The following is a 72,089-nucleotide window of genomic DNA, read 5'->3' as shown; positions in this document are numbered from 1 at the left end:
GCAATAAATTTTGATATGGAGTGATAAATTTTTGCTCACAATTATAAATTTGCTTAGTTTGCTTCATTAAGTGATAAATTTTACTTAATTTCACTGATTTAGTGATAAAATCTTGTTATCATGAACCAAATCTCTAGTCTTATTATAAATTTAAATCACTGAATTATAAATTTATTACTAAAATTTGTGTCAAATCATTCTTTTAAATAATTTTCATTCATGTAAGAGAGTAATTTGAAACACACAAATGAAGAACAACAAATATACAAACAATTGCTACTACAAAGAGAAGATGAGGATGAAGATGAAGAACCTAACTTTGAGGAACAAGAGCAGACTGAGATATCTGAAAAGGAAGAAGAAACAATGATAAAAAAATATATACCAACAATTGATACCACAAACTGAAGAGGAGGATAAAGATGAAGCAGCTAACTTTGAGGAACAAGAGCAGACTGAGATATCTGAAAAGGAAGAAGAAACAATGATAAAAAAAAAAAGATATACCAACAATTGATACCACAAACTGAAGAGGAGGATAAAGATGAAGTAGCTAACTTTGAGAAACAAGAGCACCTTGAAATATCTACAAAGGAAGGAGAACCAATTATCAAAAAGATATTCAGTCTCAGTCCAAGAAAAAATTCACCGAAACCTAAGCATGAAACAGCTGCTCAAAAAAAGAGGAAATCAACAACATTGCAATCAGAAAATAATGCAAAAAGGAAAGCCAAATTTCAGCATGAAATTGAAGAAATTCCAGTTCATGTGCAAAGAAGTGAGCATTCTTTTGAGCAGCTAGAAAATGATGAAGAAAAAACAATGATCAAACAGAAAGTTGGTCTAACAACTTCACTGGGATTCAAGCATCAAACACCAGTTGAAAAGAGGAAAGCAAAAAGGAAACTTGTCTATGAAACAAATCTCTACCATGTCAAAATTAATGAACATACTTTTGAGAAACTAGAAGAAAATATGTTCATAATCCGAAGGCTAAAAATGGAGAAGGCAAGAATCCAAGCAGAAAATGATGACCTTAAGGACCAACCCATGACGCTCAATAAACAAATGGACGAAGACAAGAACAAAGCAAAGACACAAATGGAAGTGAAAGATGTGGAAATAGTGCTACTTAATGAGAGAATTGCAATGTTAGTTGAATCAAATGTGTACCTTGACAGTCAAGAACAACAAATTATAGTTGAAGTTGAAGCCACTACTCCAAAAAAATCGTCTCCTGTGAGCTTAATGATAAAAAGGGTGAAAAATAGAGAAACAAGAAGAAAGCAAAAGGATCCAGATTTTTGGTACATAACGAAAAAACAACCAAACCAGAACAAGACAGGTGATGAAGTACAACCAATGGTTGAAGAAAGGGCAAAGACCACAAAAGAAGATGAGACACACCAACAACATCCAACAAAAGATATGGACACTTCCTATCCAGTGTTTCACAGATTGCCAAAGAGATCAAGGATGAAACTCACCAGACTTTGGGCAACAAAAACCAATAGGTAAGAACATGATTTGGTCCCAAAATTTCCAAATTTGGAATCTAAATTTGAGTATATGGTCATGAATTTATCAATGTATTTACTTAATTCATTGATAAATTTTGATATACAATGATAAAATTTGCTGCATAGTGATAAATTTTACTTAATTTGTTTAGTTGAGAGATATATTTTGCTAATCTTCATGGTGTCTCATCTATGGTATGAAATTCTTTAGGCATTTCTGTTTATGCTGTGTACTTGAGTTCAATTTTGGGATTTGATACATCAAGTTAAATTTGATGCTCAATTTCTTCCCCTAACATTTATTTGATTAATTGAGCAATAAATTTTGCTATGTAATGATAAATTTTGTTTTGATATTTGCAGTGATCCAATCTTACAAGGAAAGCATATAGGCGGCTATTTGTACTTGGATGATATTGACAAAATAGTCAAATGTGAAGAACTTTCTGGAAATGAAAAATCAAATACCTATTTGTGCATATATTAATTGTAATACAAAATAATAATTCTCTCATTAACCTTGTTTGTTTTTGCTTTTAAAACAAGCAATAAATGCCTACAAGGAAATCTTAATGAGAGAAGAGCAACTGAAACCAAAGTTTAGTCTGAGTTCGCAAGCAGGAACAACATATATATTTACTACATCATGCCATGTAAGTAATATATATATATATATACATATTTCATTACGATGTCATCCATTCCCCTTCTCTATATCAAGTGCATAAGTTCTCATTCATCTAGTGTTATAGTGATAAAATTACCATTACTAAATTGCATTGTAATCAAAATTAATATATTTACAAAAAATAGTATTTGTTCACCATAAAGGATGAGACAGAAACAAATCAATAGTTGAACAAAATGATGTTAGAAGCTCTCAAGGAAAGATATATTCTTTTCCTAATTTTCAACGAAAAGCATTGGACGTTGTTGGTACTTGATACTGAAAATGGCTTATGGAAGTTTTACAATTCAATGAGACCAACCACAGAAACAAATAACCACTTAAATGAGGCAACCAAAGTGGTAAGAAATTTTTAAAGTAACAAATTTTATTATGCATTTATTTGTCAAACACCAATTAATTGTGCATTTATTTTGCCGATAAAGGTTATTGAGAAATACCTTCAACATCACAATCCCAAACTCATTGAAGGTAGCAAGTTTCATGAAGAAATAGAAATTGCAATGAATTGTCCCTAACAAGTTGATCTTTCATAAGTGTCTGAAAACCAAAACACATTACAGTGATGAAATTATCATTAATGACTATTAACTTAGTTTTTCCAATGTTATTGCAGACTTGATTATGGTGTCATAGTTTGTTACCTCATGAGAGAATATGTCTGTAACAGACATCTTCCCCAATCTAACAAAGGTCCAGTGCCAACAAATCAGCGCAGATATCATAGATGCTTTGTTGATTGACAAACAGACAGACACACAACAAATTATTGATAACTCAATAGAAGCAATGCTTGAGGACAAAGATTTTTGGAACACAATACACAACGACAACAATGATGTAGAATAATTTGATAGTTGACAATACTTGAGTAAACACCAACTCCTTTCCAAGTATATGGTTGGAAGTAGAAACAAATAGCAGTATAGTATTTCATGGTTTTTGAGATACATTTATCACTGTTGGAACAAAATGGAATTATAATGATCTGATAGTTGACAATTCTTTCATGAATTATGAACTCCTTTTTCAAGTAGATGATTGCAAATACATTACTTGGTGTTAATAGTATTTCATGGTTTCATAGTTTTTTAGTTCTTGAATGATATATTCATGATTAATTACAGGTTGGATGCTTAAATGAAACATGCAAATATTTTGCTTGAAATTCCTTGATTATTAAGAACACCTTTTTACTTTTTGTTATTTTTTCACTGATAAATATATGACTATTAGGCATAATGGAGTTAAAATTTTTTTGTAATTGAGAAATTTACGGTTTCATTGCCTTATGAAACCCTCTATCTCTCTCTCCCTTTTTGTTCCCAACATGTTTAGGGGATGCCTTCTCTTCGCTACTGGTTACATGGCCATTATTGTTGTAAATACTAAATGTAGTACTATCATATAATAAGACAAGAAGGTTTTTCAAAATGTCATACACACATTTGTCCTACTACAACATTTGTCCAAATTACAAAACAATGGTTGTATGTATTATGATATTAATCCACAATTTGGACAACATATGTATTATGATATTAATTTCTTTATTATTTATTTTTATACTTACTTATCTAATTGCACACACTTCATGTCTGCAACCCACTAATTTAAAATAATAAAAGAGATTGATAAATTTATTACTGAATAAAAATTAACTGATAATAATCATTGACAAAATTATCATTGATACAAAAAAAGATATTTATCACTGTTATTATTTACGTAGACTTATTTATTTAAAAATTTTGACTAATAAATTTATCACTGTTACTATTGAAAGGCATAAGCAAAATTTGAACCCAAGATATTAGGTCTCAAAAATAGACTGATATATTTATTATTGAATAAAAATTAATTGATAATAATCACTGACAAAATTATCACTGATATTATTCCAGCAAAAATATTTACCACACGTGCGAAACAAAAGCGTGAATCACACGTGATTCAAACCCTTCCACTCCCACTCCCACTCCCACTCTCATGGCCATCGATTGAGCTGAACCACTTCCACACTCCCTATCAATTTCAAATCTTTACATTCTCAGGCCATATTCCGATTAAATCTCCACCAGTTTGAAACCACATTCTCAGACGTCATTCTTCACTGTCGCCTGAAACCCTTCCATTCTTAGGCGATTGGAACAATGAACCTGACAACTCAGGCCATTCGAACAGTGAATCCGATAGCTCAGGCCATTCGAACAGTGAATCCGATAGCTCAGGCCATTCGAACAAAAATTCCAACCAAGCATGCCTGTAAAACATAAGGAACTCAAACCCTAGATGTTGATATTCATTTTTAATGTTAGAATGGTAAATATATAGTCCTTGAGTTTGCAAATATGTAGATATGGTTCAATTACCACTTGCAAATTTCAATTATATTAGGGCATTTTCGAAAAATAAAATGTGCCATCCACATCTACATAACTTTATACTTTATTATATAGATATATAGTGAAATATATGTAGTGTTTGTTCTTCAAGTGATAAGGGTGTTGGTTTTCACGTTCAAGATTAGGTTTAAATCTTGTATATTTCACTTTATAAATATATTTTTTTCATTTTTTATATAAAAAAATTCACTTAACAAAAGAAGAGAGTGTGTTTCAAGAGACTAAAATGAATTGTTCACATACATAATAGTAAACATAGATACATATATATACAACTGATAAGTTTATCAAACCAACTGATAAGTTTATTAGTTACACATTCATCTCCATTTCTATGTAGTGATACATTTACAAAATTTTGATGTAAGGAGAAGATGGTTGGTATAATAGTCAATAGACTCACCAACTTAAACAAATTTGATCTCTCTTGGAGAAGAATTTGTGTCAGTCTATTTTTTTTTTTTCTTCCCAAATTTGATCTCAAAGTAGGTTTCTGGCAAATTGGAATCGGTCCAGAGGCAATACCAGAACTGGGATTTTTTTATTCCTAATCATCAGTACCCTTTTCGGCTTACAAATATAACCAAAATGAAGAATGAAAGAGAGAGAGATTGAGTAAATTATAGCATAAATTGTCCATTTTTGGGTACAAATCTAACTTTTTGCATAATCTGTAAAAAGTGATTAGTGATTGCCCTTACGTTCAAAGCCCTCAACCTCAAGATTAGTAAGCCGAGTTTTAACCACTGAACTAGTGGTTTCCTGTTTTTGGTGTTTACCACTGAACTAGTGGTTCCCTGTTTTTGGTGTTTACCACTTGGACTTTGTGAGAACCCGAATATAAAAATTAAATAAATAATTAAATAATAATTATTTTTCAAACCTCGAATATTTTACTTGTAAATCTTAAGGTGCAAATTAAATATTACTAAACAATCTTTTAATTAATTTTAAACTATAAATAAATTTTTATGGAAGTCCACAATTTTAAAAACTATTGATAATAATCTTAATAATAGTAACAATAATAATAATAATTTTACAATCTCAAATATTCTGATGGTGAATCCTAAGGTACAAATTAAATATTGTGAGAGGGTATTTTAATTCATTGTAAACACATAATATTAAAAGTTAATGTTAATAATAATAATAATAATAATAATAATAATAATAATAATAATAATGTTTAAGTTGGGCGGTTGGTTATATATGTTTAGGAAAGGTAAACCCTAGAGGTTTTGTGTTTATAATTTTGATCAACCCTAGCTCTCCTAACAGCAGCCGTGAGAGTGAGATAGGGAGAGAGAAGCAAAGAAAGGGAGAGGAGAATCATTGGTGAAAAAGTCAAAGGAGGGGAAGGAACTCTCATAAATAGGTAAATATTTTATGTATTACTCTATGTAAGTTGGTGTGTTTCAGCCGTAGACTTTGGGAGATGTAGATGGTGCCAAAGATAGGAGCATATTCATCTTTTATTTAATATATTCACTATTGTTGCTTTTTGTTACAGACTGCAACCATGAATAGAGGTGTAGGAAATATATCAAACAAATAAATTTTATGCTAAAATTTTTACAACAACTTTATTAAATATTGAACCCCATATCAGACATTTCTCATAATTTTTTTGGGAGTCAAATTCCATATAAATTGAGATATTCAAATCTGTCCAGGAAACCAGTATGAAACAGTAACTTTGGAAGTGTTGTTCTCTTTGGATATAAATCCAAAAATTATCAAATTAGCGTCATTAGAACCGGTTACGAGTCTAGTTTCTTACATTTTTTGGTTTGCATTGATTGCTCATGTATATTAAGAGAACCTTTAATTTCTTTAAGGTGCTGCAGAAAATAACCTGTTTGGATATAATTAATTGTAAATAATTATTTTGATAAGAAAATCAAGTGAAACCAATTGGGTTTGAAACTTAGGATATATTAATTGATATCTGGAGGGTTTTGGAATTTTTCGAATAGCGTGGAGTGGGTTTTGTAATTTTCAAAGTTAGTGAATAGATTGGGAAGGCTTGTTTAAAATTCTGTTTCATCTTAAAGTTACTTTTAATTAAGTTTTGATTTGAACCCATGTCTTAGGTGATTTTAGACCTTGAAGAACATAAGCTTAGGTAATATTTAAGAGTAACGGTGAGTTGGATTGAGCCGTGTTAGTGCACTTTAGTTTGGGGTTACTTTGTTTCTTATTCTTTAGTATTTTTAAATTAGTAGCGACGTATAGTTTTCATACTTGGTTCAGGGCACTAACTGGACTTTTATACTCTATTTGAGGATTACATTATTTCGTTTCCAGGTGAGTAGTTTCATGCTACATATTTTTATAAATGTTCCCCTACCTTGAACTGTTGGAAAATTAAATTGTTGTTTCAAGGCTAAGCTGTTTTGATAAATTATTATATTATCAATGGAATCAAATTATTTCTGAAGCATGTGTGAACTTGGCATACTGTAAATTATTTGTTTTGGTCTCATGTTTATAATGGTGAACTACCATGTTTTGCGAAACTGATGTGTATTGATTATTGGGACCATCTGTATATTTTAGTACAGGGAAATTATTCAACTGTGTATGGTGACTCTGGCCACTAGGGAATAGATCCAGGTTGGGCCGTGATGACTCTAGTGCTCAACGATTGTAAGGAAAAGACCTAGGTTAGGCTAGGTGACCTTCAATCGGATCGTCTTAGAGAAAAGGCCTGGGTTGCCACCTTGAGGATGACTCTTAGTTCGGTATTGGATCTAACAGGGCTTATAGCCTTGAGAACTGTGTGGCATGTTACTTGTTATTTCTTGGTACCCAGAAAATTATTGGTGTTCATGTTGTAATCTGTTTTAAGTGGAAAATGTTATTTATCATGTTCTTGAGAGACATAAGTATTTTAACTATTAAATTGTGGAACTTTCTTTTTGAAACAGATTCTCTTTACCAAACTGTATGCCAATCTAGTTTCTGTGATATATGTCTTATTTTGGAATTGATCCCTGTTTTCAAAACTGTATATACTATCCATGTTGCTACTCACTGAGCTATCAGCTGACTTAGTTGTTTACCATTTCCAAGTGTTAGAAGGACTTAGAGTGGACTCATGGCGTAGCGGGGACTCAATTGCATGGACCTCTAGGACATTCATTTATTTTGTTTTAGACTGTTATGTCAAGTTTGTGCATATTTATATTTATTTTTATTGAGGTTCATTTAGGATTATTTTGATATGTGGGTTGTTTATATCCCATAAGTTTGGATGGCATTGATTACGGTTGGTTTTGCCGTTTATACTTGTGGCATGACACTAGATTGAGTTTTGGTTATTTATTAATGGACTATTTTATAGTTATTCAATGTGTATGGATTCGTATTTAGGCTTACGTGTGCCTTGGGCTAAGGCCTTGTGGGCCACGGCCGGTTATACCCGGGTTTGAGGTGTGACAGACTTCCTTTTTCTTGGTAAGTTATTTTATTACCAAAAACAAAGTTTTACAATTGAGCTCGATACACTACCCTCAAAGGGCGCAGTATGAGAGCTAATACCTAATTGTTCAACCCGATGTCATTTTCTTGAAGCAGAGAGAAAGATCAGCTTGTAAATTATAGATTTGTGAACTTGGTGTGTTGATATTCTTTTTCAACTTTTCCTTTTGGTTATGTCAGTGGTCCAAAATTTGAGAGGACTATAGCAGCGGTATGCTGCTAATGTCTCATTCCTTTTGGACCTGCTTTTAAAAAAGGAGAAATGGCATTCTTTTTGGATTAGGAGATAGCTGATCCTTGTGCCTTCTTTGATCATCAGATGGCTTGTTCTAATGATGTAGGCCTTTCAGTTGCTTTTACATATTTGGTAGATAAATATTCTTGTGGTGCCTGTTTCTAAGGTTTCATTAACCAAATTTATCAGCAACTTAATAAAAATCTATTTGTATGGGGTTGACAAAAGTAAAATTGAGCTTTCAATTTTTCTGCAACAAGGATTATTCTGAATAAGAAAATTAAAGAAGCTCTAATAAATTGGTTGAGAAAACCATCGAACCATTATAAGAACAAACCAGTGGCAAGTGTTACTAGTATGTCTTCATTATTAAATCATCATGTAAGATATGAAACACTACTTGCCACGATCTGGATGATAGAACGGAAAGGAGGAAAATTACTAGCATTCATTTATGAAATGAAGAAAAGATAAAGAGAATTGGGATATTGATAATTAAATACTCATGAGTCCAGAGGAATTATGGATATATTCAAGTTTTATCAATGTATAACCTTGCTTTGCTTAATTAACTGATAAATTTTGTCGTATATCCATAAATTTTGCATGGTTTGCCTAATTCATTGATATCCTTCTTTCATATAGATGTTGCGAGTTTCGTAAGAGATTATCTAGGCCAAAAACAAGATTTGTAACTGCAAAAAGACAAAAGCAAAAAAGAAGAAGACAACAACAACACAAAAAAGCGACAAGAAAACAAAAAGAAAACAGCAACAACAGAAACAACAAACAAACAGTAACAAAGGAAGAAAAGACAAAGACAGCAGAAGGATGAACCTGTGAATGAAGCTAAAAAATAAGGAGAAGCAAAAGAAAGAACAAGCAAAACACCAACAACAGAAACAAGTAGAAACAAGAACAACAAGAAGCAAACCCCAACAAAAGAAACAAGAACCAAAGCAGCATAAACCAAAAGGCAAGAAGAAAAACAAGAACTAAACAAATTCACAACAATGAAGCAAAGTATGTGTACCGCTCAAACATACAATCTCTCATCAAATTCTTCAATGTGACAAAACTTGGAAAGGAGCATTTCCAAATATTGAAAAAGACTCTCTTCTTCCTTCTAGTTGACATTTTGTCCAAGAAGAAGGTGCAAAAAACAGATTCAATGAAATATGGTGATGTGATTGCAAAAATCTTGCAAACTTACCAAATGAATGGAACCACATTTGAAATTGGTGGGAAGAAGTTGAAGTTGAAAAGAAATGACTTTAAATTGATTTTTGGGATTGCATGTGGACAAAAGAAGATGAATCTTGCATATGGAAGAAAAAATGAGATAGATATAGTGAAAAGAAGAAAAATAACAGAGAGTAGAATGACAAGTGAATCAATCCAAAAGTTGATAATCAAACTTTTGAGAAACAACAAGAAGAAGGATAGAGAAGATGTTGTCAGGCTCGTGTGCCTCTTGAATTTTTTTGCTTTTGTTATATCTAGGTACTGGGACTACAATCGATTGGGGGTTCATGAAATATATCAAGGATATTGACAAAATAAAGTTTTATGATTGATGTGGCACAGCGAAACAACAACTCACAAGATCAATAACAAGCAACATGAACCAAATCGATAAAGTCTCCGGATGTGTGATGGTCTTATTGATAAGTAAATACCTCACTTACAAGTTATAAGATATAATATTTACATTTACTAAATAATTATTTATAACAATCTTTTTGTCCTCAACAGTATTAAGTATGCGAGCACATAAGCATCATCAAACCAAATGACAATAATGCAATCCTAAGATTTGCAAAATGGAACATCACACATCTGGGACAACAATTGGCAAATTCATCCTTGCAAGATCTGAAAAATATTGTGGTATGCATTGCTAACCTTTCTTTTGTTTAAACGAATGCTAGATTTTGTTATGCAGTGATAAATTTTTGTTCACGCTGATAAATTTACTTAATTTGCCTAATTGAGTGACAAATTTTCCTTAGTTTACCTAAATAAGTGATAAATTCTTCTATGCAGTAAATGTTTTTTTTATTTCTCTACTATGCATGAGTTTTGTTTCATATTTACTTTATTTGTGTTACTTTATATTAGACTAGAATTGATTGGGTTTTCGTATTGATAAATTTATCCCTAAAAATGAATTGAATTAGACATTTTTAGCTTCATCCAACATATTGAACCAACCAATGATACATTTATCACTGAAATTTGTATCATATCATTCATTTTTTTAATTTTCATCCATGTAGGAGAACAATTTGAAGCACACAGATGAAGAGATAAAAATATACCGAATGTTGCTAGGAGAAATTGAGCATAAAGATGAAGACGAAGATGAAGATGCCGATTTTCAGCAACAAAAACAGACTAAAAATCCTGAAAAAGAAGAACAAACATTGATTGAAGAGAAATCCAAAGATGAAACCAAATGCTTGAAATAAATAAAATAATAGGTGACGGAATTTTTTTCATCTCTAAATTTTATTTTTCGTCGCAAAACAAATTCCTACTCTTGGAAATTTTGTCGGAAAATTTGGGTGCCATATTAGAGACAAAAAGTTTCGTTATCATTGTAAAAATTTTCAGAGACATATATAATTTCATCCCTTATAATTTAAGGGACAAAACGACGTCGTTTTGTCTTCCCAAATCTTCTCTCTCGCGCTATTTCTCTCACTCTCCCCCTCTCCGCTTCAAGTAGGAATGGCAATGGGGGGCAATGGGGTGGATATTAATTCCCCATTCTCATTCTCCTATAATAAATTTTCCCTATTCCTCATTCCCCATTCCCCATGGGTACCACCCTCCCCATTTTTTAATGGGTATGGATTTTTCCCAACCCACTTTAATCCCCATTTTTAATTTTTATATTTAATGTTAACAACCACTTTTTTTTTTTTTTTTTTTTTTTTTTTTTTTTTTTTTTTTTTTTTTTTAAGGTTCACAACAAAAACTAAATATACCTTCAATCTTTTTTCTTTCTTTTTAAATATATTTAATGTTAACAATTTTTTTATTTTTTTTATTTTTTATTTTTTTTAAGGTTCACAACAAAAGTTAAATATACCTTCAATCTTTTTTTTTTTAGTATATTTAATGTTAACAATTTTTATTTATTTATTTATTTATTTATTTATTTATTTAAGGTTCACAACAAAAGTTAAATATACCTTCAATCTTTTTTTTTATAGTATATTTAATGTTAACAATTTTTATTTATTTATTTATTTATTTATTTTTTTTAAGGTTCACAACAAAAGTTAAATATACCTTCAATCTTTTTTCTTTCTTTTTTAATATATTTAATGTTAACAATTTTTTTTTTATTTTTTTATTTTTTATTTAAGGTTCACAACAAAAGTTAAATATACCTTCAATCTTTTTTCTTTCTTTTTTAATATATTTAATGTTAACAACCTTCTTGTTTTTCTTTTGTCTTTTTTTTTATAAAGGTTTTAGCTAAATATACCTTCAATCTTTTTTCTTTCTTTTTAATATATTTAATGTTAACAACTTATTTTTTTATTTTATTTTTTATTTTTTTAAGGTTCACAACAAAAGCTAAATATACATTCAATCTTATTTTATTTTATTTGGTTCAACAACAAAATCAAATACACATTAATTAATTAATTAAAAAGTTTGTTTTATAATAATCAAATATATAATTTTGAGAAAATCAAAAAGTTTGTTTGAAGAAAGTGTTATAAGACTCATATTAAATTGCATCAGGGCATAAATAAGGAATTGTTAGCCACGGACAATTTAGACATTAAACCATCTTTCTCTTAGCAAATTTGAACAATTCATTTTAATTTATCCAAAATCTAATTATACCTTTAACAAATCTGAACCACTCATTTTAAGATATCTATGCATTACCACACCCAATCCATCCTCCATCTTCTTCCTTTAGTCCCCCACGAATTTTGTTGTTTGTTACTTTTAAAAAACAAAAAATATTTTTTCAATTAAATTTTTACTAATTTCACAACACCATCACCACTATTCTCACTTTCACTGTCACACTACCATCACCATAGCCACTACCATCATCACTGCCGCCATCACCCCACCACTATGTAACAATTTCTACTTTCACCTTCGTTCCATCACCACCACCACCAAATATAAAAAAATATATTTTGAATTTTTTTTATAAAAAATATTTTTCATTAAAAAATATTTTCTATCTAAATAAATGAAGCATAACATTGGGAAACAAGCTGATTTCAGTTAAATCTGTTCATAACTAAGAAAAATTCTTTTAATTTAAAAAAAATTATTTAGTATGACTTTGTATCCCCTTTTTGTTTTTCTAGCAAATAAATCTATGTACCCATCATTTCTAACCAATCACAACTCATGCTTGTTTTGATTCTCTACAATATATATATATATATATATATATATATATGTTGTATAAATTGTGTGATAACATAAAACAAATAGATTCATACTCGTTAATTGAAATTTCAGAACAAGCAAACCATTCTGAAAATTACAATACACAACAAAATAAAATAACATAGAAAAGCAAACCGAAACCTACACTAGACAATGTCCTTAATTTTTTTTAAATAAATTTAAAAAATTCTAGATATGCATAAAATTTGACAAGAATAATGTGACAATATTAATTAATGTGTATTTGATTTTATTGTTAAGCCAAATAAAATAAAATAAGATTGAATGTATAGCTTTGGTTGTGAATCTTAAAAAAAAAAAAAATGGTTGTGAACCTTAAAAAAAAAATTAAAAAAAAAGAAAAAAAAATTAAATATATATTTAGCTTTGGTTGTGAATCTTAAAAAAAAAAAAATGGTTGTGAACCTTAAAAAAAATTAAAAAAAGGAAAAAAATTAAATGTATATTTAGCTTTTGTTGTGAATCTTAAAAATTAAAAAAAAAATGGTTGTGAACCTTAAAAATAAAATAAAAAAAGATTGGAGGTATATTTAGCTTTGGTTGTAGATCTTAAAAAAAAAAAAAAAAAAAATGGTTGTGAACCTGAAAAAATAAATAAATAAAAAAAAGAAAAAAGATTAAATGTATATTTAGTTTTAGTTGTGAATCTTAAAAAAAAAAAAAAAAAAAAAAAAAAAAAAACATATTGGGAAATTAGTGGGTATCCATCCCCAACCCATCCCCTGCGAATATTTAAAGAATATCACCTACCCTACCCAATGGATAAGAAAAAGAAGGGAAAACTCATGTATTTGGGTTGGGTGGCCATGGATACCCACAGGGTAGGTTATCCATTGCCATGCCTAGCTTCAAGTCGCAACCCTCCAACTCGCTGCTCGCAAGGTAAGATTTCATTCCCGATTCAGTGTTTTAGCAAAACTGTGCTTCGATTGGCTCACCGAGTCGGCTCCTCAGTGGCTTCAAGTCACAACCCTCCCACTGTGCTTCGATTGGCTTCACCACCACCACAGCCATCGTCATCATCATCAACTTCTTTGAACCCCCTCCGGTACCTCTCTTCCTCTCTGTCTTTCTCTCTATGCTTCAAGTGTATAATGGTTTGATTGTTTATCTGGGTTTAAAATGGATTATGGTTTGACTTTCTATAATGGTTAGATTGTTTATCGAGGTTTGATTGTTTGTCGAGGTTTGAATTTGGGGTTTTATTCCCTCTTTCTTTGATTTCTCTTTCTTTGAATTTCGGATTTTATCCATGTAGACACTACCTTAATCAAGGTTTGATTGTTTATCAAGGTTTGAATTTTGAATTTGGGGTTTTATTCCCTCTTTTATTTGATTTGTCTTTCTTTGAATTTGGGATTTTATCCATATAGACACTACCCATGTCTTTTCACTGCCAATGCACCACTACAGCTTTGTCAATGAGATTCCACAATTAAACAAAATTCAATTGAAATTTGAAATACAGCTGAGATTTGGATATTTTTTGTTTTCAAATGGCAATTATGATGGTAAATTGACAAAAGGAAAATGGTAAATTGATTGTAGTTATGATGAACATCTATAACTACGTTTGTGTTTATGAGCTATTCTCATTGAAGTCTGAAGTTGTTAGTCTCAATTGTTCTCATTGATGTATGTTGTAATATATGTCTTTGTTGTGGGATTCATACTTGCAATTAATCTCAACCTTAAGATTGCTCTTTTATAGGAAATTTTTTTGGGTGTGTAGTATTTGCTCTCTCTCTCTTTGGTCCTGAAAGTTGTGGACAAAATTGTGCAGCATTGTTGCTACACATCAATTAGCTCAATCTCAGTTCTTTATGCTCAAACTCAATCCTCTTTCACTTTTCTTCGTTTTTTTTGCACTCTCTCTCTCTCTCTCTCTCTCTCTCTCTCACGGCATACCTTCTGCCTCTTCCCCGAGCGCTGGTCCTCCCTAGGGCTCACCATTGTTGTATTTTAGAAGAATCTGGTTTGTTTAAGGTATGAATCTTTCAATTTTTTTCTCTCTATAATCTGAAGAATCTTCTAATTAAACTCTGAAATGCCTACTTAATTATTTAACACTGAAACACCTACTTCCCATTGATTTAACATTGAAACATCTACTTTCTCATGGATTTATGTCATTTTGTCATGGAATTAGGGTTTATTTGATTTAATACATATTTTCTCATGGATTTAGGGCATTTTAATTTGATTTAACACTCAAACATCTACTTTCTCATGGATTTAGGGTATTTTCTCATGGAATTAGGGTTTATTTGATTTAACACTGATATTTTCTCATGGATTTAGGGTATTTTAATTTGATTTACCACTGATTCTCATGGATTAAGGGCTTTTTCTCATGGAATGATTCAACATTGAAACAACTGATTTCTCATGGAATTAAGGGCATTTTTAGTTCCACAATGGTTCTTGAAGAAAATTCTTACCAATTGATTGAAGCATTTCAGTTTAATTTTTTTTTAAAAATCTTTCAGCAATTAAAATATTAGTATGATCACAAACAATGTTATGAGAGAAGAAAATAAAAGTAAATTGTGGTTGGTGGTGAGGTTGGGTTGCTAGAGAAAAACACTCTGATCTCTCTACATGATAGCAATACATAAATTATTTCTCTACATGAGTAAATTGGTATAGAAACTACCTTTGGGTCTTTATTTCAAATTTATTTGAATTAGTACATTTGATTTTTTATCATAACAAGCATGATGTGCTGCATTTTTGTTTGTTTGAATTATTACCCTTGGGTCTCTGTTTCAGAAACTACCTTTGTTTTTTTTGGTAATGAGATGTTTGTTGATATAGAAGCACATGTTCGTTGATTTTGTCATAGTGCTACTCTTTTTTTAAACAAATATATTATTATTATTATTCAAAGTGTTGACATCACAATTTTTTTAGTTCCACGATGGTTAATGAAGAAAATTCATGAGAAAGTATAGTTCTTGAATCATTTTATTTTATTTTTTAATCTTTTAGCAATTAAAATATTAGTATGATTGATGTAGACATTTTAAGACAGGACTAGAAAGCACTTCATGCTTCATAAGTTGTGTGAAGTTGCTATTGTTATGCTTCTAATTATGCCCAAAGCTCCTCATGTTTGAATAATCAAATGCAACATTGTGGTCTTGATATCAGTTTAGGAATGCAGGATTGCATAGCCTCATGCCAATTCAAAAAACAAAAATAACATCTGACTTAGTGTCAACTTGGGTCACAAGCACAAACGTCTTTGTCTCTCTCTCATAAGAGGACCCTGGATAGTGGTAAAGATTTGAGAAGGTTATATTTTGGACTTTTGATTCTAAATTACCTTAGATATCTATTAAGTTGACCCAAAATGCAAAGTCAACCCTCATTTCATTTGAGATTTAGATGAATTAGCTATTACAACTGAGTAATTAGGATATATTTAAAAATATCAAGGAGTTGATGAGGTAAAATTTTCTGCTATATTTGTGATGACAGTCACTTAATTTTATGATATTCCTACTTTTGAGAAAGAGAGCTTAAAAACATTAATTGCATGCCTCACATTGTTTTTTCTGCTGTTAGTAAGTTCCGTGGGAGTAGCACTTCAGTGGTGGGCCCAAGGCAACCCTCATATATCATACAACTAGGATGGATGTGTAAGATTTTAATTGGTTCATCAAGTCTCTTTCTCTTTTTCTTGATCTTTCAGTGACATGCTTGCCAAAATGCTTAAGTGGTCATTATAGTCCTAATTACTTTATTGAAATCTTTTTAGGCTGACATTATGGTTGTGGATTTGTCAAAAAAAAATCTTCACCGGTCTTTATGGTAGGATTTGCTGTATTGTTCCTATATGTTATTGTGTTTTTTGAATGGCACTCTCTCTCTGTCTGAGTGTGTGCGTATGTTTTCCTTTAGAACTCATGATCACAATATCTGTATTGGAAAGATTAATGCTGATATCTTTTGCACATCATTGAAATTTGTTTTTCAGCGTGACCTTTTATTAACTTCTTTCTTTTTCCTCCCACTTGCTCTGAGATTTGATATCTGAAAAATTTAGAAATTTTTTAGATGTTGATTTGTGATTATGTATCAATTTTAAACAGTATATAACAATCCCAATCAAACAATCAAGACAAATCGACACAATGATTTTACGTAGAAAAACCACAATTGGACACCTCCAATTGTAATAAAAAAAAAAACCACGGGCAACTGCCACAAAACAATCCACTAAAAAGATATAAAGGAATTACACAGGTATACTCTCAATTACCTAGCGAATCCACGCCCGAATTGAACCAACCTCTATATGCCTCTTCCAACCCCGTCTTCACCTCGGAATTGTCTTGACGATGAGCCACTCCGGAATCCACCAAAGCTTCAGGCTCGAATTCTTCAGAATCCACCGAAGAACAACGTTCTGTTTTATGTAGAATAAACAAACAAACCTTTGATGTATGCTTCTTAAACCATGAGTTGAATACTCAATGAAAAAACATCAAAGAAAACTAGCAAAATATCTCCAGATATAAACATTAGAATCCAAAAAGAAGATCTGGAGGACTTATTCAAGTTTTGGGAGAAACCCAACTACTTATAGAAAACCAAAGTAATCCTAGTTCTGGAAGAAAACCAATTCCTTATAAAAATCCAAGAATCTTTGTTCGTGCGGTCCGCTCGAGCATGGGAATTCCCGCTCGAGCGGAGGCTTCAAAATTGTGTGATTCATATAGGCTTCACGCTCGAGCGGAAGTTTCCACGCTCAAGCGGAGAATCACACCATTCAGTACTTTTTCAGGCGAAGCAGAGATGCTGTGAGCTTGCAATCCCCACTCGAGCGTCCCTTGTCCTGCTCGAGCGGGACGACCAAGATTGGAAAATCTGGAACACTAGATCATGTAACAACCTCGGTTTTGATCCATGGAAATTGACAAAGGCACGATTCGGGTTGGATTCGCATCTAATAAACTCATAGCCTCACTGAAATAAAAGGTGCGAAAACAAATATAACTGAAAGGAGTTTTCTCAAATGGGGTTGCCAAGAATAAAACCTAACAATCTCCCCCTTTGGCAACGCCGTGACAAAACACACCTAACAAATAAAATCCTAAACACCCCAACCCATTACAGCCAACAAAAGCCAACTTCTTTCTCAAGGTCGTGATCTGCAAAACAGCCATTAGTGCCACAATCTCCAAAACAACTATTAGTCCCACAAGAGTATATAAAAAAGCAATAGACATATGACACGATTATCTTGAAACATGAATGGAAAACATGAATACATGAAAACTAAGACTCATGAAAAACAACTCTCAAATAACAAAAGCAAGATCATAAACCACACAAACAATGATATGACGATGTAAATACCAAGAGTATGCAACAAGGAAATAATAAGCAAACAGTGCATAGCAACGTGCAAAACATATAGCCAATCTCCCTTACCAAACATATCAAAGTGTTCATGCTAAACAACTCTTGCAATGAAAAACCAAACTCCCCCTCACTAAAAGCAACCACAAACGCTGAAAACCAGTGAACAAGAATAAAAGACAAAAAAACTATGGTGGAGTAAGCAAGGAATTTCAGATTTGTACCATAAAACACATAAGATTATCCAAGAAGCACAATTACTAGTAAACACAATGTGCACAATCTGTAGAAAATTTCTCATGAAAGAAAGTAATACATTATGTGAAAAGCATAGATCCCATGAGAAAAGTGTGTGTGTGACTCTTGGAGTTCGACAAACACTAGATTCAATCCTAGTAGTGATCTGAAAGTTGGATCTCCGACAAGAGAATCTAAGCACAACTACGGAAAGTCAAACCACTAGGAATCAAGGGATATTTGGTGAGTAAAAACGAAGGCTCCCCCTCAATCAATGAATCTTTTCTCTTTTTTTTCTTTCTTTCTTTTGCACATTTTTTCTTTCTTTTGCATATTTTTTCTTCTTCTCTTTCTTTTTCTTTTTCTTTTTCTTTTTCTTTCTCTTTTTCTTTTTCTTTTGCACACTCATTGGCGGCTGACACGCTCAAGAGTATGGAAACCGAACCAGAGAAGCATGGATATAATAAGGATGGCCTGGTTGGTGACTCTGAGATAGCCTTTTCCTCATGGTTGGACTACAAAGAATAGAGGGGAAAGCCATGGAAGTACAAAAAGATGGAAGGTGATTAAGAGACTCAACATCACCCATGATATGCTAGTATAGGTCAATTCCTCTAGAAACGCAAAAGATCAATGACAGAAGTCCATAGAGAAAAAATAATCACTAAGGCGGAAGACTCCAAAATTTACTAATCTAAGAGTGTGTACAGAATGAGACATACTAATCAAAAAACACACACTCCAAAACGAGTAATGACCACAGAAAGCACACATATATTAACATGTAATGGATATTCTCACCAATTCCAATATGCACCAAAGACCACTAAAAAATTTCAAGCTTGCAAAACGATACTAAGAAAATCTTTTTGGGATTTTTTTTTTTTTTTAAAAAAAATAATGCAAGACAAAAAATGAACAAGCACACATGTAATGACAAAAAAAAAAACACACAGAAACCCAAAAACTAAAATGACAAAACAAATTAACACAAGTCAAGTTTTCTCACCCAAACTACTTTAGTACGAACAAAGTTGTGAGAATTGCAGTTCTTGGGTGGTGTCTTGACGTTGTAATTCCTTTCCCTTGCAATGGGAACCCGTCTCGACTTGGCTTCCAACTTCCAATTTTTAGGTCTAAGCAAATACACTCTCCTATGCAACTTATAACAATAAGGGCGAATATGACCATGCATACCACAATGATGACAAATAAAAACAGGGTGTACCTTCTTTTCTTTTACTTTACCAACTCTAGGAAGTTTGAGAAGTCCATCCTTATGTTGAATTTTTTGTTCTCCCTTTCCTTGAGTTCTTGTATCATGAGATGTTGATGCACTCTGTTTTTGCTCTTTCTTACCACCAAAGCCAATGCCACTCTTGTCAGAACAGATTTGTTGAGACCCAATGATATTGTCCAAAGTCTTTGATCCTTTGTTCCAAAGACCAATGGTAACCATGGCACACTTGAGTTCTTCCTCTTTCTTGATCATTAGTTCTTCCAAAGCAACTTGAGACATCTCGAGAGTTTCAATTTTTTCTTCATATGTTGCATAGATTTGTTGTAGCTCGTTCCTCTCTGTCTCACAAGTCAAGAGTTTTGCACAAAAAGCTTGTCGATCATTAGCTATCTTGATGGCATCAAGCCTAGCCTCGGAAATCTCCTCCTTTAGTTTGACATTCTCACTTTCACATACTATGAGTTTCATAGTGAGTTTGTCATTCAATTTGGATAACTTAAGAGATTCCTTATACAACTTTTCATAAGCTTGCTCAAGCTCTTCATCATCACTTCCCGAGGATTCATTATCAGTGGTATTCTCAATCGAGCTCTTCAGATACTCTGCTTATCCTTCAGTTTCAGAAGCCACCATGAAAGCAAGGAATTGTTTATGTCCCTCTTCGCCTTGATCTTCGTTGTCACTTTCATGTTTATCAGATTCTGATTCATCATCCCAAGTGATGGCGAGGGCTTTCTTCTTCCTCAAACGAGTAGGGCATTCTGAAGCAAAGTGGCTAAATCCTTGGCATTCATAGCATTGGAGTCTTTCAGAGTTCCCTTGTATCTTTCCTTTCTCCTTCTTGGCTATAGAATTAATTTTGAGTTTATCTTTGCCTTTAGATTTATGAGTATGAGTAGATTCCAAAAGATTAGGATTCTTTTTCAAAAAAGATTTTTTAAATTATTTAACAAAAGCAGCTGTAATCTTGGAATCTATCTCACAATCCTCATCAGAATCCTCTCCAATTTTATGAGCACTACTAAAAGCAATATCTTTTTGTTTCTTTTTGAAATTCCTATGTGCCTCATAAGTTTGGAGATTTCCAACCAACTGATCCAGCTTGAGGTTGTCAACATCTTGAGCCTCCTCAATAGCCGTAACTTTTGGTTGGAACCGATCGGGCAAGGATCTCAAAATTTTTCCCACAACTTTGGATTCTGGTATTTTTTCACCTAAATTGAAGCTGGAATTTACAATGTCACTCAACTTCGCATAAAATTCTTCAAAGGTCTCACTATCTTTCATTGAAAGGTTTTCGAAACTAGACGTGAGCCTTTGAAGTTTTGAGCGTTTAACAGAATGAGTGCCCTCATGAATAGTTTGTAAGATATCCTAAGCCTCTTTTGCGACTTCACAATTACAAATTCGACTAAACTCTTCAGGTGTGACAGCGTAAAAGAGAGAATTGATAGCTTTACTATTCCAGTTACTGTTTTGGTAATCAATTGTGTCCCACTTTTCAATTGGTTTGAAGAAAGTTACTCCATCAACGGTAATTGTTGGTTCGGTCCACCCATTCATGATAGATTGCCAAACTTTTTCATCTATAGATTTCAAAAACGATCTCATCCAAGCTTTCCAAAAAGAATAATTGGATCCGTCAAGTAGGAGTGGTCGAACCATAGAATTTCCCTCACGAATTGAATCCATTATCACAAATCAAACAAGATCTCGTTCTAAAAGATATTTTGTTTTAAAAAAAATAGAACGACCTGCTCTGATACCAATTGAAAAATCTAAAAATTCCCTAGATGTTGATTTGTGATTATGTATCAATTTTAAACAGTATATAACAATCCCAATCAAACAATCAAGACAAATCGACACAATGATTTTACGTGGAAAAATCACAATTAGACACCTCTAATTGTGATAAAAAAAACCATGGGCAATTGCCATAAAACAATCCACTAAGAAGATATAAATGAAATACACAGGTATACTCTCAATTACCTAGCGAATCCATGCCCGAATTAAACCAACCTCTATGTGCCTCTTCCAACCCCGTCTTCACCTCGGAATTGTCTTGACGATGAGCCACTCCGGAATCCACCAAAGCTTCAGGCTCGAATTCTTCAGAATTCACCGAAGAACAACTTTCTGTTTTGTGTAGAATAAACAAACAAACCTTTGATGTATGCTTCTTAAACCATGAGTTGAATATTCAGAGAAAAAAAAACATCAAAGAAAACTAGCAAAATATCTCCAGATATAAACCTTAGAATCCAAAAAGAAGATCTGGAGGACTTATTCAAGTTTTGGGAGAAACCCAACTACTTATAGAAAACCAAAGTAATCCTAGTTTTGGAAGAAAACCAATTCCTTATAGAAATCCAAGAATCTGTGTCCGTGCGGTCCGCTCGAGCATGGGAATTCCCGCTCGAGCGGAGGCTTCAAAATTATGTGATTCATATAGGCTTCATGCTCGAATGGAAGTTTCCACGCTCGAGCGGAGAATCACACCATCCAGTACATTTTCAGGCGAAGCAGAGATGCTGTGAGCTTGCAATCCCCGCTCGAGCGTCCCTTGTCCCGCTTGAGCGAGACGACCAAAATTGAAAAATCTAGAACACTAGATCCTGTAATAGCCCCGGTTTTGATCCATGGAAATTGACAAAGGCACGATTCGGGTTGGATTCGTATCTAATAAACTCATAGCCTCACTGAAATAAAAGGTGCGAAAACAAATACAACTGAAAGGAGTTTTGTCAAACGGGGTTGCCAAGAATAAAACCTAACAATATCTATTTATTGATAAGTATTAATTTGGACTTAATGAAAGCAGAGTAAAAGATACATTGTCTACTTGTTATGAACTAATTTTACTTAACACAATTTTGGTGTCCAAATTTGCAGGCTGTATGATCTCCAGGCCAAGAAAACCAAAAGGAAACATTTTATTGAAGGAATTTCTTGTAGGATCAATTGTCATTTATGGGGTAAGGAGTGGAAAAAATAATTTTATATTTTGAATTTGTCTGGAGATGGACAAGACACGAGATGATGCAGGGCCAGCGGAACTGGGTCCTGTGGAACCGAATCCTTCTAATGACACTTGGTGACCATCAAATTTGTAACGCCCCCAAAATAATACAATAAAGATAACTCATATGCGGAATAAATATGAGAAACAACATACTTTCATATTTCAGAGTTCACTATTTAATAACTAGTTAAATGCCATGTAGGCTTATGTCTTTCCAAGTCATTGCTTGGTTACACAAATTAAGTCTCGCTCATTACATCTTAAGCCCTTGGCTTTACAAATAACAAACATGAACACATAAAGCATAAATAAGAAGCTATTGCTTCCCGAAAGTCCATCCATGCTATTGCCTTAGAGGAAACATCTCGCCTACACCTGAAAAATGATATTCCCGTATAGGGTGAGCCAACAGCCCAGTAGAGATAATCTAACACAATTTATGAGGTTTAGCAAAGGTATAAATACCACGTACATAAACAATACCGATATGGAAGTATCCACAAGGCCTACATATCCATATGCCACTAAGACCAATCTTATCTCATTTTCCTTCAATTCATTTCAAGTTTATATATGCTACTCAATTCATGAGTTAAGTTCATTATCTTTCAACGACCAAAATGAGACTACAAATCAATGGTTTTCAATTATGCAAAACGCACATAAACACTTTAAGTCTGCCATGTTACGGATAATTCGTTCGAAGGAATCGGCACCCATTTATATTTTCTCAAATATGCCATTTTACGGATATTTTGTCTGCGGGAATCGACACATTTATAGGTTTTTTCAAATATGCCATTTTACGGATATTTCATCCGCGGGAATCGGCACCCATATATATATATGATTTCGGGTCTTTCACCCAGGACACTCCGGCCAACTTGCTTTCAGCGGAGTCCATCCCCTTTCTCATCCCAAATAAACATACATATACAATGTATTTATAAACATAGTCATATGCAATGACAACCAACATTTGATTAGCATTAAATCGCCTAATCCTCAAACAATTTCTACAACAATCATAGTTATCTTCCACCGATAGCCCAATACAATTATCTCTAAACAAATATTCAATCTCAAGATAAATAGTTCATTCAAAACTTCCAAAGGTGTACGATAATACATATCTAATTTCACCATCTATAACCATAACCTTCCAATTTCACATTTTCAATGTTAATCCCAATTATTTATACAAAATAATAATTTGATCAAAATTAGGACAAAATCTCCCTTTCACCAAACATCAACCCAAACACCAAAATCAACTATTTTGGCACAACATGACCTTATATTCAAGCCTCATACTCATTTACCTCATATTCATCAAATACCCCTCTTTTCATTTCACACCCAAATCCTAGATTTGTCCAAACCACAACCAAATCTCATCATCTATACACAATAGCAAATAACTAAGCTAAAAACTATATTAGAGTGTAGAAAATCCTTACCTCAAGCTTAGAAGAGAAGATTGAGCAAAACAAGGTTGAAATCCAAAGATGTCGAAACCAACTTCCACTTGGATCAAAACGATGCTTTTGACAAGCTCTACACTTAATCTCAAAGGAGCAAGGCAAGGAGATGCTTCCAAGAGAGTAGATCTAAAGATCTTTGAGCAAAAAGTGATTTTGGAGAGGATAGAAGAGCCTCATGGCTTGGAGAAGGAAAAGAATAGGTTAAGTGAGGGACCTATTTATAGTGCTAGGTCATAATGAAATAAAGTCCCAAAGTCAACCCAAAAGATCAAGTCAAAACACCCAAAAAGTAGGCCCAAAAACCGGAATGAAATCTGAAAAAATGTCTGCAGGTGTCGACCCTTGTAGCACAGGTGTCAACCCTTATGAAGAAAAGCTGGAACACTAAGCTTGAAAGCATAGTAGGTGTCGACCCTTCCCAAGGTTGGTGTCAACGCCAAAATGCAATGAGCAATTTCAGAACAAGGGTCGACCCTTCCCAGATTGGTGCCGACCCTTGCGGCCAACTCAAAGAGAAGGTGTTGACACCACCAAGACTGGTGTCAACCCCAGAACATGATTTTCAAGTTTCCAAACAACTCTTCAACGCGAACAAACATGAACGAGCAATCCTAACAAGTTTAAATCAATTTGTACACCTCCAAAACTAAGGGACAACAACACCAAAGATTCTCAAAACAAAATAACGGATTCAAATACACTTCCCAAAAGCTTTGAAAGACACAACTGTTACAAAATTTGATGGAAAGACTGCGATCAGTTTCTCTGTTTTCTTCAGAAGCAACGATTAATAATAAAGAATCAATAACAGAGCATAAGGTTGAGGGTTTGGCATCACATAGAGCTTCACAGATTCTGTGGGTCACTGTAACGCTTTCTGAACCAATTCCCAATGGTTTCTATTTTGTAGTTGCGGTGAGCAGTATATATTTTTGTTGAAATGTGCAATTAATAGAACGTAGTTTTGCTTTTCTGTGCTAGGATCTTTGGTGCAAGTGAGCATGTTTGGAGATTAGAAGTGATTAGCAAAAAAAGAATATATTATTTGAATTTTGAATGCAGGTATAGTGTGCTAAAGTTTCTTGCCTTGTCTGTGGCTGATTCTATCAAACTTGCACATCACTAGTAATCATGGATCAGCATGTCATAGTGTATATGTATGTGGGCAGTCTACAGACAGCCCGTCACACACTGAGCATTGATTTCAGCTAAAGCATTGAATTTTGGATGATGATCTAATACAGTTGAATAATTCATTTCAAGCAAAACCTGTAAACTTGGTATAAACTTAATCCTTATGCCTATCTATGTGCATTAGTCGCCGGAATTTTTACCGATTAAATTTTCTAACCTAGTTGTGTATTTTCTCAGTCTACCAATCTAACAGTCTGTAACTGTAAGTGGTTTTCTTTCATATTGGATGATGCTGCCTCTATCTCCTCTCATGTGCACCTAATACCTGAACTTGCACATAGTTTTATGCAATATGATGCTTGGGGATTCTAAAAACCTAACATTTATTCTACTAAATAGTAGAAAGGCACAAGGAAAATATGGTAGTGTATTGCTTGACTTTTAAAAACTGTTTAGGACCCTTTGTGAACCCAAAAAATTGAAATGGCTGGTGAATATCTCATTGTAATTAGATTGACCCTTAGTTTTGCATTTGGCATCCAGTGGTCTGTTTCTTTGATTTATGCATGGTGTAACAAATGTCTCAAGAATCCAAATATATATATGGAAAATGAAAAAAAATTGTTACGCATGTGCACTAAATAAATGTTTAGCTAAAGCATGCACTCTGGTTTTCAGAAGTTGTAGAGTTCTTTAAATGGTTGAAAATGAAAATTGAGCAATGGCTGTTGGCTCAATACTGCCAGGTAAGACACTGATCAAATGCTTAGCAGTAACCTGATTATAGGTTTAATTTTGGACACAACTCAATACAAAAACTCCTTGCCCACATAGCTAACGGGAAAGGAGAAATTTATGCTTGGTTTTTTTTTTTTTTTTTTGGGGACTTAAGATACTAAGATGCTTAATTCTGAAAAGACCTAGAAAGATCATCCTTAAAAAAATAAAAAATAAAAAATAAATATGTTCTCTTCTTATATCGGTACAAACTTCTTTATATTTTATGCCTTCTATTGTTTTTTAAATTTTGACTCTTCGACTAAGACACTACATACATTGTGCTCAATATTTTGATAGTTCTGTTTTAGCCATTTATTATGCAGTTTTTCCTTGTATGTCATTACTTTGGCTAAAAATGATTAATAAGTAAACTATTTCTAAAGATAGTTCTTTCCTATTGGAAGCAACAACTTTAAAATGATATATGAGCAATATTACGAAGATGATGCCGTTATTGTGTAGTTTATGCTTATGGAAAAAATGTAAAAGTATACAAAGATAATAGAAAAAGTAGCTAGCATCTAACTTTTTTTATTTATTTCAATTCTTTGGAGCCTTTTAGATTAAGAAACAAGGCAGTTCATTTGGGATTTGATCACAAAAGGTAGATTATAGGCTCTGAAACATCATTGTTAGGAAATTGGCATTAGTAGTTAAATAGACGTTCATAAGATAATTGGGAGAATGTGATTGATTTTTTTTAAAGATTTATAGTTGTTTCATGTGTTATATACTACTAAGAAAGTGTTAAGATCTCATTGCTTGTGAATTAAGGGTATTCTATGTTTTAATCTGGTAGTTAATTTCCAGAAATTTCTAAAACCTGATTAAGTTTATATTCATGGTTTTTTGTCTTTGTTTGACAGTCTAGTATACCAATAAATACCATCATTGTCTAATAAAACTCAATATTGTGCAGGAAAGAAGACTCAAGGAACTATTTGATTCTATTCCTTCTCTAGATGAACTTCATGCTTTGTATTTAGAAGGTCTTAGAGCAGATGTTGTTGTAGTGGATGATAAAGATAAGAAGCTTTCCATGCTGAAGCAGCTGACTGTGACTCTGGTGAAAGGATTAAATTCAAATCTAACAGCAATTATAAAAAAGATAGCTGGATTGGTATGCTTTTCTGGCTGTGAAAGTTTTCTTATTATTCATTTTTTTTTCCCCTTTTATGTTCCATTGCAGGTCTTGAATGAATGTAGTGTATTTTGATGACCATATTTTCCCATGATAACGTGTATTTATTTACTAAATAATAAATATTTTCTAGTTGTATTGGATGTGACATTGATAATAAATACCTGGCAATGCCTTAATGTTAGCATTACTAGTGGTACACTGGATGTTCCTTGGTGTGTGGGAGACAATATTTCTGTGGTGGGTTTCTTTTTAAGTTTGGGTTGTATCATATCTTCCAATGCAATGAGTACTTGTTAGTGGACCTTCCTGTGGGGTAGTCTTTATACCTGGTCTAGTAACCAAGAGTTGCATTCAATTAGTAGGTTTGAAGAGATTTTATTGTTATATTGTTGAGAACATTATTCTTCAGAAGGCTTGGACCCAAGTCATCTATTGGAGAATTTGGCCATTTTTCCACTAGGAGGAACACTTGTCAACTATTGCTTAGATTTCTCTTTCAAGGCCGACTTCAAATTTTTTTGTGTGTCCAGGTCAATCAGGGGTTCGGCTTCCTTCTCCCCTACCTTCATATTCTTGTTTTGATGGATAGTGGTGGTTTGATGATAAGGATAGCCCTTTAGATTCGAGAGTTTGTGGCTTTTTCAATGAAGCTTTTGTGGACATATTTCAATGTTAGTAGGGTGGCTATAGGGTGGAAGGAAAATTTTCTTGTGTTACTGTTAGGAAGCTGAAGCTGTTGAAAAGTGGCTTAAGGAAATGGAGCACCTACAAGTTGAGAATGCAAGGGTGTTGGGGGATATTAGATGTAAAATCAGTTTAGCCATGGACTACCAGATTTGCCATGTTCATAAAAAAAAATTAATGTAAATTCAATTAGATGTTAAATTTCTTATGGCTTCTACATGTTTGGGATTTTTTTCTCTGATAAAAAAATGGATAAGTGGATAAAAAAATCATCTTGTTTGGGCTCGACAAGATGATTTAGGGCAGTGGATACGTTTGATTTCTTGTTGTAGGCTTTTTTTATATTGAGTTAAAGTTATTTGCTATTTTTTTTTTTTTTTTTTGGTATGATGCTTTAGGTTGAATCCTCCAAATATTGTTACAATAAGTAGGTTTACAATTCATTGATTTAAAAGTTCATATATAAGGTATATATGTTGAATTTACCCTCCTCTACTTTTATATTGTGTTTTCATGTTTCAGTATAATTTGAAAATAAAACCAAACATGAAATTTGAAAATCAAATTTGAACACCAGAGATAAGTAATGTTTTGTTCTTTCTAACACTTAAGCTTGAAAATATATCATCGGGTTCCAAAATAGTGAAACAGCCACGAGAAGGCCCGGGAACACCTTGGGAGGGACCGATGTAAGGTGTGTAAACTTACAGAACTAACATGAGACTCTTTGTTTGAAAACTAAGTAGAAAAATGCACTTTTCTAACACTTAAGCTTGAAAATAGGCCATCGGGGGCCAAAATTGTGTAACAGTCACGAGAAGGCCCGGGGAACACCCTGAACACCTCAGAAGAGACCAGTGTAAGTTGTGGAAACTTACAGAACTAGCACGGGACTCCCGATTTGGAAACTAAGTCAAAAAATACACTTTTCCAACACTTAGGCTTGAAAATAGGCCATTGGGGGCCAAAATCGTGAAACACCCACGAGAAGGCCTGGAGAACACCTCAAACACCACGAGAGGGACCAATGTAAGCTGTGAAAACTTATGAAATTAGCACGGGACTCCCAATCTGAATGCTAAGTCAAAAAATGCACTTTTCCAACACTCAAGCTTGAAAATAGGCCATCAAGGGCTAAAATCGTGTAACAGCCATCAGAAGGCCCAGGGAACACCTCAAACAGCTCGGGAGGGACCATTGTAACTTGTGTAAACTTACGGAACTAGCACAAGACTCCCGGTTTGAAAACTAAGTCAAAAAATGCATTTTTTCAACACTTAAGCTTGAAAATAGGCCATCAGAGGCCAAAACGTGTAACAGCCACGAGAAGGCCCGGGAACACCCTGAACACCTCGAGAGGGACCAATGTAAGTTGTGAAAACTTACGGAATTAGCACGGGACTCCCGGTTTGAAAACTAAGTCGAAAAATGCATTTTTCCAACACTTAAGCTTGAAATAGACCATCGGAGGCCAAAATCGTGAAACAACCATGACAAGGCCTGGGGAACACCTCAAACACCTCAGAAGGAACCATTGTAACTTGTGAAAACTTACAGAACTAGCACAGGGTTCCCGGTTTAAAAACTAAGTCAAAAAATGCACTTTTCCAACACTTAGGCTTGAAAATAGGTCATCGGGGGCCAAAATCATGTAACAGCCACGAGAAGGCCTGGGAAACACCTCAAACACCTCAGCAGGAACCAATGTAAGTTGTGGAAACTTACGGAACTAGCATGGGACTCCCGTTTTGAAAATTAAGTCAAAAAATGCACTTTTCCAACACTCAAACTTGAAAATAGGCCATCGAGGGCTAAAATTGTGTAACAGCCATGAGAAGGCCCAGGGAACACCATAAACACCTCAGGAGGGATCATTGTAACTTGTATAAACTTACGGAATTAGCACGAGACTCCCAGTTTGAAAACTAAGTCGAAAAATGCATTTTTCCAACACTTACGCTTGAAAATAGGCTATTGGAGGTCAAAATCGTGTAATAGCCATGACAAAGCCTGAAGAGCACCTTGAAAACCTCGGGAGGAACCGATGTAAGTTGTGGAAACTTGCAAAACTAGCACTGGACTCGTGGTTTGAAACCTAAGTTCAAAAATGCATTTTTCCAACAGTTGAGCTTGAAAATAGGCCATCAAGGGCCCAAAATCATGAAACAACCACGACAAGGCCTGGGAAACACCTCAAACACCTCGGAAGGGACCATTGTAACTTGTGAAAACTTACGAAACTAGCACGGGACTCCTGTTTTGAAAACTAAGTCAAAAAATGTATTTTTCCAACACTCAAACTTGAAAATCGGCCATCGGGGGTAAAAATCGTGTAACAGCCACGAGAAGGCCTGGAGAACACCCTGAACACCTCGAGAGGGACCAATGTAAGTTGTGAAAACTTACAAAACTAGCACGGGACTCCCGGTTTGAAAACTTAGTCAAAAAATGCATTTTTCCAACACTTAAGCTTGAAAATAGGCCATCAAGGGCCAAAATCGTGTGACTGCCACAAGAGGGCCCGGGAAACACCTTGAACACCTCGGGTGGGGCCAATGTAAGTTGTGAAAACTTACAAAATTAGTACGAGACTCCCGATTTGAAAACTAAGTCGAAAAATGTATTTTTCCAACATTTAAGCTTGAAAATAGGCCATCAGGGGCCCAAAAGCGTGAAACAACCACGAGAAGGCTTGGAGAACACCTCAAATACCTCGGAAAAGACCATTGTAACTTGTGAAAACTTACAGAACTAACACGGGACTTCCGATTTGAAAACTAAGTCAAAAAATGCACTTTTCCAACATTTAGGCTTGAAAATAGGCCATCGGGAGCAAAAATCGTGAAACAGCCACGAGAAGGCCCGGAGAACATCCTAAACACCTCTGGAGGGGCCAATGTAAGTTGTAAAAATTTACAGAACTAGCAACGGACTCCCGGTTTGAAAACTAAGTCGAAAAATCCACTTTTCCAACACTTAAAGCTTGAAAAATGTTAAATTGTATATTTGATTGATAAAATAATAATTGTCTAACTTGCATTCGTTTTCTTTTTTTTTTTTTTGTTGGTTTGTTTGTTTTGTTGCAAATTCGAGATTAGATATGGACGTGTTTGGTAATCTGGAGAGCAGAAGCTTGCTCATTTTGTGTTTTTGTTCATATTACCTTACATGTATTTTGATTGCATTGTAAATTTTATATTTTTGTGGGTATTATGAGACAAGTTCTGTAATCCGCACTTGATATTATATTTGTGTGGATATTAGTAGACACGTTTTTTGTGGATATTAGGAGATGTGTTTGGTAATTCACATGCAGTTGATATTGTATTTTTGTGGATATTGTGCTGAAATTCGACTGTGGTGTTTATGAAAATGAACAGATTTTTGTTTTGATTTGTAATAGATATTTTATTGAACAGGTTATTGAGATGCGCAGGGAATTTTTAGTGAAAAGAAAATTTTGAAATTGAAAAAATTATTCCCATTTTAAAAATTTTTAATTATTATTAGCGACAAAAAAAATGTCGCTATTAGTTTTCAAACAACATGACGAATAATTTTGTCACTAATGATATAGTACCAAACAAATAATTTCATTATATTTGCTGAATATTTCGTTGCTAAATTGAAATATTTGGCGACAAAATATTTTTTTGTCATTGAAATTTTTTCTTTTGTGCTCTTTTTGGCGACGAATTTTTTTGTCACCTTAATCTATATCATTGGTGAGGATAAATTTCAACACTAAAACCTATTTAGTGACGAAATATTTCGTCGCCAAAACAATTAAAATAAAATATTATCTAATTTTAGTGACCAAATTGATGTTATAGAGGATAAAAATGCAACATTTAGAGATGAAAAAGTTCGTCGCCAAAAAAGAAAAATAGGAGACGAAACTATTTTTCGTCACCTGGTACTTTCTGCGACAACATATAAGCAACAATCGTGGTAACAAAATTTTTTCGTCACAGATCACTTTGGTGACGAAAATTTGATGTTTGGAGACAAAATCAGTCTGTCACCAAAGCCTTTTTTTGTTTTAGTATCCGCATAAAACATGTCCTGAAAAGAAAAAGAAATTAGTACCCTTCGAATCACAAGAGAACGAAAGAAGGAAAGTTGACAATGAGCCTGAAATGGATGAAAATCTAGTACAAGTACTTTTTTTTCAGAAGATAGAAGACAATATGCTCAAAATGGAAAAGTTATAAATGGAAAAGGACATCCTTCAAATTGCAAATGATAACCTGCAACAGCAACTCAAGAAGTTGACAAAAGACATGCAAGATCAGCAAAAAACTACAAAAAATCAAATGCAAAGGAAAGATGAAGAAATGTAGATACTCCATGAGAGAATTGCAATCTTGGCTGAGGCAAACAAGTACTCGAAAGAACAACACACACAAGAACAGCCTACAATGAAGAAATTGAAAACTTCATACGAAGTTTTCAACATCCTACCAAAAAAATAAAGACAAAATCTCATTGCACATTGGGTGAATACAAAGAAAAAGTAACAGTCTTCTCTTTTGACTCCTGTAGTTCACTTTTTCTAACTATTTATCATTAACTCATATTGTATTTATAAGTATCAAATATTCCAAAAATATTAATAAATTTAATATTCCAACACTAATAACTCTTTTTTCAGGGATAAGCTAGTGTGGCAAGGAGCTGACCATGCAACCTATCTCTATTTAAATGATATTGACAAACTATTGAAAAGTGAAGATTTTGCAGGCATTATAAGTTGAATTTATAACTCATTAAAATAACATTTTACTGTTTGATTTATATTAATTCCTTGTTTTGTTTTTTTATTTTCAACACAGGTAATAGACACATATGCAAAACACTGGCTTGCACAAAAACAAGGAACAACACCATTCATATTCATTTCAAGTTACCATGTAAGTAATACATATTATTTGTCATTTTTTCAGATATTTGTGTATTGTTTAATGAAAAAATTCTTTGTAATCTTCACGGCATCTCATCTATGCTAGGAAATTATTCAAAAAATAAGTTTTATCAGTGTATAACCTCTGTTTGCTTAATTGAATAATGAATTTTGCAATGCAATGATAAATTTTGATATGAAATGATAAAATTTTGATCATAGTAATAAATTTACTTAATTTTGTGGCAACAAATTATTTAAGCTTTTCTGTTTATGTTGTGTGGTTGAGTTCATTGTTGTGACTTTATAATACTTTGTTTGCTTAATTAAGTTAAAAACAAAGTATTATAATTGATATTAAGTACTTCAATTTATCACTATAAATTGCATGCTCGCCACCTATTTAATTTGAAAAAGTTTAAATTAACATTATTTTTTTATTTATATTTATTAGCACTTGTTGACAACAAAAGAAGAGGAAACAACAAAGAGAATGTTGAACAAATTGATACTTGAAGCCATGAAAGGAATATACCTTCTCTTCCTAATCCATCAAAATTTTCATTGGACAATACTTGTCCTTGACATTGAAGAAGGTTCATGGAAATTCTACAAATCCATGAGACCAAAGGAAGCAATGCGTAAAGATCCACACTCCAATGCCGCAAATGAAATGGTAAAAATGTTTTCACTATCAAACTTACCATTAATCCAATACATCAATCCTGATGCATGCTCAATTATACATCAAAAATTTATACAGTAATGTATTTATCATTCTTTAAATACATGGTTTCTCATTAATTGTTTCTACTGAATTTCTAATAGAACAATAATACAAATCTATGTGCTGTAAAGAAAGATTATTGACAAGCACATAAAGGATGAGAAGCCAATTCTCATCGCCTCTGATAAATTTCAACAGGAGACAGAGAGAGTCATCAACAACCCACAACAAGAAGACACTTCGTAAGTTGATCAATAACAAAACACTCTTAAAAAAAAAATGCAACGAAACCAAATTATAAAATAAAATATTGGGCAAATTACATATACACCCCTCGAGGTTTGGCTAAATTACAGATGCCCCCCTGAGGTTTGAGAAATTACGAATTCCCCCCTGAATGCTATATTTGCATAAGAAATTAGGGGGTAATTTGTTATGAAATATAAACCTCAGGGGGCAAATTGTTATGAAAATACAAACCTCAGGGGGCGGGATGTAATTTCCGAAACCTCAGGGGGGTATCTGTAATTTAGCCAAACCTCGAGGGGTGTATATGTAATTTGCCCTATAATATTTTGTTTTCAAAATGTTTTTGTAGGCTTGATTGTGGAATCATTGTTTGCTATATCATGAGGCAATATGTTTCCAACAACAACATAACGCCTACTTTTTCCAAGGAAAAATGCAATCAATTGAGAGCCGATATATTAACTATCTTCTTGACTAACCAACAAACTGCTCAACAACAAATAGTTGATGAAAACATTGATAATTTGCCTCTGCAATAACCAACAGATCTCGAAGAGAAGAAAATGTTTTCTTGTTTGGTTTTTACAGTGTTACAGTGTAACAAAAAGGAAACATTGATTCATTTGGTTGTTAGAAAGTGAATACTTCATACATTTTGCTTATTTGGTTGTTACAGTGTTACCTATATTTTAATCATTTGGTTCTTACTTTGCTTCAATGAATATTACAATGATTGGCTGTTACAATGTCAAATTTACGAATAATACACTAAATGAAACATTCAGTCTTTTCTAGTAATATTGTTACCAGATCTGACTTTTGATATCAGTCTTATTTTATGCAAATTTCATTCAAAATGTTGATTATAATCTAATTATTTGTGTCAAATTTAAGGGTTAATAACAAGTTTGGACCTCTTCATTATTAACATGACAATTTTTTTTCCATTCCTTTTGACACTGATAAATTTATCACTGTTCAAACAAAAAAAAATCAACAACTCTCTCTCTCTCTCTCTTTCTCTTTCTCATTCTTTTTTCCCAATTCAAGTAAACAAAACACTATAAAAAATAATAAAAAATTTACCAAAATTGAAAATTAAAATGCAAACACTATAACATTGTCCAAATTAGAAATTAAAAAACCGTTACAGTTTGTAGATATTTCCAAGTTTGAGAATGAATGTAAGAACATGCCATTCTGGGTATGACAGTGATAAATTTATCATTGTAAAAAAGATCATTTGGTTGGATATAACAGTGATAAATTTCTCAACCACTGACATAAATATAATAAACCATTAACTCTTCACATACAGTCAGTGGTAAATTTATCATTCTTGAAAATAACAAAATTCAGAAACTCCATTAATACTTGATTGCTTCCTTCAGACAATGGTAAATTTATCACTCCTACAAAAAAAAATCCACAACTCACCAGTGAAAAATTTACCACTATATAAAACACCAAAAACAGTAACTACATTTAACCAAAATCAAATAATATAAATCTATGAAACTTAATCTTGTAAAAATATCAGCAAAACATATAATTTCCGTTCAAAAAGTTCCTCAATCATTCAATGCAAGTACCGAAATGATATATCTTTCCAAAAATACTCAATCATTCAATGCAAGTAACACCTCTCAACTCTGAACAAACTAATAAAATCAATACAACTAAAGCAAAGCTTCTTTACATGTCTTCCGATTATGAGTTCCCATCTTTTCACACTTACTGCACCTAATTCCCTTGATTTCGCTCTTAGAAGGTATTTTCTCTGTTCTTGGGCGTCCAGCTGGTCTCTTACAAAGAAGAGGTAAAACAACGTCATCATCAACAACTACATTTAGCTTCCACACACTTGGAACTGGATAGATACAATGCAAATAAGAATCACAATAACTACGAACACGATAGTAATCATCAAGAAAACAATTCAGATCCTTCGCACTCCTCTTTATAGCACAAAAATCATGTTTGCAAGGAAAAGAATCAATTTCCCACAATCGACAAGAACAAGAATGTTTCCTAATATCAACCATAACTGAATGATCCAATTAGATTTCATAAATATCATCGCTACATTTCTTAACTATCCATGTCTTTGTATCATTAAAAGTTTCTTCCAACTTTTTCCTTGTAAAAGGACAAACAATAGGATTCCATTTATTCCCAAGTTCTCTCCTTTTTGAAAATTGTTCCATTAGTTTCAGTCGTATAGCATCAACAAGACCAGTTGAAAACAAATGGTGCTCATCCCTAATCCATGAATTAAAAGATTCTGCAGCATTTGTGCACATTCCACCATACTCTTGCCTTGAAAATAAGCGTTACACCAACACTCATTAGGCAAATCCTCAATAAACTTCTAAACACTACGACAACAACGACCTTTAAATTCTTCAAATAGCTCATTAAATAACTCAATAGTTGGAGTATTTGCACATCTACTAAAAAGAGTAAGCAAATACTCTTTAGATTCACGACTCTTCACTGACAAATAAGTCTTCAAGTTTGTCTTCAAATGCATCAGACAAAAAGAATGAAAAGAAAACGGAAAGACCTCAGCTAAAGCCTTCAGCAAACCTCCATGCCGATCAGTAACAAACGCAATATCCCTCCCCGGAGTCAAAATAACAAATAACTTTGACAAGAACCAATGCCAACTGTCATAACTTTTACTATCAACAATGGCAAAACATAACTGATATAAACCTACAAACAAAATATACACACTTTATCAGTAACAAATAAAAAAGATTACAAAACAATAGCAAAACGCAAAGTATATAACATATAACACTAACTATAGATAAATTTATCACTGTATAACTAAAAAAAATCAATAGCAGCATACAACATATAGAATCAATGCATAGTAATTTATCATTATATAAATATAAAAATTTAACAAAAGTATACAGTATAAATTTATCACTAATAGATTGACTGTTTTATCAACACTCACCAGTAACAAAAATGATAAAATTATCACTGTTTTAATAATAACAACAAATAGACACAGAATATACCTTGGTTACCATCTTTTGCCGTAGCAGCCAATAAACAACCTTTGTGTCTTACTATCAAGAAAGTTCCATCAAGCATCAACACAGGCCGACAATACTTAAAACCATGAATACATGCCCTAAAACTGAAAAACAAGCATTTGAAATGTCTTCCTTTACTATTAACATCAAATTCCATATCAAAAACACTCCCCGGATTACAATCATTAGCGGCATCAACATACCAAAATGATAATGAATAGTCACCAAAAACAACACCCCTTCCTTTTTCAACACCCATCCAAGCTCGCCGATAAGAAACTTCTGTTCCATAATAATCCTTGAAATCACAAACCACCTCACTAACCGATGTCAAAGCCTTGTTACGAATCTCACTTGAAATTAGCCTATTAATCATACTCGAAGTCATCCTAGCATATTTAACTGTACGAAAAGAAGATCCACACATATGAACATCATCAAATTGTTTAATAACAAAAGCTTTACTAGAATTTTCCACTCTAGCATGCATGCTCCATAAACATCCCAAATCAGCCCTTCTCTTTCAATGAACAGTGACACGATCCTTGCCATTCTTAACAAAATCAAAATCAAAACCGAAATGAATAGAATATTTTGACAACGCATCTCGAAATTCAACAACTCTTTGAGCAAACCTTTGTCCAACTCCATTCATACAATTAACTCAACCATCAGAGAGCAAAGGTTTCTGTTGATTTGAATAAAATAAAGGCAAAAAATCAGTTATTACTAGTTTCACCATCACAAATCATATAACCTTCACCCAAAGAACAACACTTAACAAAAATATCAATACGATAAATATTACAAGAAAGTGCGAGTCCAACCATAACCTCCAAATCCTCTTCACTTTGTAGACCACAACAAGAATGTCCAGGCATTGAATATAATAAATTCAAAGAACTACCAACTAACTCACTCCACTTTGCACATAATTTATATACTAAATTCTTGAAATTAAATCCATCATTATACTTAGTAACCAATGTCACACCTCTACACTTGCGCATAAGAAACAAAGAATTCTCCATCACTATAAATCCTACAACAAACAACAATTATATTTCAGCAAACAACTCAAACAACCTAAAACAAAATCTAATACAGTGATAAAATTATCAACCAACTCAAACACATCCAAAAACCAACAGTGATAAATTTAACAATTAACACTACCAAATAACCAAGAGAATGGAACAGTGAATAAGGCTTACACTACCAAAATACTCAGTGATAAAATTATCATTGTAGAAAATAACAAACTAGCACCTGTGTTCAACCAAAACAATTTTGTAACCAAAAAAAAATATAAAATTCATTACATATACATATCTCAAAGCTGTCAATATCATGATCAAAATACAAATTAATCGCAAAAACAACAGAATAATAACAATATCACAACAAAATCAAAATCACCAACTCAAACTAAAAAACACCAAAACATCGAAATTGAAATCAAAATCAAACATACCAGTCGAGCTCCGTCCACAAATCGCAAATCACAAAATCTAACTATAAACCAAATGCAAAATCGCAAAACAGGAAGGTTCACCAAGCGCAAAATCACAAATCACAAATCACGAAGATACACCAAGCGCGAAATCACAAATCACGAAGCTTCACAATAATGCATTAGCAAATCATGAAGTTCCACAGAAATCCAAATCACAAGCCCATACTCACAGTACAATATTTTGATGGCAAAAATAAAAAAACAAACGCGCCAAAAAAAGGGGAAAAAAACAGGAGTAAAACGGTACAAAAAAAAAAAAGGCTCAGGACCTGTTAGTGCACAAGAGCAATCTTTAGTACTAAGAGGGGAAATTTTTTTAAAAAAAAAAGTAGGACTAGCCAGTAAAAAATCCAAAATTTATTGGTTAGTCCACGACACCACGTGGTCATGTACCAGTTTAATCATAAATTTTTTTACCTCTTTATATTTTCTTATGTTGTGTTTGATTAGGAAATTTGAGAAGAGATTTAAAAAGAAAAAAAAAATAGGTGAAACATAAATAAAATATACTTACATTTCACCTAATTTTACACACTTTTTCCTTTTCCCTTTTCAAATCTCTCATTAACGCTATGTTTAGATTGAGTGATTTAGAAAGAAAATAAAAGAAATGGAGAGATATGTATTTATTTTCTTTGTTTGAATTACTTAAGTGGAGAGAAATAAGGAGAAATTGAGGGAAACTCATTTATCTTATAACACTCATTTTTAATCTTCCCAAAAATAGAGAGATTGGGAGGGAAAAAAAACCACTAGATTTTTATATTTTCATAATACCAATTTTGTCCTTATAAAAATAAAAGAAATAAAATGATTGACAATATATAAAAATGTTATTTTGATAATATAACATAAATCAGTTTCTTTTTTTTTTCTCTTATAAAATCTAACTAAACAAGAAGGAGAAAAATTACAATCATTTCTTTTATTTTATTTTTTACTTTTCCAAATAAGAATAAGAGAAATCACAATCATTTCTTTTCTCTTATAACTTAAATAATCATTTTTTTTTCTTCTCTTTCCTAAGTTCCCAAACATAGTATAAATCTTCTAACCCAACACAATATTAATAAAAAATTGTAGGCGTACTTTTTTTCACCAATCACAGTACATTTTGGTCCCTACATGGTCTAAGTAACACTCATCAACCATAATCCTACACGTGGAGATTGAAAATTGTTATTTACCAATTGTTGTATTGAACTTTTTTTTTCCCCCTCTTCGTAGATCCTCGATTGAGTTCTTCCCCTGGCCGTGCCACGAACAACAGATCGTAGAAAGACGAAGAAGCACTAAAAAAAACCCGGTTCGATTTGATTTCAGGTTCGGCAATGGTGGGAGCGTCAAGCTCATGGTCTCGAGCGATGCTTCAGATCTCACCTTACACCTTCTCTGCTCTCGGTATCGCCATCGCTATCGGCGTCTCTGTTCTCGGCGCTGCTTGGTATATCAATCTTTATATTTATTTACATTTTTTTTTTAAATTACTGACACCTTGATTTTGGCGATATTGTCTTCAGGGGGATTTTCATCACTGGGAGTAGTTTGATCGGTGCGGCAATCAAAGCTCCACGAATCACTTCGAAGAATCTCATTAGGTGAAACCCTACCTCTCTCTCTATATATATATGTGTGTGTGTGTGTGTGTGTGTGTGTGTGTGTGTTTACCTTTATTGGAGTAATAATTAGAGTTTCATTCAGAATTGCTAGTTTATAATTAACCCTTGGATTGAAGGAAAAATTGGTCTTAATTTTGATTCAGTGTGTCAAATATGCTGTGTTTGATTTATAAAAAAATATAAACTTTCAACAATTTTGACTTTGGTTCTGTGATCAAATCAAACTTTATGACATTCTTGCTTTTGAATGTAGAGCTCTCTTTTGAAGTTGCAAATCTTACAAGTTATGCTACCACTGGTTTTCTCAAAATGAAAGAGCCAGGGTGAAGGCGCAAGTATTAAGAAGCAGCATAGCATGAAACAGTCAAACCGATTAGAAAATTTAAGTGACAAAAATAACAAGAAAAACTGTGTATTTTCTTGACTTAGAAGGGATGTGTAAGATTTTTGGACTAGGCAGTAATCGGTTTAACCTCATAGGCAGTAATCAAGCCATTTCTTGGTCTGGTTCATGGCTCAAACATTCATAATTGCTTCCCCTTGTGTCAATCAAGGGTTAAGCTTAGTTATTAAGTGCCTAAACACTTGTAAGGCTTCCTAACTTCACCCCCACCACCCATACACACATTACAGTTGGTGGTTGTGTTGGGCTAGAGTGAGGACCATATACATGAACCTGTCTGACCAATCAAGGTTTTGACGGTCAAGCTAAAAGCTTTGAAATGGGATGAAGTCAACTACAGACCACGATGAGGGCACAATGGTATGCACTGTGCTTTCTTGAACTTGATAACTTTGAATGACTTCAATCGATACTCCTTGAGATTGTAATTTGACTTGAAAATCTTTTTATGCTGTTAGTGTGATCTTCTGTGAAACTGTTGCTATTTATGGTGTAATTGTGATTTAAATCAGTCACTCATATCCGAGAAATTTTGTATGCCAATAGGGTACCATGTGACACTACCTTCCACTAATCACAAATGTATATGCCTACTATTGTTCCCCAAACACTAACATAAATGTAGTGGACCCTATTGTCAAAGCCAATCACAATAATAGAAGGTACCACATGGTATGTACCCTATCCGCATACAAAAATTTCTCTATCCTCATATGAGCTTATTTATGGGATATGCCTATTGAGATTGTAATTTGACACCATTCCTTGTGCTTTCAGTGTGATCTTCTGTGAAGCTGTTGCTATATACGGTGTTATTGTGGCAATTATTCTACAAACAAAGTTGGAGAGTGTTCCCCCATCACAAAGATATGAACCTGAATCTCTTAGAGCTGGTTATGCTATCTTTGCCTCAGGGATTATTGTGGGTTTCGCAAACCTCGTCTGCGGGTTTGTTCTATCATTTATCTCTTTCCAAAATCACCCCTAATCATATAGCAGTCTCTTCTTCATTTCTGTGAGTTCTAATCTCCGTTTATCAACTTCTGCTTGGTACAGGCTGTGTGTGGGAATTATCGGAAGCAGCTGTGCATTATCTGATGCCCAGAACTCATCACTTTTTGTGAAGATTCTTGTGATTGAAATCTTTGGTAGTGCCCTCGGGTTGTTTGGAGTAATAGTCGGAATAATCATGTCGGCTCAAGCAACATGGCCTGCTAAACCAGTTTAGTTTGCCTTTTTTTTTTTTTTTTTTTGTCAGTGTGGTGATTCCTGTCACTGGTACCAACAGAACTAATGTACCACATGTTATGTATCTTATTCTCTATTGGTTAAGTAGTAGGTGATTGAGTTCTGGTCTGAAATGTTCTATTTATTCCCTTTTTCTAATTTTAAGTTGTTTTGTTTATGATGGATTATAAATACTGAAGAGGTGAGTTTATGATATATTTTCGTGGCTTATTTATTTAATCTGACTTATTTATATTTTCATGCTACACCGCCCCATGCCTCCACACAAAAAAAGTTGTTTATGAAGGATGTGTGGAAATAATTCAAATAATCTCAAGTCAAGAGGGCATTACAAATCACCCACATCAGAAAAATCTATTACAGTGATAAGTTAATCTAGAAAAACCAATCATATTTTCAATTCCAGTCTATCATTGTACATGAATCTATACAAGTACAACTTATAATACATGAATACATACAACTCATGTTGATTATTGGTTACAACACAATGAAAGCAGCAGATGATAAGAAGTTCGAGGGCAATGCTTCTCAAGCAAATGGAACATATTGTCTAAGGTAATATTGAAGGAGCATCGCCAAGGAAGGGCACGCTTCTCTGCAGAAGTATTTGGCATTCCTCTGGCTTTGCTATCATCGGATCAAATGGGTTGCGATCAGAAAGAACTAAACCTTGTTTGATGCGACCCACATACCGAGAATGCAGTACTTGCTTCGAAACAACTGGAAGCCGTATGGACTGAAATTCTCCGAGTGCTGAATGCAGATTTTCTGCTACCTGCTTCTCAAGGCACTTTCCTAAAACTGCTGCGTCTAATATTGCCATGTTTGTGCTCCTTGAGCTGTGAGGGGTTATTGGATGAGCAGCATCTCCAACTAATACAACATTGTCCCAAACTATTTGTTCTAAAGGATCACAATCATATATGACATTTATGAAAGGTTCCTTTGTTTCTTTCATGAGCTTAACCATTTCAGGAACCCAAACCTTCTCTGCTTCTTCATACATTTCCTTGATCATGTTGCTGCTTACTTTCATGGTCACTGAGTTCCTCTACATTCACATTTTCCACTAGTTAGTTCAAATTGGTTAAACAAGACCAGAGTCTGCGGATGAAACTTAAGGAATTGTAAAAAGGGGCAGTCTCCCAGTGCCTGAGGCTCCCTCTACCACAGGATTTGAGGAGGGTCAAATGTACACATCCTTATCCCCCCGTGCAGAGGTTGTTTCTGTGGATTGAATTCATGACTCCAAAGTCCTAATTGAGCAACATGACCGTTTTGTCAAGGCTCGCCCTCCTAAGTACAAGAACTGTCTAAATTTATTTTTGAATTGATCCAACATCCTTAAACTGTCTTTTCTTCTCGAAATGGGTCAATAACCAATTTAATTTTTAATATCCTTACTGTCTAACCAATTTGTTTTTCAAAACGCTAATCTATGTCTGGCAATCTTTCCAGGTCAAATTTCCTATGAATTTCTAGCCTATCCAGCAACAGTTACAGGCTAATCATCATCCTCCAAGGGTGTAAATTGGTTGACAGTCTGACACTATAGCTGGGAGGCAAACCTCGTGTTCTATGCGCATCTATGCAAAATCTAAAACATTACACAAAACTTCCTTTCTATTTTCATCTGATTTAATTCTCACTCTCAGGGATTTCACTCTAGCCAAAATAAAATTCATGATTTGGTTAGCATTCAATCATAATAGGATAAAAAGAAAATATGTTTACATGAGATAAGAATAAGCAATGAATCACCTCAAGTTCTGGCTCTGGTTGATTGACATACCAAATCCAGTTGATCTTTTTGTGCAAAAGCTCAAAAAGCACGGTATGTGTCCTGTAACCTAGGTTCAAGTATAAGCATTTCCCAAGATCTGGATATGCCTCCCTGATGCCTATCATGGCTTCTGAATGCTCATTATCTGAAAAATTTAATACTCCTCTCCATGCACAGTAACCTGAGTACCTGCACAAGTTAATGATAATGGCTTATTAAATTTATATATCACAGAGGACTTCACAGCCAAAAGCATTTTTGTGTCATTCTACAAACCTCAACTTGAATTCCGGAAGAAAACTTCTGCGGATTGAAGACAGACACCCATCTGCTGCAATGAGGAAATCACCAACTATTTCGATGATCTCACCAGTTTGAAGGATTTTAGTCTTCACTTTAACATTAGACTCGTCATTAGAAATGCAGAAAGAGAGGTACAAGTGACCCCAGAGAAAAATATCTGGTGGTAGCGCATCGTACAGAAGACTGTGGAGATCAGCCCAGTGTGCTGCTATAAAATTTAAGTTTTCATCTCTTGCAAGTGTCCATCTGATGTTCTTCTCACCATCTGTTGCTTCGTTCTATAGGCAAACAGAAACTTAAAATAAAAAAGAGAAAGGAGGGAAAAGTTACTGATCTTATTGTGTTTAAATTTAGGCCTCGTTTGGGAACAAGCTAATTTAGTAACTTTTTGACTATTTGGCTAAAATATGAGCTAAAAAAAACTAGTATGTTTGGGATAACTTTTTGGCTTTTTACGAAAAGATGTGCAAAAAGTAGAGAGAAAAGAGAATCTTTGACTTTTTTGTATGGATTGTTGACTTTTTGGCTAATTTAGTAACTTTTTGACTTTTTGACTAAAAAAGATGGTTCCCAAACGAGGCCTTAACAAGGACTGTCTACAAACCTGTGGCATGCCACATTGTCTGTCTGTAGGTCACAGGAGTGGCTTGTAAAATGAAGAGAAACTCTTACAAGAAAAAGAAAACTTAAAATTTGACTGTTTGATAATATGGTCAAAAAGCCATTTCGATGACCATCCCTTAAGGAGCCAAGATCACAAAGATCTCATGCAGGTGATGCCATTTTTTTTACAGTTTACTTGATATAGAGGTGTGCATAGAGGTTCAAATTTGATAACAGTCTTTTTTAAGGCGCCAAGGTTGGGTGCAGATCAGGAAGTCACAACTCGTTTAAACTGTTCAAGTATATCCTCAACACGCCCCCCACACATGTTAGACATAAGAACGTGAAAATATTATAATTCTCATATAGACAATGATGTTCGAATACAAGACATATTACATGCTCTGATATTGATTATGTTAAAATTTTGGAGACATCCAAACCAAGCTTGAGTGACTTAGGGGGCTCTTACCCTTTACCCATATCAAATTTAAATTTGAGTAAAAAACTACCAAAACACTCATCTCCACTCCTTTACTCAAATTTTACTCAAATGAAAGGACATTCAAATGTTTACTCAAAATTTTCAAAGCTATTTTGTGACTTTGAAACTTATCACTCTGCCATTACTAAAGCTTTTACACAGATATATGCTTTAAATAAGAGCTTGTCTCTTGGAGTGATTCATATCAAATAAACCTTTTGTTCAAAAATTTTACTCAAACATAGTTTTGAATAATATAATACTATACTTATCTAAATAATCCTCTATTTGCAGTCGCTTCAATCATCTTATTCTCTATCTTACAGTTACTTCTAAAACATCATACACATAGGTTGTTAGTCTGTAGTAGATTTTGCCCCAAATAGCAATTACCAAAAGCTAATGCTAAAAAAGTAAAAACAAACTCTAGAAATGAACCAGTACAACTTAGGGCAAATAAATTTGAGAGAGAGAGAAGAGAGGTTGTACCAGATCAATGGAGAGAGGCAAGGTGGAGGTTTGGAGAAGGTGGGGTTGACGGAGCCAGGAGTTGACGATTTTCTGAGAGACGGTGTCGAGGCTGAGTCCGGCTCCGGTTGGGCTTCGAGTTGGTGGTGCGATTGATTTCTCCACCACCACCACCTCCCACCCAGCTCTTATAAGTGCGTGCGCACTCGCCACCCCTGCTATGCTTCCCCCCACCACCACCGCCTTCCCCTTCTTCCTCCCCCCATCACTCATCTCTATCTCTCTCTCTCTCTCTGTGTATAGTATATTCAAGAATGGGAGTGAGTGAGTGACCGCTTTGAGTGCATGCTTTGATACTTTCCAAAAGCAAAAATTTTGAATTTGTCCTTTACCAAATCTAAAGATTATATTAAAATATTCTATGAATATTATATGGACTAATTTTTAGCTCAAACTTAATTTTCAACACCAGTTGTCATGCTTTTACAACAATATTGTAAGTTGAAGAATATATTATTTGGAAACAGGGTTATGATGCAATGAAAGTTACTATCAAATTCCTTCAATAAAATTTGTTCTTAGATTTCTTCAAACTTGAAAAGTTATATTTTTAAAACATGATTTGTAATATATATATATATATATATATAAATTAAAAATATCAAAGCTTAGAAAATATATTTTAAAATATCATGATTTTAATAAATAATTTTTTTTAAAAAAAAAATCTAGTATTACCTACCTGTCAATTTCCATTCTAGTATATGTGTAAAACGTACTGAAATAAATATCAATATCAGTAAATGACTCCCAAAGCATATTGACATCCCATCAAAGAGCAGAGAAAATAATCAACATTTTTTTCTCCTGGTATTTGAATCCAGATATTCATGCCCTTGCATTGAACGCCAACAACAACAAAAACTAAAAAGCAAAAAAAACAAAAATCAGAATGTGTAAAGAATTCATATAATCTGAAGTCAAGGAAAACAAAAGTCACCCACTTCAGACAATCTATTACAGCGTTATAATCTAGAAAAACAAATATTCCTAAATTCTTCAATTCCAGTCTATCATCATACATGGATATATACAAGCACAAATTACAGAACACACACAATTCATGCTGATTATTGGTTGTGACACAATTCATGTATAATTAAGGTGGAGGATTGGATTCACAAGCAAATGGAAGAAATCGTCTACTCAAGTAGTATTGAAGGAACATCACCAAAGAACGGCATGTTTTTCTGCTGAAGCGCTTCGCATTCCTCAGGACTCACCATCTTCGGATCAAAGGGGTTGCAATCAGAAACAACTAAACCTTGTTTGATGTGGCCCATTTTCCGCGAATGCAGTACTTGCTTCAAAGCGACTGGAAGCCTTATAGACTGAAATTCTCCGAGTGCAGAATGTAGATTTTCTGCTCCCCACTTCTCAAGGCACTTGCCCAAAACTGCCGCGTCTAATATTGTCATGTTTGTGCTCCTTAAGCCATGAGGGGTTGTTGGATGAGCAGCATCTCCAACTAATACCACATTGTCCCAAAATATTTGTTCTAAAGGATCACAATCATATATGACATTTATGAAAGGTTCCTTTGTTTCTTTCATGACTCTAACCAATTCTGGAACCCAAACCTTCTCCGCTTCTTCATGCATTTTCTTGATCATGTCGCTGCTTACTTTCCTGGTCACTGAATTCCCCTGCATTCATTTTTTCCGTTAGTAAGTTCAAATTGGTTAGACAACACTTCAGTCTGTGTATTAAGCCGAAGGAATTGCATTAATTTATTATTAAATCAATCCAACATCATTACACTGTATTTTCCTATGAAATTGGGCAATAACCTTGTCGTCTATGTGCATCTATGCAAACTGTAAAACATTGCCTTTATGCACAAAACTTGCTTTCTATTTTCATCCTACTCAACTCTCTCAGGGATTTCACCCGGGTGATAATAAAACGAGGTTTTTTCATGTTTTGGAGAGCATTAAATCATAATAGGATAAAAAGTAAATATCTTCGCATGAGATAAGATAAAAATAGAGAATCACCTTAAGGTCTGGCTCTGGTTGGTTGATATACCAAATCCAGTTGAACTTTTCGTTCAAAAGTTCATAGAACACGCTGTGTGTTTTGTAACCTAAGTTGAAGTATAAGCATTTCCCAAGATCTGGATATGCTTCCCTGATGCCTTTGATGGCTTCTGAATGCTTATTATCTGAAAAATCTAGTACTCCTCTCCATGCACAGTAACCCGAGTACCTGCACACGTTAACGGTAATGATTTAACAAATTAAAATATCACAGAACACCTCACAATCCACAAGCAATAATTTCTGAGTTAAAAAATTAAAAAAAAAAACGAAAGCCAAATTTGCATTTTTGTGTCAATTTACAAACCTCAACTTGAATTCTGGAATAAAACTTCTTCTGATTGAAGAAAGACACCCGTCTGCTGCAATGAGCAAATCACCAACTATTTCAGTGATTTCACCGGTTTGAAGGATTTTAGTCTTGACTTTAACATTAGACTTGTCATTAGAAACGTAGAAAGAGAGGTACAAGTGACCCCAGAGAAAAATATCCGGTGGTAGAGCATTGTACAGAAGACTGTGGAGATCAGCCCAGTGTGCTGCTCTAAAATTGAAGTTTTCATCTCTAGTAAGTGTCCAGCTGATCTTCTTCTCACCATCTGTGGCTTGATTCTATAGACCAACAGAAACTTAAAATGAAAATAGAAAAATCACTTGACTGCTGAAAATGAATTTTGCTGCATCCTAAATTAATTATGCAACTATATGCTTTGCCAAACAAGGGTAGTGCAATGTACCGCTGAGGTACCTTTCAAAATTTATGTTTTTCTGGTTAAATTGTGCATCATCAACTCACCTAAAAGTTCAAATTGTTAAGAGTATATCCTAAACACGCCCACACATGACGTCAAGCTCATAAGCACATATATGTATTATAATATCACGTAGCCACGACATAAATTACCTTTTTGATATGATACCATGTTAGAATTTTATAGAAATCCAACCCAAAAACAATTAAAATTAGGTGGAAACGCATCTAGACTACATAAATTAGGCTTGGGTGGCTTAGAGAAGAGACGTGAAACAAGTCCTAATACTAACAGAGTCTAAATAATCCTATTTGCATCTTCATCTATCTTCTTATTCTATATCTTACGGTACTTCTAATGAGGGCAATTCAAATCCTTGACTCAAAACTCAAACCTATATCAAATTTAAATTTGGATAAAAATCACTAAACACCCACCATTATATGACTCAAACTTAGGCCAAATTGAGTTTTACTCAGTTAACCCAAATCAAAGAAGACCCATTTCCTCAACTACAATTTCTATCCAATCTAAACTACACTTGGGCACTTTTAATCAAATTCCAATAATCTCCTTTACTCCAACCTATATAGCTTCCACTCAAACTTGACAAATGAAGCTGTTTAATCAAAACTTGTAGTCAATTTAGAAGTTAGGGCAAATTAATTTTGATAAAATAGATGGGGAAATTGAGCATGGAAGGAGATTGGGAGCAGAAATTGAACCTGATCAATGGAGAGAGGGAGGGTGGAAGAATGGAGAAGATGGGATTGCTGGATCCATGAGGCGATGAGTTTGCGAGCGATGGGGTCGAGGCCGAGTCCGGCACCGGTAGGGCTACCAGTTGGGGGAGAGCTTGATTTCTCAACCACCACCACCTCCCACCCTGCTGCTATCAGAGCGTGGGAACATGACAACCCCGCTATGCTTCCCCCCACCACCACCGCCTTCCCCTTCTTCCTCCTCCCCTCACTCATTTCTCTCCTCTCTCTCTCTCTCTCTCCCCCTCCCTGTACTATGGCTTGCTTTGGCAAGCTAGCAAAAAAGCTAGTTTTTTTTTTTTTTTTTTTTTAAGTCAAAAAAGCTAACTTTTTTATCCAAGGCACTACACGAAAAGTTAGTTCTTTTAATTAAAAAAAAAAATTAAAAATTAATTTTTTACTAATTTTTCAAAACACTTCTATATCCTACATTATGTTGGTTTGGAAAGTTGGGGAAAAAATAGTTTTTTTTTTATTATTTTTTTTAGTCTATTTTATCTTTTTGTGAGTAAAAAAATGTGAGAGATAATATAAAAAGCTAAAAGTTGGCTTTTGACTGGATTGCCAATGTATAGTGAGTGTAAAAACTATTCAATACAATGCGTTCCGTGTTCATATTACAGATTAATCATAAATTTTTCACCTTCTTTAGTTACTTAATACAAAATTATAAATTTTATTTTTTTCACTAATCACACCACTTTGATAGTTCTCAATGGGCTGGGTTTCCTTTCAATTTGTGATCGAATTGGAGAGTAATGTTTAGCTTATGAGGGTTCATTATGAGTCATGTTTTAATAATTTAAACTGTTCAATGTGTAGAATTCGTCGAATATTATGTATTGTACAAAATCGCGTTGATCAGGTATCGATAGCTACTTGATCAAATCAATTTTGTATAAAAAAATAAAATAAAATGGACGGTAAAAAAATAAACTGTTGATAGAAAACTGATTTGATCACATAACTATCGATATCTCATCAATGTGATTTTTTTACAAGGATATAATACTTAACGAGTTCTACACATTAAACCGATTCAGATTATCAAAATGAGACCCATAATGATCCTCTATGAGCCCAACAGCACTCTCCAATCCGATTACGGATCGGAGGGAAGCCACTTCGATTTCGAATAACCACCCCAGTGAGTGAGCTCATTATGGGCTTTTTTGGACCATGATTTTGGGCTTTTTCGAATCCATTATGGGCTCTTTCACGTTAATGATATAAGCAATTTATTTTGTAGCATATTTGAATATTATTTATAAAAAAAATTAAATTAATCAAAAATATTAATACATGATTAAATTATATTTGCTGATAAAAATAATTTTAAAAATAAATTATTTATTATTTTGTAGATAAATATGAATTAATATTGTTGTTATGATTGTTTGATTAGCATGATTTTTCACACAACCGATCTATTCAAAAGACCTTATAAGGTTTGGATTCGATGGTGTCCATGATGGCCCAATGAGACTCAACAATATGGTTCAATTGGCTAAAACAATCTTGTCATTTTGAAAAATGGTTAGGTTTTTCTCAACTTAATATAAATTTGAAGAGTTTGGAGAACTCATCATGAATTTTATTTCGATGATTTGAACCGTTTATTTTATAAGATTTTGCATATACCGCATATGAAAAAAATTATAATATTTTTATTTTATCATATTTGTCTCTTAAAAAAATGAACAACAAACATGTTTTTTAAAGTAAATCATTTATTTTTTTTAGAAACAAATACAATAAAATGAAAAATTTATAATTATTAAATTTATTTTATTTTATTCATAAATAATATATATATAAATCTTACAAAATAAATTATTTAGATTATCAAAACAGAATTCATAATAATCTCACAAACTACTACTTAAATTTTTTCAAATTAAAATTTCTAACTTAGCAAAAACTATACTAATGATAATGTACATTCCAGCCAAAAGTTATATTTATTTATTTGGACACACGGACAACGGATGGCTCACATGAACTAACCAGTTTGACAACTAATCAAATGTCCCAAGAGAAATCTGAGGAAATGGAAGACACATCATGTGACTTCTCCACCAAAAAGGGAATAAAACCACACATGATCAAAAAGTTACTTTGCTGTTCTGTTTTTTTTTTTTTTTTTTTTTTTTTTTTTTTTTTTTGTACATCGGAAAAGGACTTTGCTGTTATGTCTACGTCGTTCATATGAAAATTTTATTTTAAAAAGAGTATTAGCGTATAATTTGTACTTGGAATTAAACAATAATTCATAAATTTTGTTAGTGTATATTAGTGCATTATGTTAGTGTAGCATTATGTTAGTGCATTATGTTAGTGTAGCATTATGTAGTGTAGCATTATGTTATTGTTCATAGGCATCCAAGGCATCCTCTATAAATAGAGTGTCTTCTTTGTGTAATTCACACATACAATTTATAGAAACAACAACTGAATAATTCAGTGGCTCTTTCTCTCTCTCTCAATCCTCTATCACTCTCTCAAATTATTGTTTCATGGTATCAGAGCCCAGTATTACATTTCTGGCAATTTTCGATTTTGGTGTTTAGTCCCGTACACAGTGGCATACATCAAACCGCTCGGAATTTCCTCACGATTCCAACGGCACCAAGCCCGTTCTCAGAACACCCTCCACGCGCCCACACGCGCCGCCTTTGTCTTCTGCGCGTCACCAGCTCCGCCACCACTCTCACACGCGCCCGCACGCGCCCTCTGTTGCTACTCACCTCCGCCACGCGCCCCCACGCAACCGCGGCTGACGTCAGCCCTGCCACTCCCGTACGCCGCGCCTGCTACTGTGCGCCTTTCGTGCGCCGCTTCACTACATTGCACCCGCGTGCGCCAAAACGGCTACTGTGCGCCGCGCCTGCGCCTGTTCGCTACCGTGCGCCGCCGCCTTCCTGCTAACGTGCTCCTCCCTGCACTCTGCTAACGTGCACCGCTGACATCATCACTGACATCATCTCTGTCTAGCAGACCTTTCCTGGCTATTTTCGACATTCCGGACTCACTGGTACACTCTGTTTTACCAAATTTTGCTCCTACAGGTCTATTCCTATTGCTTTAATCCTACTCAACTAGTATTATGGATCGTCCTGATGCCTCCCATCCCATTTCCGTTATTTTGAATGGTTCAAACTATGTTCTGTGGGCCCAAGCCATGTCTTCCTTTCTCAAAGGCAAGAAGCTCTGGCGAATTGTCACCGGGGATGTGACTAAACCGGTAAAAGACAGTATCACTACTGAAACTACTGCTCATACTGCTACATATGAAGACCGACTTGAGGAATGGGACAGTAAAAATTACCAAATCATTACCTGGTTTCGTAATACCTCTATTACCTCTATCAGTCTTCAGTTTGGTCGTTTTCAGCTAGACTCTGTAAATACTCCTGCCAAAGACATCTGGAATTTTTTGAAAGAACGATACCAGACTACTGGTCTTGCCCATCAATATCAACTTCAGAATCAACTTCATCGTATGCGCCAAGAATCCACTCAGTCCATTAATGACTTCCTTTCTCAAATGTACTCTGTTTGGGATCAGCTTGCTCTTTCAGAACCGACTTGGCATAACCACGAAGATGCTGTTTTATTTACTATCTATCGCAACCAGCAAAGGTTGGTGCATTTTCTTATGGCTTTTACTTCCTCCTTTGAGCCCGTACGTGCCTCTCTGCTTCATCGTCATCCATTGCCCACTCTTGAACAAGCAATTTCTGAGTTGCTATCAGAGGAGACGCGTCTTGGTACTCTTCAAACTCATCATGTGGACTCTGTTCTGGCCACTCCTCCGTACCGGCCATCATTTACCCAACGGACCACTGCTTGCCTCTATTGTCAGAATCGGGGTCTTCCTTCAACCCATCTCCTGGTCAATTGCCCCGTCAGATCCTGCTGCTACTGCAACAAACTTGGTCCTGGTCATCTGCAACAGGATTGTTTTCGCAATCCATCCCGATCATCATCCAATAGCCACTCCTCTCGCGGTGGCTCTGCCCGGGGAAGCTTTCATCGTTCTGGGAATCAGTCTCATCACACTGCTACTACTGCTTCTAGGAATCAGCCTCATCCCACTACTGCTGCTGCTTCCGGGAATCAGTCTCCCCACACTGATGCTGTCACCTCTGCGGGGTTCTCTGAGTCGTCTGCTCCGTCTACCCCTCGCTTTTCTCCAACGGATGTAAAGGCCATGCTCAAACAACTTCTCTCCCCATCTGGTACACCTCCTCCTACTGCTTTGTCTGTAATCCCAGGTAACTCTTCTTGGTATTTTGACTCTGCATGTTGTAATCATATGACCTCCAGTTCTACTATCTTTTCTTCCTTCTCTTCATCTCCTCATATTCCCTCAATACATACTGCTGATGGTTCCCTCATGTCTGTCCGTCATGTTGGTACTGTTTCCACATCTTCTTTATCTATCCCTCAAGTTTATCATATCCCTGCTCTTACCTTAAACCTTATTTCCATTAGTCAATTATGTGAACTTGGTCTAACTGTCACATTTTCTGCTACTGATTGTTTGGTACAGGACCCTCAGACGGGGCAGACTATTGGGATCGGCCGTAAGCATGGACGTCTCTATGAACTCATCCACCTTCATGTTCCTGCCTCTCCTCCGATTGCTGCTCCTACATCTACTTCCTCATTATCTCCCTTTCGTCTTTAGCATTGTCGTTTAGGGCATATTTCTGTTAATCGCTTACGATCTTTGGTTTCTAGTGGACAGTTGGGTCATGTACTTCCCGATAATTTCGATTGTATCCCCTGTCAACTTGCCAAACAACCTGCTTTATCATTTAATAAAAGTACTTCAGTTTCCCTTGCACCTTTTGATCTTATCCATTCCGATATTTGGGGGCCCTCCCCTACTACTACTATGGGGGGATCCCGCTATTTTGTTGTCTTTATTGATGATTTTTCCCGGTTTACTTGGTTTTTTCTCATGAAAACTAGGTCTGAACTTAAACACATTTATTATAGATTTGCCCAAATGGTCCACACCCAATTTTCCAAAACCATCAAAATTTTTCGCTCTGACAATGCTATGGAATATCGGGATTCTGATTTCCTTTCCTTTCTTCAGCATCATGGTACACTGCCTCATCGTTCTTGTGCTAGCACGTCCCAGCAAAATGGCCGTGCTGAACGGAAACATAGGCATAATCTTGACACTACTCGCGCCCTTCTTCTCTCTTCTTCCTGCCCTGAAAACTTTTGGGGGGAAGCTGCCCTCACTGCTGTTTACACTATCAACTGTGCTCCTTCTCCTGTCATCCATAATCAAACACCCTTTGAACGTCTGCATGGCACTCCCCCTCCTTACGCCAATCTCCGGGTTTTTGGCTCTGCCTGCTTTGTTCTATTTCAATCCCATGAACACACCAAGCTTGAACCTCGTTCTCGTCTTTGTTGCTTTCTTGGGTATGGAATTGAACATAAAGGCTTTCGCTGTTGGGATCCTCTCTCTAAACGTCTTCGTATCTCCCGCCATGTCGTTTTCTGGGAGCACCAAATGTTTTCCTCGCTATCCTCTTTTCACTTACCCACACTCTCCACTACTGTCCTGTTTACTAATCCTTCTGTCGATCTTTTCTCTGCTGATTTTGATACAGGTTCCTCCTCTATCGAGACGCCCTTGCTCACTCCTAATCCTGTCCAGCCTGCTCTCCCTGAAGGTCTACCTCTTATTGCCACACCTCCTTTTCCACCGGTTCTTCCTCCCACCGATCCTCCTACGGGTCGACCACGCCGGGTCACTCAACCTCCTCTCCATCTTCGTGATTATATTGTTGGATCTGCTGCCTTCTCTACTTATGAACCTACCTCCTATCGTGAGGCTTGTACTAATCCTCTTTGGCAGCAAGCTATGACCGATGAACTACAGGCCTTGGACAAAGCTCATACTTGGGATCTTGTTGATCTTCCTCCTGGCAAGACTGCCATTGGCTGCAAATGGGTTTACAAAATCAAAACACATTCTGATGGCTCTATTGAACGCTACAAAGCTCGTCTTGTTGCCAAGGGTTTCAACCAGGAATATGGTATTGATTATGAGGAGACTTTCTCTCCTGTTGCTCGGCTAACCTCTGTTCGCAGTTTACTTGCTGTTGCTGCTGCTCGCCACTGGGGGCTCTTTCAGATGGATGTCAAAAATGCTTTCCTCAATGGTCATCTTATTGAGGAGGTCTACATGCAACCTCCACCTGGGTCCACTTTTCCCCCTCATCAGGTTTGCAAACTACAACGTGCTCTCTATGGCCTCAAGCAAGCACCTCGTGCTTGGTTTGCTACGTTCAGTTCTACCATTCATGATTTTGGGTTCACCTCTAGCTCCTATGACTCTGCTCTTTTTATCCGGACTACTTCTCATGGTACCACTCTTCTTCTTCTGTATGTGGATGATATGATTATCACTGGTAATGATGAAGCTGGTATTCTCCACCTCAAACAGTTTCTCCACCGCCAGTTTGAGATGAAAGACCTTGGTACTCTTAACTACTTCTTAGGCCTTGAAGTCTCTCATGATTCTACTGGTTCCTATTTGTCCCAGGCCAAATATACATCCGATCTTCTGGCTCGTGCTGGTCTGACTGATTGCAAAACTACCTCTACTCCAGTTGATCCTCAGAATCGTCTCACTCCTCTCGATGGGACTCTTCTCTCTGATGCTACTCTTTATCGCCAACTCGTCGGCAGCCTTGTCTATCTCACAGTAACTCATCCTGACATTGCCTATGCTGTTCACATTGTCAGTCAGTACATGTCGGCTCATCGCACTCCCCACTATACTGCTCTACTCCGCATCCTTCGCTACCTCAAAAGCACTCTGTTCCATGGTCTTCACTTCTCTGCTTCTTCCTCTCTTGACCTGCGTGCCTTTTCCGATGCTGATTGGGCTGGGGATCCTACGGATCGACGCTCCACCACGGGATTCTGCTTCTTCTTAGGGGACTCTCTTCTTGCTTGGCGTAGCAAAAAACAATCCCTCACTGCCCGCTCTAGCACCGAAGCTAAATACCGAGCTCTTGCTGATACTACTCAGGAACTTCTCTGGCTTCGCTGGCTCCTTGCTGATATGGGTGTTTCTTCTTCTGATCCTACCCCTCTCTATTGTGACAATCAGAGTGCCATTCAGATTGCTCACAATGATGTTTTTCATGATCGCACCAAACATATTGAGATTGATTGTCATTTCATTCACCAGCATGTTACCTGTGGTACTGTTCGTCTTCTCCCTATCGCTTCCGTCGATCAACCCGCTGATATCTTCACTAAGGCTCATCCTCCTGGCCGCTTCAATGATCTTGTTTCCAAACTCAACTTGGTTGATACTTCTCCTCCTTGAGTTTGCGGGGGGATGTTAGTGTATATTAGTGCATTATGTTAGTGTAGCATTATGTAGTGTAGCATTATGTTAGTGTAGCATTATGTTATTGTTCATAGGCATCCAAGGCATCCTCTATAAATAGAGTGCCTTCTTTGTGTAATTCACACATACAATTTATAGAAACAACAACTGAATAATTCAGTGGCTCTTTCTCTCTCTCTCAATCCTCTATCACTCTCTCAAATTATTGTTTCAAATTTATTTCTTAATCAATTAAAAAATTTTAAAGACAAAATATAGATAAAATTAAGTGAGTTTTAATTATTTTTAGGATAAATTATCAACATGTTTTAATAATTGTATTTAATTCCTACTAAGTTCTATCAATTTGTCATTGATAATTGTCGCTAAAAATTGATAATTAATAATTTTTTATGAATTTTTTTAAACTATCACCTATAATTAGTGATTTTTTGTGACAATTTTTTTAAGTTGTCCCTTAAAACTGAAAATTAGTAATTTTTTTATAAATATTTGATGAAAAATGTTACTAATTATCATAAAACCTATTGGATAATAAGCTCACCGATTAGGACCTATACATAAGTTTCCTTTATTTTTAATTAAGTGGATATTTAAAATTAGTTATTTAAGTGATATTTTTGACTTTTTTATGAGATAATAAAAGTTAATGAATTGGGGTATGAATTTTTTAATTGTATGGAAAAATGTAAATGACTATATGGTTTATTTGTTGCTTAAATTTCTCATTTTATCCTTCCAAATATATAAACTCAGATGTACTCACTCACGAGAATTGTTTGGTTTTTGCAATATGGTGCAAATATTTCTTTTTTTTTGGGGGGAGTAAATTACACTTATCTCCCATGAGATTTCTAACAATTTACAAAGACATTTCCTATAATTTTAATAATTACACTAATCTCCTTTACTTTTGAAATTATTATCAATATTCTTTCACTATTAAGCTATTTAACAAAATTTGCTAATGTTATACTAATGCCATGTTGATGTCATACAAAAAAAATAACGGAATTGCTCATTAATTATTTTATCTATTCAATTGAGAAATTTTATTCATCTCCTATTAGGTTTTGCATATATATTATCAAAAGCCTATACATATTTTACCATTATTTAATAAAATTCTTAAATTTCATGCAATATTAAATAAATTCATTAAATTGTCAAACATTATTAAATCATTTAATGCAAAAAAAAAAAAAAAACACATAATATTTATTGATAAAATACCTAAACATAAATAATCTCTGTAAAATTAACATTACATAACATCCCAATAATTTAATATAGGGTAAATTACAAATACACCTTCTAAGATTTGTTTAAAATACATATTGCCTCCTATGATTTGAAAAATTACAAATATCTCAATGTCAGAATTTTTTATTTAACAGATTTAACTAAAAAAATAAAATTCATAATTTCCTATACAATAATAAAATTACCTAAATTATTAATTGAAACATATTTCTAACATCATTAAAAATTGTTAATTGACTTCATGATTTATTAATAAAATGGGCGATTTGTTATGGAATCAAAAATCTCATGGGGTAGAATGTAATTTCCAGAACCACAGGAAGTGATTCATATTTTAATCAAACCTCTAGGTGTATTTGCAATTTACCATTTAATTATAAGACTTATTTCACACCACATAAATAACCTAAAATTTATTATTTTAAGTAATGCATTTATTATTTTAATTTTTTTAAAATTAAAATAAATAGTTTTATTTTTTACCCAGCAATTTGTATTACTTATTTATTCATATGTAAAAAAATTATTATTTTATCTTTTCTCAATCATATATTATTATCAAATTTTTATCTTTGAGTCATTAAGCTTCTTGTCTATGCATATTTAAAAAAGCACAAGTTAATATTTCTTATATAATTAACAAAATAAAAATAGAGTTAAATTTTTTTTAATTGTCTCACAATAAATTAAAATTAATTAATAGGGAATGAAAGATTAAGAAATCATTTGAGAATAATAAATAATTCAAACAATTTATCATTTCTCACACTTAAAATTAAAACTAATCTTTACTTGAATGAAGAAATTATTTGAAAATAATAAAATACTCAATTAATTTGTTATGTATGATACTTAAAAATTATTTCTCCATCTTTATTTATCTCATTTAAACTACTTTTATTAAATTAAATCTTAAAATTTATTTCTCACCTTCATTAATGATTGAATTTTTCTTTTATTTTTTGTTTATAAAAGTTAAAAAACTTGTTGTGGAAAAAAATAGAGTCAAAAAACTTGTTGTGGAAAAAAATAGAGTCAAGAAATTAAATTTATATTTTAAAAAAATTATGAAAAATAAATAATAATTTCATATATATTTAATAGGCTAAATTAAATTACATATATATTTTTTATTTAAAAAGTGTTTTATTTCATTGTGTATTTAAATTAGTAATAAAGTCTAATTTCTCAATATTATCAATAAAATTATATAAGTATTAGATATACAGAAGAAGTAAAATTAGATAATTTAAATAATAACACTTTGCTATAAATAATAATAGAACAACATAAAGGTGAGAAATAAAAAATAAAGTAAAAATTTTAAAATTAATGAAAGTAATAAATTAATTTTAAGATTTAATTTAATAAAAATAATTTATATTAGAAAAATAAAGATGGATTTTAAGTATCATACAACAAATTAATTGAGTATTTTAATATTCTACAATAATTTCTTCATTTAAGTAAAGATTAATTTTATTTTTAGGTGTAAGAAATGAAAAATTATTTGAATTGTTTATTATTCTCAAATGATTTCTTGATCTTTCATTCCCTATCAACTATTTTTAATTTATTGTGAGCCGATTAAATTTTGTTACTTCTATATTTATTTTTTAATTTTTTAATCATGTAAGAATAACTTGCGTTTTTTTAAATATGCATCGACTATAAATTCAATAACTCAAAGATAAAAATTAAAATTTGTTAATAATATCTTAACAATTTAGGGATAATGTCGATTAATTAGTAGAAATATTTGGTAAATAATTAATTTGAATTTTATATTTAAATTATATTATAGTTTTCGTCTTGGGGTTGCTATAACTGGGTTAGACACTAAACACAGTCTAGAAGCCAAGTTTGGTTTGATTTATTTATAATTTTCAAGTTTTCATTTCATATTTTTCTCAATAAGATTAATATATGAGTACTTGAATTTTATAACTGTTTATAAAATATGATATATATATATATATATATACCTAATTTCATTTATATTTATATATGCTTAAATTTTAATGAGAGACTCTTTTTAAAATTAGGTGTAACATAGGAATTGTTAAAAATTTTGTTTTGAAATTCTATCTATAGCCTTTTCTTTTCTTTTCTATTATTATTTATGGTTAGATGTATTTTATGTCACATGTATATTTTAATTTTCACAAAAAAATAAAAAATAAAAAATTGAAGAGATTTTGATTATTACAAAGAAAATATGTTCAAATTTTAGACTAAATTATAATTGGAATTACTTTTGAGTAAAATTATGTTTGGACTTTTTTAAAAAAAAAAATTAATTTCAAGTTAGGCATGGATATAGCTTCTTCTTCCTTTTTTTTTTATGTAAAAAGAATTAAATTTAAAATCATAGATATATATATATCATTGATAATTGATGCCATAATTAATTCATAAATTAATCAATTAAATTTTATAATTTTATAATTTTTTTCAAAGGCTTGACAACGGATTTGCTTATATAATAGTATAGTATAATAGAGAGTAGAAGTGAGCAGTGGATATACCGATCCGTTCAAATCAACAGAACCGAATCGATTCGCCGCATTTTTTACGGATGCGTGATGACAAGCAGACGGTTATGGATTTATTTTTTCCAATTCGCCTAATTTGGACCGATGGTGGATTTGAGGTTCCTTTGGCCGCAACTAAACCGCCAAACCGCGAACACCCCTAATAATTTGAAAGACTTTGTGTTTTCAATATATTTAGATATTCTATTTGTGTTTTTAATTGAAAAAAAAATTAAGTATTCTGTTGAATACATTCTATTGAAAAAGAGTTTTTAACTTGAATATATTTTTTTAATTGAAAAAAAATAAATGCATTATTTATTTACATTTTTGGTTTTTAAATCTAATTCTAAAAATAATAAATAAAAAAGATGATATATGCTTGTTGGTTTTTGTTTTAAAAAATAGATATAGATGTAACAATACAGAGCCATACAATCCCTATTATTGCTCTGTTCTTGGTTTTGATGGTTTGAATTATTTTTATATTTTAAAAATTGTAATACTTTATGTGGATGGAGCATGCTGTTATTACAATATGTAGATGAGACATGTAGTAATTGTAATATTCTAAAATTTCAAACTTTCTTTTTTTGGATGAGGCATGCAGTGATTGTAATACTTTTTTAAATCATTGACTGTAATATATATATATATATATATATATTTGAGAAAGTGCACAAATTGAATTATGCTGAAAATTCATAAAATTTTAAACTGCCAAACCGATTTACATCCATCCGCCAATCCGCTCAATCCATATCCGCCGGATTAGCAGACGGATGCGGAATAATTTTCTCCAATCCGCCAATTTGACGGACGGATGATGGATTAGAGGTTCCGTAGTCTCAATCGACCCATACCCACCCCTAATAGAAAGTTTTGAATTAAACATGAATAAAATTTCGTGTTGAACTTAATTATTGAGAATTTTCAAATTTCATATGATTTATATGATTAAAACTTTATTTTAGACTTTCTATATAAATATTTTCAAATTTTAAAATTTAATAGGGTGGATAAACTAATAATTTTATTACATGTGTATTTCTTAATTTTTAAATTACAAAATCAGAAATTTTAGAGTAGTTTTGAAAATTTCTTAATCTTTCCTTTTAAATTTTTGTGAGAGAGGATAGGTTTTGGTAATAGATGAAGAAGATTCCTTTATCTTTCCTTTTAAAAAGCATAAATCATGGGATAATTAGTATTTTTATAATTGTTGATTTAATGGGTTAGCCAATAACATTTTTTTAAAATTATATTTTTGTTGGCTTTTTGACTTTCGAAGGTTATTTTTGTAATTGCGAGCGTGGCAGCAAGGATCAATCAGTCCTTACAGAAAATTAATTGCCAACCAATTATTAGACGATTGTGTTTTAATTCTTTCAGTATCAATGAAGAGAACTTTTACTGGTGGCTTGATTTAGAAGAATTAAACAAGATAACAATTAAATGAAGAACAATTTGAAGCATTTCATTAAAATGAAAAACTTACAATGATCCAAACTCAGCCTCGTAGAGGTTTACAGTAACAATCTACTACTTTAAACTACTCCTATGAACGAAGTGCAGTGCAGGAATTTAAAGTACAGGAATGTAAAGAACAAGAAATGTAAGACTGGAAATGTAAAACTGAAAAGGAAAATAAGCAGAATAAGACTAATTTTTTGGATCTGAGTCTGGGGGTCTTTTATGGGCCTTCTCTGCTATTTATACTTCTCAAGGATGACCATCGAACTGCATTTCTAACCATTGAACTGCTCCTCCATGATCGTTGATCATGTTGCCTTATAATTAGCTCCACTATGCTGTCACTTGCAGTTAGGCTTCCCTCTTAATTTTTGAATTTAAATGTGAGTAACCGTTGAAGTCACATCACCTTGCATCTCTTTATTGATCCACTACTACTCAGATCTCGTAATAACCAATACTAACTGCCACGTGTACAATCAGGATCGAAGACTTGAATAGTCTTCCGGTATTATCCTTATTCTGCCACGCGTCAAATTGTAATTGGTTTGTACAAAATATATAACCAACATTACCCCCCGCACTAATATACCCAATACTTGGTGATATTAGTGGATCTAGGTCTTTTACCCACGTCTTAGAACGTGCATGGGCTTTGCATTCTTCTAGAAATGCAACTGTCATTCATCATCTGCATTAAACTCTCCTTCAATCTTTTGAATACCCCTACCACCTTAGAATTCGAACAAACTGATATATATTTTTTATGGCCGAATTGATTTTCGCCTCCACTGATCGAGCAGATGAAGAGTCATCTGATGATGCTGTTTCTCCTCGAAAGAACCTCCATGCATTAATTAGCCACATTTACCCACCTTTCTATATTCAGGTCATGGATGCCTTTGCAAATTATCAACCCTTGGACTACGAACACATTGCCCTTAATCCTTTGATTCAGAAACTTACAAATATGGACATGGGAAGTTCTTCTTCTGACTCACCCTTGGACTATGAACGAACTGTTCTCAATCCTTTGATTCAGAAAGTCGTAAATATGGATATGGGAAGTTCCTCTTCACAACCCTCTGCATGGGATGTGGCTTCTTCTTTCTCTGGGGCTTCTGACTGGCAAGCTGGTCGAAACCTGAAGCCTATGATTTGAGGGAGCGACTTAACCATCATTTCGTCGAGTTCACTGATCCTTTAGAGCTTCCTTCCTATGCGCGAAGCTTGGTGGTTTATCCTTACGTGCCCATCGACCGACGACGCAGTTTGGAGGAGAATCTGCTTGTAGCATGGTATACATCCTCCATGCCTACAAAGATAATACACGCTGCCCGATGCCCAGAAGAGGCACAAGGGTACGATCCATCGTTCTTAGCTCAGAAGGCCAAGCTTTGCTCTTCTGACTGGCTCGATTATATTAATGCCCTTGTTCCTTCTGCCCTTGCTCCTTCTCCCGACATGGAAGCTCCCATACCTCATTCTCCACCAAATCCTTGCTGGACAGAGAGACTGAGGCTTGCCCTCTCTGCGAATAAGGTCTTTTCTCCTTACAAGCCTCCACCTTCCCCTACTCCAGCTGAGCGGAAGCAAGCCCAATTTCTGCTTGCGGCCTTCTCTCGTTTGCCTTTCAATGTCCTTGAGAACGATGTTCCTCTCAAGAACCTTCGATGGGCTTGTGATATTTTGACTCGGGGTCACGTCCTCAACCCCGTCGCCCAAGCAGAACTTCATATGTTTTTGAACCAACTTCTGCTACTTTTTCACCGGCATCGAACTTTTGTGGCCACCACTCAATCTTTGGACCAACTCTCTGCCCTTTGAATTCATGCCCAGTACGAAAGCAGTGAACTTCATTGAAGAATTCGATAACTTCAAAAATAAAGACTCTGCGTATTGGGATGACTTGGATATAGATGAGTTAGAACAAGAATTGAGAGAAATAGCATTCGAAATAAAGGCTGAAGAGCTCTTTTATGAAGTGAGATCACATCAACTTATGTGGCCAATCCTAGAAGAAATAGAGGATAGAATAAAGAAAGAACAAAAATTCATTGATCATAGTTGGACCAAATTTCATGATCTTGTTATTTATTCTATTCCTTGCTTTTATGAACTTGAATTTGTACCCAAAAAAGGGGCCATTCGATGTAATTGTTTTTGCTTTAATACAACTAAGACTTTTCTATTTGTTTGGCATTGTTTGGTCTTGTCTCCATTTGTCTTTAAAAGCAAATTTAGGGCTTCGAATTGCACAATCTTATCCTTCGAATCTGGATTTACTTGTTTTAAATGAAACACTAACAAAACGAACGTGAACTTTTCCAATTTATGGAATGCAGTTGATAGTTTTTGCTGATTTTTCATTCATAATCCGTGCTTCGAATCTAACAATCTTGCCCCTTAAAATTTGTTTCAATTATAACCAAATATATGGTCATGATTTAGTATGATCAATCAGTTTTAAATTGACCATTTTACTTTGAACAACAGTCCATACTTTCAAAAATATGGAAGCTCCTTTTGAGGGCTACACTGTTTTAGTCTGAAATTCTGAATATATATAAACCAATTATTGGTCTTGATGTTTCGAACACCAATTCCCATCCTTAAGATATCTCAAGTTTTGCTTCAAAGGACATTACTTTCATTGAGAAACCTGAAGCAGGTCTTTAATTCCTTTGAAATAAACAAATACTTGAGCATTCTTACAATCCATAGGTATGAAATGTACTTCGAAGCCAGCTTCTCAGTTTCGAAGCCGGTTATTATTTGAGTTTTGGTGCCAAAATTTCATTTCGAAGCCAAATACTATACTTCGAAGCTGGCCTCAACATCGGGGTGTGTTTTTCCCTCCAAAAGTATCAATATTGAAGGAAGCTCTTCGTATTTGTACTTTTAATACTTAACGAATTACGCGATACATTTTTCAGACACAAAGATTTTGTTAAAACCCTTTTATTTCATGTTTTGAAATCACTCACTCGTCTAACACACAAACCCTTTATCTCTACTGACTCTCTACTCCCTTTCCCAACTTCATCCTCTGAGAAAGCTTTCAATCAATGGCTTCTTCTTCATTGAAAGTACTAGTCGTAGAGCGCGTGAGCCCGTCTGTAACCCTAAAAATGATCATTGAGGCAGAATGTGAAAAGTACAAGGCCGGTGAGAAAAGTGCCATCGATGGACGCATCTTCATCCCTCGACGTCATGAGCAGCAGGACTATGTGCTTGGGCCCATCTTCAAGGAGATTCTTACTGAGCTTCCAGCGTTATATCCACGTCTAGAAGACCACTGTCTTCTTTATGAAGGTGGTCTTGACTGGGGTACCTGAAGGATGAACTGTCCCCACCGATGCTGGCCCACAGTAAGATCAGAGTGACAAGAATGGTACGATCGGGTTGTCCTTGCTAGGATTTTGGACCTTCAAGAGCTCTGTCTTCTCGATGCCCTTCGACTATCCAGGTTTTCTATCTCAGAGGACCCTTTCCTAATTCCTGTTGCCCTTTGCTTCTGGAATTCTATTTTTAATTTTTTCCAATTCAGATGTGGGATGATGGCCCCTACTGTTCTTGATATTTGCCATCTACTAGGATTGTCTTCCATTGGTACCCCCATTGGACCAGATTATCCTGACTCACCAGTCCCCTTTTCCCTCTCCTCCCTTAACTCATCCTACAGTGACTTTGTCAAGGCCGAGAATAGAAGGGAGGGCCCTATAACTGATAGAGAATTCTTTTCTTTCATATTATATTGGCTTTGCAAATTTCTTTTTTGCACACTTCTTCTCAAAGAATTATGCCTGAATTTGCCCTCTTGCCAAAGCTCTTGTCCTACAGAAAAATGTGGCCTTAGTCCCATATGTTCTAGGTCATGTATATAGAGCTTGTTCTCTTTTCTGTGAGAAACCCTTAGATACCAATCAAGGAGGTCCATTTTGGATACTTCAGCTTTGGATTTTTGCTTATTTTGCTGAGCTACAGTCTAAATGCCTTAAATTTTTTGAGCCAAACCCTCGTACGCATGGCATGAGGCTAGCCAATGCTTCACTTTATCCTTCTACCTTTCTTTTTACTTCTCTTTCTTCCACCAACTTCCAGCTTCCCTTCCTTCTTACAGCTTTCATCCCTTCAAACCCATTACTATTGGCCCATCTTGGTTGAAGAATTTTCTAAGTGATAGGCTCTGTGCTTCACCTCCTCATAAAGATATATGGGCTTCTATTCTGATCCCCAGAGAGCTATTTATTGGGACTATGAACCCCAGAGCCTACAAATGCATTGCCGAGCCTTATTGTCCTGCTCAATTTGCTAGACAATTTAGTTTCTCACAAGGGGTCCCAATACCTCTCTACAGTAACACCAATCTGAGTCTTACTAGCAGGGATTTAAAGGTTCGAAGGTCTAGACTAGAAGAGGCAACTTCTAAGTTTATACAGGGCTTAATCGATTTTGAATACATCTCTTTCATCCCTCAAGGTAACCCATTGAAGAGGTACCAAAACTGGTGGGTGACCAACATTGAAGTATACTTGGCCATTGCTCCTCAAGACTTATTAATGGTGCTAGATGTGCCCCAATCCAAACATAAAGGAGCTGGAGTTGCCACTTCTTCTACTGCTCTTACCACTTCAGTTCCTATGCCTGCCACCACACAGTCTACTCCTGCTGCTTCCACTCCTCCTAGAGTCACTCGAGCTGCTTCTAAGAAAGGTAGATACCCTTGTTTCTTCTCCTTTTGTCTTTTTTATAATGCTTCTTAGCCTTATCCTTTGTTTTCTTTTGTGAAGGTGGTGCGGGTGCTTCACAAGGAGATTCTCCTCAGAAGACCCAAGCTTTACATCTCCTCAGGAGCAAACAGTAAAAGAAGAAAATGAAACTCTTGCCTGATCCTGTCAAGGAAACACTTGAAGTTCAATCGGCAGAAGAAGAAGAAGAAGAAGCTTAAGAGCAAGAGACACTCTTACAGAGAAGAAAGAGAGTGCCTGTCTCTTCTTCTGATTGGGCTCAAGATTTTACTCATGAGACAACTGCCAGAGTAGTAGCAGAGGAACTCACTTTTGAGGAATCTGAATCCCAGATTGAAGAAAGAGAAATTGAGAGGGAACATGCAGCACCAATACAGAGAAAAAAGAGAAGGAAGATGATTGTCTCCCCTTTTGATTTAGTCGAAGACCTTATTCATGAGGCAGCTGCCAAGGCAGTGGAGCAGGAACACTCTAAGGCCATAATTGTTTTTGAGAGAGCTGAGAAGAGACGACAATAGCAATTCTTAAGAGATAAAGCTGCTGCTGCTGCTGCTGATGCAATCCAAAGGGAAACTGCAAGAAGGCAATATATTGTTTAGCACTATTCCCTTCGTAGCTCTCATATTGTTGTTATTACTTCTGAAACAAGTAACTTCTTTCAAACCTCTATTGTTTTTCCCTTGTCAGATTTTAGGTACTGAGGCTTGACATTACTTTGTACTTATTCTTTTGTAGCAACAACTACTGAGCCTGTTCTTCCAATAAGGACTACCTCAGTTTCAGTTGAAGTGGAACAAACTCAAGATGTGGAGAACATTCAAATAATTCTGCCACTTCCAGGCCCTATATTTTCTATACCCTTCCTAAGGCCAAGTATTCCTGCATCACTTTCTTTTGGCTTAACTCCATATCTTCCTTACTTATCTTTTGACTTATCTCAATTTAATTCTCTTTCGAGTCTTGCTTTTCCTTCTCCTCCTAAGGAAGCTCCAGCTATTACCTTCTCTTCGATGGTAGCTGATTCTCCTAAAGAGGGTACTGGTAGCTCTCCAACTCATAGTTTATTACTTTTGTCTAGTTCCAGCCCTTCTTCCCTTGATTTATTGGTGGCTAGAACCATAGAGACTGCTGAAGATGCTCCACCCATTTCTCCTATCTCTATGCAGTCCTTTGTACCTTCCACCAAAGCCCTTTCTGCCCCCTTCATGTCCACAGATGAGGTAGCATTTTTGAAGCAAGACTAGCTAGTCTCTTCGACCTGCCTTCTACCTCTCTAATGGCTAGTGATGAGACTGAGCCGTTAGTTTTGGCTGATTCTTTACTAGAAATTTTTGAGAGCTCTTCCTCCAGTAATAAGCCTTCTTTACCTCTGATAGACTTGGATAACTGCTTGGAGCTATTGACATCCTTTTCGAGGATCCCCTTCGAGGCCTTAGAGAGACCTATAATAAGAAATGGCTTCCTTCAGTGCTACAAGATTGTTGAGCAATCTGGCATGACTGTCTCAAGTCATTTATCTTAGGCAGCAACTACTATTGACTTCTATATCAACATTTGCCATGCTGCCAAGGCTACAGAGGAGAAATTGGTTGAAGATCAGAGCTTTAATTCCACAGTGCATACTGAGGTATCAGAATTAAAGGAACAATATTCTTCTGTCTCCCACTTTCGAACTCAACTACTGGAGAGGAAAGCTCAACTTAAGGAGGAGCTATCTGTAGTGAACCAAGCCTTAATCCGAACTGACACCAAACTGCAGATCACCAACCAAGGACTGGCTGACCGAAAGCAGGAAATGACCACAGCCATCCAGTTGTTCTCATCTTTTAAGAATAGAACATCCATTGTAAAGGAACAACTGAGACATTGTAATGATTTCTGGGCCAATTTATGGCAGAATATATTCAACTCTTTATGAAGAACAAATTCTTATTTATCATTTGAGTATTCTTGTGTTCTTGTACTTAATGTTTACTTTATTCCTTGTGTTTCTCAAATGGTTGGAAAATAAGGCCTCAAATATCTGCCATTAATCTTTTTGGGATGAATGTATCCATTTAAATTTCTCAAATGGTATACTCCAAAAGGCAAGACTCTATGAATTTGATATGGTCCTTCCCAATTAGGTGACCATTTGCCAAACTTATGGCTTTTAATCCCTATTGGGAGTATTGTTTTCCATACCAAATCACCTTCATCAAAGCCAATGTATTTGACTTTTTTATTATAGTTTTTGGCTGCTTTCTTCTTTTGAAAAAGAATACTATTTAGTGCCAGAATTCTACCTTCATCTATGCTTTCTAATTCCAAGCACATACTCTGATGGTATTGCTCAAGATCTAACTGGTCTTGGCATCTTACCCTCAAGGACTTAACATTAATTTCCATAGGTAACATTGCATCATGCCCATATACTAAGGCATAAGGAGTGACTCCTGTGCTTGACCTTGGGGAAGTTCTATAAGCCCATAATACATCCAATAATAAGTTATGCCAATCCCTAGGATTGTCTTCCACAACCTTTTGTATTCTTTTTTTCAAGGATTTATTGGATGATTCAGCTTGACCATTGGCTTGTGCATAATAGGGGGTGGAATTAACAAGGCTAATTCTAAATTCTGTCACAAAAGACTTCACCATTTTCCCATCGAATACCGTCCCATTATCAACAGTTATAGTCTGTGGGATACCAAATCTATGGATTAAATCCTTAATGAATCCAATGACCTCAATTTGGTCTACAGTTTTGTATGGCTTAGCTTCGACCCACTTAGTGAAGTAATCAGTGGCCACCAAAATAAAACAATGACGCTTCGAAGTAGGTGGGTGTATTTTTCCCATCATGTCCATGGCCCATCCTCTAAATGGCCAAGGCTTTACTACTGCATGTATGTCAGTTATGAGCACATGCCTTATTGTGCCATACTTTGGACATACCTGGCAACCTTTTGCATATTCTATACAGTCTTTAAGGATAGTTGGCCAATAGTAGAAATGCCTTCGAAGCAACTATCACATTTTCACCCCAGGCTGATGAGCACCACAGATGCCTTCATGAACCTCAGCCATAGCTGTTAATGCTTCTTTTGGGCCTAAACATTCCAGCAATAAACCATCTTCCCCCTCTTTTGTAGAGAACATTACCATATGTCACGTATTGCATAGATTGCAATTTAATTTTTCTACTGGCCTTCGAAGATGGGCCAGCCAAGTACTGCATTATTGGATGCCTCTAATCTTGTTCTTGTAAGTCATTCTGGTTGACTTCCAGGACCACATTCCTTTTACCTAAGGGTGGTATTAATTTCTGATATGTTGTTTGGCTTATGTCCCTTTGAGCATTGTCCATTTTCTTGAAATTCAAAACTTTCTGAGCCACATCATTAGCTCTATTATTCAAGAATCTTGGGACATGAGTTACATTTGCAAGTTAAAATCGAGAAAGCAGATGTAATGCAACAACATAGTATGGCAACATGCTTATACTTTGACATTTGAAAATTCCTTTTACTTGGTTAGCCATCAATTGAGAATCTCCAAATACGTCGACTGCATGAACTTGTAATCCAATAAGAATTTCCAGTCCCACTATTAAGGCCTCATGCTCAGCTTGATTATTAGAACAAGTAATTTCATCTATTCTGAAACCATGTGTGGTTTCTACTCCTTGTGGTGACTTAATCACTATACCAATTCCAGTTAGGCCATTGGCTTTTGATCCATCGAACCACATTTGCCATGGCTCAACACTAGCCATCCCAAGTTCCATTATCTCTTGGTTTTTTGTTTGAGATGGATGATCTGCCAAAAAATTAGCTAAAACTTGTCCTTTTATTGCCTTTTGGGGAACATATTCTAAACGAAATTCTAATAAGGCTAGTATCCATTTACCAATTCTTACCCTCAACATAGGTATAGATAACATATACTTAACCAAATCTGTGGTTGCAATTACCAAGACAGTTGTAGGTAAAAGATAGTATCTTAATTTCATTGCAGCAAAATACAATTTAAGGCACAGCTTTTCTACAGCTGAGTATTTACATTCACAAGAATTTAAAAACCTACTAAGGTAATAAACAGCTTACTCCTTGCCTTCTTCATTGTCTTGGGCTAAGAAAGCTCCCAATGAATCCTCTGTTGCAGCTATGTATAACTTCAAGGGCTTCTCACCTTTTGGTGGCATTAGCACTGGGGGGTTGGCCAAGTAGGCTTTGATTTCTTCGAAAGTAATTTGATACTCTGCTGTCCACACAAATTCCTCTTCATCTCTTAACCTTAACAAGGAAGAAAATACTTTAGTTTTCCCTGCAGTGTTAGAAATGAATCTTCGAAGAAAATTAACCTGTCCAAGGAACTTTTGTAATTCCTTCTTACTTGATGGAGGTTTGACTTTAATGATGGCTTTGGCTTTATTCTGGTCAATCTGTATTCCTTTCTTGTGTACTACATAGCCCAAGAAATTTCCAGATGATACGCCAAAAGCACACTTAAGAGGATTGAGTTTCAATTTGAACTTTCTCATTCTTTCGAAAGCTGCTTCTAAGTGAAACAGATGCTCCTCCACGGATTGGAATTTAACTACAATATCATCAATAAAACACTCTAAATATCCTTCAATGAGATTGTAAGAGATAGTGTTCATAGCCCTCTGATATGTAGCCCTAGCATTCTTCAGACCAAATGGCATTTTAACCCATTTGAAGGTGCCAATATTCCCAGGACATCTGAATGCTGTCTTGTGAACATCCTCCTCTGCAATGCAGATTTGGTTATAACCAGAGTGCCCATCCATCATTGATAAAATTTGATGCCCAGCTGAACTGTTTACCAACAAATCTACTATAGGCATAGGATACTCATCTGTTGGATTTGCTAGATTTAAGTTTCTGAAATCAATGCATACCCTCATTTTACCATTCTTCTTAACTACAGGCACAATATTAGATAGCCATTCAACATACCTGGCTATCCTAATAAAGCCTGCCTTGAGTAGTTTAAGAATTTCCTCCTTGACTTTTTGAATCACTTTTGGACTCATTCTTCTTGGTTTTTGCTTGTATGGTTTGAAATTAGGCTTCATAGGGAGCCTATGTTCCATTAATGACCTATCCAATCCTGGTAATTCATTATAAGACCATGCAAAACAATCTTTATATCTCTTCAGAATAACCAACAACTGGTTCCTGTCAAGAACATTCAACCAAGCACTTATATAAATGGGTTGTTGTACAGAATCTTCCCCTAAATTTATTTCTTCTAAGAGGTCTTCTATCTGAGAGGTTACTGAAGCTCCTTCTTTGATTCCTTCTGGCTTCGAAGCAATCTCCTTGTTGTGTTCTGCTCCCAGATTTTTTGATTCAACATCTTTACCCTCCTCCTCATAGACAAAGTTTGTCCACAAGGCTTCTTCTTTCTATATCTCCTGGACTTTTGTTTCAATGTCCAATGCACAGTATTTATCAAGGGCCAAAACTCTGGCCTGTTGTTGCTTCTGCTTGCAGTCAATTATCATGGCTTCTTTCTCTTGCTCCTGTACTTTCTGGACTATTGATTTTACATCCAATATTGAAAACTTAATTAGAGCCAAAGACTTGGCTTCTGGTGCTTCATCTCTTTGCCTACAATCAGGCATCATTGTCATCCTTAACGACAACCTATTCATCAGCACTTTCCTGGACTAAGTGTTTCAGGTGTGTCACCTTCTCATCAGTCGTCACTTCGGCTAAGCCATCAGGTTTCCTCAGTATACTGAGTGGTTTCACTCCCTCAATATACAATTTGGCCTCTGCGAAGTCTGCACAG

At 34.5% G+C, this 72,089-nt stretch overlaps 5 protein-coding genes across 5 annotated transcripts; 1 reads left to right on the top strand and 4 right to left on the bottom strand.

Moving 5' to 3' along the window:
- Positions 1-35,080: 35,080 nt before the first annotated feature.
- On the bottom strand, positions 35,081-35,817 carry LOC145805221 (uncharacterized). Its single transcript, XM_082900294.1, has 2 exons — positions 35,511-35,817; positions 35,081-35,184 (listed from the first exon to the last, which is right to left on the bottom strand). Exons 1-2 carry the CDS (start codon positions 35,815-35,817, stop codon positions 35,081-35,083), a joined length of 411 nt encoding a protein of 136 aa, XP_082756420.1.
- Positions 35,818-35,832: 15 nt separating this feature from the next.
- Positions 35,833-37,201, bottom strand: LOC114259602 (uncharacterized). The gene is made up of 4 exons (XM_028199633.1): positions 36,808-37,201; positions 36,339-36,490; positions 36,199-36,293; positions 35,833-36,091 (listed from the first exon to the last, which is right to left on the bottom strand). The coding sequence occupies exons 1-4, from the start codon at positions 37,199-37,201 to the stop codon at positions 35,833-35,835; spliced, it is 900 nt and encodes a 299-aa protein (XP_028055434.1).
- Positions 37,202-39,350: 2,149 nt separating this feature from the next.
- On the top strand, positions 39,351-41,830 carry LOC114259603 (V-type proton ATPase subunit c''1). The gene is made up of 4 exons (XM_082901590.1): positions 39,351-39,785; positions 39,862-39,939; positions 41,141-41,311; positions 41,420-41,830. Exons 1-4 carry the CDS (start codon positions 39,673-39,675, stop codon positions 41,589-41,591), a joined length of 534 nt encoding a protein of 177 aa, XP_082757716.1. The 5' UTR covers positions 39,351-39,672; the 3' UTR covers positions 41,592-41,830.
- A 151-nt stretch (positions 41,831-41,981) lies between these two features.
- On the bottom strand, positions 41,982-45,633 carry LOC114264928 (uncharacterized). The gene is made up of 4 exons (XM_028205665.2): positions 45,277-45,633; positions 43,674-43,978; positions 43,376-43,586; positions 41,982-42,665 (listed from the first exon to the last, which is right to left on the bottom strand). The coding sequence occupies exons 1-4, from the start codon at positions 45,526-45,528 to the stop codon at positions 42,165-42,167; spliced, it is 1,269 nt and encodes a 422-aa protein (XP_028061466.2). The 5' UTR covers positions 45,529-45,633; the 3' UTR covers positions 41,982-42,164.
- A 564-nt stretch (positions 45,634-46,197) lies between these two features.
- On the bottom strand, positions 46,198-49,157 carry LOC114264927 (uncharacterized). The gene is made up of 4 exons (XM_028205664.2): positions 48,832-49,157; positions 47,662-47,966; positions 47,313-47,523; positions 46,198-46,961 (listed from the first exon to the last, which is right to left on the bottom strand). The coding sequence occupies exons 1-4, from the start codon at positions 49,081-49,083 to the stop codon at positions 46,458-46,460; spliced, it is 1,272 nt and encodes a 423-aa protein (XP_028061465.2). The 5' UTR covers positions 49,084-49,157; the 3' UTR covers positions 46,198-46,457.
- Positions 49,158-72,089: the final 22,932 nt, after the last annotated feature.

The sequence above is a fragment of the Camellia sinensis genome, chromosome 13 (genome assembly GCF_055761805.1).
Source record: "Camellia sinensis isolate YWXY chromosome 13, ASM5576180v1, whole genome shotgun sequence".
Lineage (NCBI taxonomy): Eukaryota > Viridiplantae > Streptophyta > Magnoliopsida > Ericales > Theaceae > Camellia > Camellia sinensis.
This window is presented reverse-complemented; position numbering and strand designations above follow the sequence as displayed.

Excerpts from the sequence above, each read along its gene's own strand:
- LOC145805221 (XM_082900294.1), bottom strand. The coding sequence starts at position 35,817 with ATGGTTGATATTAGGAAACATTCTTGTTCTTGTCGATTGTGGGAAATT. Across the intron at positions 35,185-35,510 it reads AATCAAGGGAATTAGGTGCA|GAGTGATAAATTTACCATTG; the intron begins GTAAGTGTGAAA and ends TTTTTTTTGTAG.
- LOC114259602 (XM_028199633.1), bottom strand. The coding sequence starts at position 37,201 with ATGATTAATAGGCTAATTTCAAGTGAGATTCGTAACAAGGCTTTGACA. Across the intron at positions 36,491-36,807 it reads GGCAAAAGATGGTAACCAAG|GTTTATATCAGTTATGTTTT; the intron begins GTATATTCTGTG and ends TTTTGTTTGTAG. Across the intron at positions 36,092-36,198 it reads GCAAATACTCCAACTATTGA|GCAAGAGTATGGTGGAATGT; the intron begins GTTATTTAATGA and ends CTTATTTTCAAG.
- LOC114259603 (XM_082901590.1), top strand. The coding sequence starts at position 39,673 with ATGGTGGGAGCGTCAAGCTCATGGTCTCGAGCGATGCTTCAGATCTCA. Across the intron at positions 39,940-41,140 it reads ACTTCGAAGAATCTCATTAG|TGTGATCTTCTGTGAAGCTG; the intron begins GTGAAACCCTAC and ends TTGTGCTTTCAG. Across the intron at positions 41,312-41,419 it reads TTCGCAAACCTCGTCTGCGG|GCTGTGTGTGGGAATTATCG; the intron begins GTTTGTTCTATC and ends TGCTTGGTACAG.
- LOC114264928 (XM_028205665.2), bottom strand. The coding sequence starts at position 45,528 with ATGAGTGATGGGGGGAGGAAGAAGGGGAAGGCGGTGGTGGTGGGGGGA. Across the intron at positions 43,587-43,673 it reads CTTCCGGAATTCAAGTTGAG|GTACTCAGGTTACTGTGCAT; the intron begins GTTTGTAGAATG and ends TAACTTGTGCAG. Across the intron at positions 42,666-43,375 it reads AACCAGAGCCAGAACTTGAG|AGGAACTCAGTGACCATGAA; the intron begins GTGATTCATTGC and ends ATGTGAATGTAG.
- LOC114264927 (XM_028205664.2), bottom strand. The coding sequence starts at position 49,083 with ATGAGTGAGGGGAGGAGGAAGAAGGGGAAGGCGGTGGTGGTGGGGGGA. Across the intron at positions 47,967-48,831 it reads TCCCTCTCTCCATTGATCAG|AATCAAGCCACAGATGGTGA; the intron begins GTTCAATTTCTG and ends GTTGGTCTATAG. Across the intron at positions 47,524-47,661 it reads ATTCCAGAATTCAAGTTGAG|GTACTCGGGTTACTGTGCAT; the intron begins GTTTGTAAATTG and ends TAACGTGTGCAG.